Source organism: Rhea americana, unplaced genomic scaffold, assembly GCF_003343005.1.
Source record: "Rhea americana isolate MKP2758 unplaced genomic scaffold, rheAme1 scaffold_105, whole genome shotgun sequence".
Lineage (NCBI taxonomy): Eukaryota > Metazoa > Chordata > Aves > Rheiformes > Rheidae > Rhea > Rhea americana.
Window position 1 is genome coordinate 2897320 of NW_028185095.1, and position 72089 is coordinate 2969408.

General features: G+C 41.5%; 1 protein-coding gene across 2 annotated transcripts; it reads right to left on the reverse strand.

Annotated features, from left to right (window-relative positions):
- Nucleotides 1-656: 656 nt before the first annotated feature.
- On the reverse strand, nucleotides 657-12730 carry MMADHC (metabolism of cobalamin associated D). Of its 2 annotated transcripts, XM_085308759.1 has the most exons (7): nucleotides 12674-12730; nucleotides 9706-9850; nucleotides 9289-9506; nucleotides 6524-6629; nucleotides 5167-5297; nucleotides 2433-2519; nucleotides 657-981 (listed from the first exon to the last, which is right to left on the reverse strand). In XM_085308759.1, the coding sequence occupies exons 1-7, from the start codon at nucleotides 12680-12682 to the stop codon at nucleotides 787-789; spliced, it is 891 nt and encodes a 296-aa protein (XP_085164885.1). In that variant the 5' UTR covers nucleotides 12683-12730; the 3' UTR covers nucleotides 657-786. The 2 variants fall into 2 exon arrangements, with proteins under 2 accessions (XP_085164885.1, XP_085164891.1); XM_085308765.1 differs by lacking the exon at nucleotides 2433-2519.
- Between the last annotated feature and the right edge of the window lie 59359 nt (nucleotides 12731-72089).

The following is a 72089-nucleotide window of genomic DNA, read 5'->3' on the forward strand; positions in this document are numbered from 1 at the left end:
GGGTAACAGCAATGTACTTAATGACCTAAGTCACAAAATACAACGCATTTGTATAAGCTAATATAAGCTAATTAAATATATTTAGCTCTGACACTGAGAAAATAAAATCCCAAGCACCATGAAGACAAAAAAAAAAAACCACACTGAGATGACTAATTCTAGCATAATTTTAAGACTTTAAGACTCTCTGGATGTGGCAATCAAGTGAACATTTCCCTACTTAAGTATTACTCATAGACAGAGATCACTGCRAACTTATCTCTTATCTTTCAAAGCAGTGAATGAGCTATTAGTCCAACACTCACTGCTACAATTTTTATTAAGTTTTATATTTTGGGATAACATTSAAAATTTTAGCCGTATTCCAGTAAATGGCAAAATTCCTAGAAACATCAATGACATCAGGATTTTTAATGCAAAGAACACAGACTTGTCAGAGACACTGAAGAAAAATCAGTCATTTAAGGGTGGTTTGTGATATAATTTTTAAAAACGATACAGATAACTATTTACATGTTTTCGAACTTATTCAAGATGAAGAAAACTCACAGCATAATCTGTCACATAAGATTCATGTGACAGACGTGTGTATCTGTTAAAACACTGTTAATATTCTAAGTCACATGTGGTGAATACATATTTCACAAAGACTAAAATAAATAACAGACACTTTATTATCTAAGTGAGACTACTTCAAAGCGCGGCATTTCCTGACAATGCTTACAGAGAATCACCAAGTAAAAGGAGGCAGAGGTCATACACGAACTTGAGAAACCCTGATGGYTGCTAGTTTCCTCTCAGTTTTCTCATGATGGGGCTGTCAGGTTCAGCATTAGTAAAAATACTTCCTACAACCACATGAGTACCCCAGACGTTATGACGAATAACTTTGCAGCAGCCAAGATCATCAATGCAGAATCCCAGGTGGCGGTAGCGCTCATCTGTTTCAAACAGAGTGTTGTTTGTATATGGTCCAAAAAACTAGGTGGAAAAGAAGAGATTTTCACATTTCCAAGACCATTCTGGACTATAAGGGCTAACACTTCAGTAACAAAGCATTTTAGAAAGTGTTTAAAACAAAATGTAAAACAAAGCATTTATGTTTCAAAATCATCAGAACTATTTTTAAAATAAAAAGCCCAGAGGTACTAGTAACATCTTTTGGAATAAGTGTTGTTTTGTTCAAGAAAACTATACAGGAAAATTTAAGCAGAGGATCTCTGTTATATTGATAATTAAGTGAATAGCTTATATTTAAATATTCCTCTTTATTGCTGACAGATAGCTGAAGACAGTGTTTGAATAACTGATCAATTAAATATACAAAAACATCAAATAGTTGTTTTGAAAATTTCTACTAGGCATTAAAGATAGAACAGGTGTTAAATAGCAAAATGAAAACATGTTTACAGTGAGTCTCCCTCAAGKAAAGATGTTTTAAAGAGCAGAGTATATGTAAACTGGAATCACTTATTTCACTTATTTCAGTTGCTCCACCTCAAAACAAAAGGAAGCTTAATATTGACACAAAAGTCTATTTCTGATGACAGCTTATGAGTAAGGACATTACTATTGGATTGGAGCCCACAGACAGAATCCTGCTTAGCAGGAATCTGTAGCTATTCCTTATATGCATGAAGTTTTCAGGTACAATTTTAAGTACCACACACACACACCTTGAATTGTGTTCAGACTATGATCAATCCCTATTAAAGTTATTTGTCTATGATGCTACAATAAATTATTGCCTTTCATAGTGATTTTAATAAAGTAAAACCACTAAATTGAGCTCTACCATGATTATATTCAACTGTGATGAGGCTTTAAAGAATAGTTCTCAGAGAAAAAAAACACATCTCAGGAAAAACACGAGACGTTCTCTCATTTCTCTTAGAGATCTTACAAGTTTTAAAACTTTTTTTTTAAAAAACCACCAAGACATCTGWCAAATGCAACAAACTTTCAGCTCCTGCAGAGAATTCATTTAATCTGACAATGAGAGGCAACCTTGTTTAACAGTAACAACATACTCACTTTTTCTATATAACAGATTTTACTCTCTAGTGTAAAGAGATTTTTAAAAACTTCTACCTCCACAAACAGGTGTCAGGACTACCAAGTTATTTTTGGAGGTCAAACTGGTGCAGTGAACAAGAGTTTTTTAGTATACAACTCCTACAATTATCTGAAATTGAGCTTCATTGAAGAACAATGTTCTTCAAAGTACCAACTGCAATGACAGATACCGCAGTATGGAAACTTCATTAGGGTCACTACCTATCTCCTTAATTTTTGAAGGTAATTATGCTGAGGTATTAGCTTTTGGTCAATACGAGAAAGTTGGATTTGATCTATATCAAAGAATACAAGTACAATAGCCAGTTAGTACGTAGTAATGTCCACTGCATATTCCATGCAGCACAGTAACTTACTGCCAGTCCTGAGGATGGATCAATGAAGTCAGCCCAATAGCCTTCAGAACAAATTGCATAACAAATTTCCTTGGCACCATTAACGAACTTTTGGGGAAAAAAAAAAGCGCAAAGGAAATTAAATGAAAATTTTGATAAGCATGTATACATCAGAAGGCATATAAAACATTTTGAAAGTGAACTAGCAGATTTTTTATAGTGTCCACTAAAAATGGAAAATTGAACATCCTTTGAATAAAAATACTAAGAATAGTACTAAGAGAACTGAAATCAATGGTATTATTAGGCTACTTAAAGAGACTTAGAAATGTTCCTTGTGCCAGTCAGTAATGGATTAACAGTATGTACAAGGAGTACTGCAACTGCTTTGATTATTCAAGCAGACTGCAGCCATACCTGTTATCTTCTTTAAGAGGTCAACTGCAACCTCAGGTATTTCCTTGTATTATCTCCACAAGTTTACAGATCTAGTCTAAATGCAAACTTGACACTAGATGTGGCATTAAATATACTGGAAACAAAAAATATAGTTTTGCTGTAAGATCTTATCATGGCAAACAAGACAGTACTAGGAAGTTCCTCTTAGATTACAAGTGCCTAACTGCAAATGATTTTAAAGAACATTTTAGTTTAGCATCGTGATATCAAACAGTTTCATAAGCATCTGACTTCAGTGATCTAGATCAATTTTCATGTTGTCATTTGACTGATGGCCAGGATGGATGATGATTTTAAATCCTCCCACCAGACAACTGAGTTGTAGGTCATGTTTCAGTTACACTGGAGAACACGGGCTGATATTCCCTAAAATACTTTTTAAAGTTACAGAACATGTCAAGAAGTTTCCTATTMTCTAATACTTTACCAGAAATCTCTTTTCTCTGAGGAGATAGTTTATAGAATCTATATTTTTGTAGCAGCTTCTTCACATTCGTTTAATACCACAGATTAGACAAAGTCTAGATGTTGTGATGTTCCTAAGACCATTCATTTATTCTGAGGAAAATATGTCTGGGTGGAAAAATCTGAACAGCTGAATATACTTATTTGGAGTAAAGAACTTATGCAATTTATTAAGTTATTTCTGAACATAAAGGAAATTCCTTACGCACTTAAGACGCATCTCTGTCCAATAAATAATTCTAGTAGATAAATGCATTTGTTTATCTGGAAATATAAAAATTGCAGTGTTCTCTAGCCCTGAGCAGTTCACAGTTTAAAATTTACAGAAAGACTAGTTATTTGGCCTTGATCCCTTCATGGCCCAGACTACAGAATTCACCCTTAACAGTAAGGGTGTTCTTTAGTGATCTGTTTTGATGTTCAATGGATCCAAAGATTAACTGTTTCAACCTTAAAGTCACAAATGTAAGCAAGCCATCTGAAGACAGCTTTTAAGGTCTTTTGATCTTTGATTTTTTTTTTAAATATCTTTTGATCTAGTGTTGTAACAAYCCCGCAGCAAGCCCGTAGAGTGATGTTAATAAACACTTGAGACTTACTGTAAACACTTAGGTCTGGTTGTAAACAACTCTCATTACTGGAGCAAAAGCCCCTCACGTTAAATTAGTTTTTCTAAGATTATTTCTAACTATCTATGAAGCAAACAGTCCATTTTATTGTGAATTTGCTGTTAGTAACCTTTAGGCTGGGAGGTTACATCTAACATCCTAACACCCCTACAGAGACTATATTAGACTTGACAGGGAGGTGCACAAGGAAGAAAGATGCCAATTAACATATAATTAGACCAGATTACAATGCCAAAGACCAACAGACCATAAATAATTCAAAGAGAAGAACACACTAAAATGCAGGAAATTTTAATTTGTGTGTAATCTTTATGTTGATCCTTCAGACTTCTTTTCTTGCAGTTATCCTTATTTTGCCTTTACTTATATTGTCCACATCTGCAATGTACAGGATTGAAAAAAAGCACATTACCAGACTATTTTCAAGCATAAATTTGACTGACTACACAGATTCAATCCCTGCAGTGTGATTTTTACTACTTTAGAAAAACTGTAATCAAATTATGTAAAATTTATGCATTTAAAGATGTTAAGAAAAAAGCGCCAGTAGTGGTAAGCAGCGACATCTGCTGGAGCATATACTAAAGAGCTGAAGAACGTGAAATATGGCTGTTTTCAAAGAGACCTCTAGCGGACAACAGAGCTTCCAGCATTCTGGAAGAATAACACGTAGAGTATCACTGCTATCCAGGCTAMAAGCATTAACAAATCAATCGGCAGAATTAAGGAAAACAGAGCAACCACTGTTTACAAGTAAGAATGCACACAACAGACATAGCAGTGGAATCTCAATTATATTACAGAAAAAACAGAGCAGTGAAACCTTACAAAATGCATTATACTAAGTTGAAATAAGAGAAGATAGTTAAGGAAAATAGTTCCTTAAACACTACCACAGGATAAGAATCAAGTATCTTTGAAGTTTACCGCACCATTTTAAAATCTTTCTAACATAGTCCTTACTCTACTATTAAGAATTCAATGGTTCTGTGAGACATTTAAAGTTGAATAATAAAAGTTACACAGATGGAAGAGATACCTCCATTTTATGAGGAAGAGAACTTTGGTATGGATTAGCTCAGAAATGCTCTTAAGAACACAGTAAATAAGCACCAGAACTTGAAATGGATCAAAGATGTAAACAGTTCACAGATGTTCCATCTGCAAACAAAAATAAGTTGACACTATTGACAGCTACTTACATTTTCTAAGAGCATTTCTCTCTCATCCTCCACTTCCTGACTCCATACAGTCATATCATTTTTAGTTTTCTGGGTAACAGTCAATACTGTTAAACGACTGGCAGTCACTTCTGGGAACATTGAGTCAAAGTCTAAAAAAGTGAAATCAGCATTTTAATGGGTTCATTTTACATTTTACTTGGGTTTATGCTTTAGACAATTATTCACCCTGCTTCAGGCCTTCAATTTCATTTAAATGTGTGTGCATGCGTGAGTGAAATCTGGCGAATAGCATGCTAGCTTGAAGCACTGACATTACTTTTGTAAAAAGTAACTTATCTTGGTCAGGTCCTCTCAAGTCAGTTACTAACTGGAAGATAAAAGCCTCCTTATTCTGCACATTTTGAAATTCACAAACAAGTATCTTTCTTTCCAAAGATATTTTAGGTACACTAGTATTTTAGCATTGCAAAATGAATGATTTTGTGCACAGGTGAGAATGCATATTTTCTGATTGTCATATTATTTAGGCACATTTATTTTACATTAAGTTTTTCAGCAGTTTCTCAGATCTTCAAAAATAATGTTCCTAGGATATGACAGCAGACTCAGCATGTTGGTACTGTACCACAGACATTATTTGTGATAGTGCTTCCCCTTGGGCGAAGAAGGGCCAAAACCAGAATTATCATGCTTCCAGCTCTACATTACCTTTTGGACTAAAAASATGAATGCACATGAAGCAACAAAATTGCAACTAGACTTTATTAGCACAGAGATGCTTGTTTTCAGTTTTGGAGGAAGAAACACTACTCAGAATTGAAAGTGCAGGGATTTGTTCTTTCTTGTTCTCTGAAGTCTCTTCTCTCCAGCTCCCTGGTCTAAGATTTCAGCTAGATTTCAGTGTCTTTTGGAAATTAACAGTAAGACAAGATTTTATTTATTAAAGTCAGAAGTTTTTACCCAAATTTAACTTGAAGCACTTTCTTCTGGCACAAATCAAAGATACAATACCAATTCATTCAACGGCTTTGTACTTGAAGTCTGCTATTTTCCTAAAAAGCAGGGCAAAAAGCTGAATTTTCCTCACAAGGTGGTCTTTGGATAGTGAGTCCCCAAATCTACTTGATACTAAAGCAGCAACCAAGTTACTTTCTCTCACCCTCTACAAATAAGTTGATGTCAAAATTAAACAACATTAAAATTCATAATAGTATATTGTCAACAGTAAAATACTTATTTTTCACTTTACAAGACAYGTTCTTTTGTAAAATATTAACTCTTTTCTAGTACATACTGACACATCTGTTATAACAGAGCCTTCACTTGCACATTTTTATTTTTTAAARTTTTAACTATCAAAAAAGTGAAAATGTACCTTTTCGTAACAGTTCGGGACAAGCTTGTACTGCACATTCTACCTTTGCATTTTCAAAGTAAGTTTCAGCGTTATTTATTTGCTGTTTATGTGGAACATCACTACCCTGGGCATGGGGGGGGAAGAAAAACAAACATCAGTAACTTTCACATTTGTTAATAAGTAACAGGAATAACTTTGTATACCACATCTTTTTGACTAAGTTTCTAGATGGTCAGGCACAAGTAGTTTCACAAAAGATGACTCGCAGTAAGATTTAAAACTCATTTCTAAAATATTAAAATTGGAACAGATATAGCTATAACTGGTATTTCTACATGAGTTCAAGTAATAGTAGAATTTCTTCATATTGCATTGAAACTCTACCCCACAACCTCTGTACAGAAATTTCTGAAAAATGTTATTTTGAAATAATAGTTTAAGTATTCAACACCACAGCAAGGGACAGATTTTTGTACATACACACATTACCTGAGCCAGAACAAAATTTCAGAAGTAGCACAACAGTTCTAAGCACTGTATTTTCAGTATTTTCTGCATTAGCTGTTGTAGCTTCAAAAACAGAACTTTCAATAATATCATTTTTGTTTTTTACAGTTTTTTTTGTTTTAGAGTTTCTAAATAACGTTGTGGGCACCTTACAAATGGAGAATCTGCAAGTTGGACAAATAGCATTTAAGCTTAAAATGTCCCTAAGAAGATAACAAAAGCTGTCTTCTTTGAGATAACAACTGTTACGTAACATATGCAACATAGCAGCAGTATCTCTAAATGTAACTTTCCCAGCTCTGGTTATGTCAATTTATTCTAAATTTCAGTAAATTTCTAAGAGTGAAATTACAGCAATGAGTAATGCATTCGGCCCTATCTACTGTTTGTACATTGTATTTGTAAAACCTCTATATAGAAACTATTTCACTGAAAAAAACACTGTGTGGCTAGCATTTTTATTTGAGAATTAAACAATCAAAAACTGCAAAACCCAAGCACAGTTGACATTAACTGTAAAGTGAATAGGTATGTTTTCACAAGTATCTTGCATTATGATCACAATGTCACTGCAAGAGATCAATCAGTATCTTAGAGTCCAACAAACCAGTACAGTTATGATGGTTATTTTGCATATCTTCTTAATTTCTAGACTCCTTTCCCAAGAGAATTTGTTGTTCCACAGGGATAAAGTATTCTAGCTTGCAACATTGCTATGTGTACCACTTGAAAGTTTCATTAAAATTTAACAGAAGCCTACATTTACCGTCTTTGATGATAATGCTGCTGCTGCTGCGCAATTTGCATGTAAAAGGTAAAGCTGTATGTTTTCTCTCACATTTATGCTCCCCTTCTTTTATTCCTAATTACAGGATGCTTCTCTTACTAAGAATGGTACTTATTCCCTTACTTTTCTCATCTGCTGCTCCTATTCTGTCTAAACATCCACTTACATAAGCTAATCAGGCATCTATTCACCAAGAGACTACAGCCATTCTCCATGGATCAAAATCACTTTTTTGTATTGATAGGCTGGTGGGCCCTTTGACCCTGCTCAGATAAAACSAATACATCAATCTCAAGTATACAGAGGTCAGATAGGTCTGACATTGCTTTGATTGCTTCAAGGACAGATGTCTGAGCTTCAGCCACCCTGGACTTTTCTCTTGCCTGGTGCTGCAATGCATAGGGGATTCTGCAGTCAGCTGATCCCATTATTCAAACATGGATCCTTTCTTAAAGGCATGCAGTTCAGTATTTTCCATTAGCTGTATCTTGTTCAGGGCTTCCTAACAGCAGTGGTGTGAAACTAGGCTGACTCTTGTTGACTGCCTTTTGAACAGCAGTGGAAAAACCTAGCTCTGCTCTTGCCAGTTTCTCCCTTCCACTTAGAAGGGTAGCAGATGCACTGGGCATTTTATTATGTAAGTAATCTTGCTGGAAAACAGAAATATATTGAGCACATTTGGTTTACATTAAATAAACAAGACACTAGAATACTCTGTTGGGTTTTTAATGGAAGGTAAAGTGTGCAGAATCTGAAAACAGTATTTAAGAAATTCACTGTAAGATTATATTTTCTGAACTCTCTGAAATATAGATGTTATTTACAAAGAAAAACACTACATGGCATTTTTACAATGGAGATTTTTTAGCTAATTTCCAAGGTCTGAGCATGTCACAAATTCAGACTGGCTGAAAATCTGAGTTAGCAGCTAGTGGCAATAAAAATGTTTCTTGAAAAATTGTGAGTATGCAAGCTGAGCTAGCAATTATCAAGCTCACTACTCTTAATATGGAACCTACTCACTGCAAGTTTTGTCATTCCCAAAATGCAGTCTCAAAACACTGCACTTGAGCTATGCTGGTCTGTTTTGCACATACTAATTCAATGGTTGTCAGATCTAAAGGTCATTGTCCAACCCACTTAAGAACAGATCGATTAAACGAAATATTTAGGTAAGAAACTACCAGTACTATTTAATAAAAGCTGGTAAGTTAGAGTTGGTCAATGGTAAGTTTTGAGACTGAAGTTTTCTTTTCACATATCCATATAAACAAGTCACTATTAAAAAGCTACTTCACTAATGCTCAGATGAACATTAAAAAAATGATTTTTTTTTTCCTTTTGAAAGAAAAATAACTCATCTAACTTAAAACTCATCTTTCAAAACCATCAAGAATATCAGTATTTCTTTTCAGGAAAAAGAGATTAATGATGTCCGTTTACTCTGGACAAGAAATATCAGCTTTATATAGAAAATGGCTGTTCTTACCTGAAATTCATTGATGTATTGTGCCATTACAAATTCATGCCTTTCACTTGGTGAAGGCTCTGCTAATACATCAGGTAGACTTTTACGATCTTGGATTTTCTTCTGAGAAGCTGTACCATTTAGGTGACAGTCAAAACCAATRTTACCAGGCAACTGGAATCTCTGGTCCTGAGGGCCAAACGGACCCATTACTTCATCTGGCCATACAGTTCTTGGACCTGTAAAAGTCAAGGCCTTACATCAGTCAGTTATAAAAAACACAAATATCTGTATCTGAGTGGGGAGAGATTTTATTTTTTTTCTATGATTGTGAAGGGTCTTGCCATAAAAGGTACACTTCAGAACCCTCAAATTTATATGGGATGCAAAGTTCTGACAGCATATGAATGTAAAGAAAATAAATATGCTTTTTCTTACATAAATCAGGAGGTGTAGCAGCAACATGAGGCTCATCTGAGCCAGAGGAATCTGCTGTAGAAAAAGCCTTAGGATTTACAACTCTTTTGACTAAGGAATAAAACCCTGGTAGGTAGGTGACCAATCTTGCTCTATTACAGAGCACCTGAGAAGGAAAACAAAAACAAAAACAAGCATTACATACTGCTAGCAAAAATACTTTAAGTACAAAAAATATTAAGTACAGCTTTGTAAAACACAGGATAAAACCTCACTCCATAATTAAAATAGTCATTTCTTTATCATCAATTGTGTTTTTTAAACCAATTTTAACTTGTTTTATATATAATGTATGCATTTTTACTAAGGAAGAGCCTCAGAAACACACTGAAAAGCTTCTCACTTGAGGAAGACAACAGAAAAAATTAAATAGCATAAAACACAGAAGTCTAAACTAAGTTATGGATGGGAAAAAATAATGCACCCAGTATTATTTCCATAATTGTTATAATTCAATAAATCCATGAAGTTCATTATATGAAACACCTACAAATATCGTCATTTCAGTATACACTGATATACAAGATCTCTAACCTGAAGATTAATGCAAGTTTTAGCCCATACTCCCACTTCCCAGAATCATAAGTTAAAAAAAAAAGCTAACATTACAGATACATCTTGTAGCTTTCATCTAGAAGCAAACATACATGTATCCACACTATTTCTTTGCCAGCAGAGTAAATATACCAACAGCTCTGAACTATAAAGGGGACATACATATCAGAACAGGTGGGTACAGCAATTTCAGCTGCTCTATTTTGCACTTGAAATACTATAAATATTTATCATGTGCAAAACTTAATAAGTTAGTGCAAGCACTGTTACTTAGACTTGCAAATTTATTAAATTTACATATTTATAAATGAATATTGCTGYAAACAAATCAGTACCATGGGCAAACTGCCACCAAGCCTTCATGAATTCTACAGTCTTGAAATACACCAGAAAATCTGTTTCACACCACAGAATTGTGCTGTCAACATGATTTTCAACTGCTAAGGATCACTCTTTCAGAAGCTGRTTCAGCCATTCAGTAAATAGAAAATGCAATACTAGCTTCTTGAGCATGCAAATGTCTCAACAATAGTGCTCCAAAGGGCTAGCAGGTTCTGATCATGAGGATTAACTCTGAAGCCCAATGATGATACCTTAAACCATAATATAATTATTATTATTATTTGCAAAAAATACTCATGTGATATAACAGCAAATCCAATCTATTTTTTTGAATTTTAGAAATGAGTTGGTGACTTCCATGATGCAGCTACGTACACAAATTAGACAAAAATAACCTATCATACATTCAAAACATAGAATTAACATGTAATTAATAAATGAAAGACTACCTAAATCTAGCCCAGAATCATAGAATCGGTAAGGTTGGAAGGGACCTCTGGAGACCACCTAGTCCAACCTCCCTACTCAGCAGGGTCACCTAGAGCATGTTAGACAGGGTTGCATCCAAGCAGGCCTCGAGTATCTGCAGAGAAGGAGACTTCACAACCTCTCTGGGCAACCTCTTCCAGGGCTCTGTCACTCTCACAGTGAAGAAATTCCCCCTCACATTCAGGTTCAATTTTTGCTCATTGCTCTTGTCCTGTCACATGGGACAACTGAAAAGGGTTTGTCCCCGTCCCCTTGACACCCTCCCTTCAGATACTTATACACATTGATAAGATCCCCCCTCAGTCTTCTCTTCAAAACTTTCAATACTCTTGATTGCAATGTTGCAAAACCATGCACTACTGCAAAAATATAAACTCCACCTGTCATAACATGTGCTTTTGCAAGAGTTCATTTCCCAAGTGACAGAAAAAAAAATCTTTTAAGGAAAAACCCTTCATGTTAGTTGCTCAAGTGTTGTATTCTTGATTCCACACAAGTTTATGCACATGTTTGTCATTAGATAGGTAAGAAACAAGGTTTCCAAGGTGCATGTCATTAAATAGGTTAGAAACAAGGTTACTTTAAAAAGGAAGAAAATGGTACTATTCAAATACTTAAGAGAAAAAACTCTCTTTGAAGTATCAGGACCTAGGCCAGCAAGCATCAGCTACTTACATACCATCTATACACCAACAGACAACATCTCATAAGTTATGCTAACATCATGAGGACTCAAATAAATATCCACACATTTGATTTACTGACTTATACCAAGTATTAACAGGTGAGGCCTTAAGGTGCCTAGTCCCAAAATAGCACTAGGTTTAAAAAGCTCTTGAAACAGTAAACACAATCTGCCAATTCCACTTCTAATGTTTTTTTCTACTATATAAAAGCACTACTGAAACAACATTTAATATAGTCATTATACACAAAACAGAYAATATGTATGTAAACATAATAAAAAAAATATTTGGGATCACTTAACCTGCAAATGTTAAAAGTTAATTATAGATTCTGTGTTCATGTTTATAGAATCAGTTCTGCTAATATTTACACACCTAACATTACATAAGCAAAAAATACCTCTGAAAACAAGTTATCCATGTCTGTGTGTCTAAACTAAATCAATAAAGTATGTTTTATTCTTCACTCTGAACTACTCAGAGTTGATTACATGCTGGTAAACCTTAATATTTCATCTTAATTGACAATATTAAAAAAAATATTTAATCCATAACTTTGTTATCTGTATCATGCCCAGTGAGTTTGCCTTCTGGAATTTAAGTGAAAACAAGAAGATGATCCTCTCCCAAATGACTTACTTGTTGCTAGAAGTGTTTCTGGCATAACTGAGATTTTAACGAGCCACTCCCCCCACGAACACTAAGACTTAGAAGCTGCACGTCCAGAARAAGGAGGAACATTAAGCAACACCCTCCTCCAGCAGCACAGTTTCCCCTTCTCGCGGAGACGCGCCGCAGCGGCGGTTTTACAGCCCCGCCGGCGCCGACCCCGGGGCGCGGGCATCGCCGTTACTCACGGTGGCCATGGCAGGCGGCGGGCTTCCTCTCGCTTAAACGCCCGGCTCCTCCTGGAAGAGAAGCGAGCGCACCGCTGAGGCACCGCCGCCCTCTCCCCGCCCAGGTCGGGCCCAGTGGCGGCCGCCAGGCTCCCCTCAGGGCCGCCTCCGTTCCCGCGACAATACAAGGCCTCGCAAGGCACCACGGCGACACCGGCCCAACACCGAAAGTGGCAGAGCGGGGAGCGGAAAGAGGAAACGAGGCGGAGGACCGGGAACTGAGGGTGGCTGCGGCCCCCCCCGAGGCAGAGCCCGGCGCGGCGCAGCCCCTACCTGTCTCGGCTCTTCCTGCAAAATGGCGCCGCCATCCGTGAGGGGGCGGTGGGCGTCCCGCCCGCTGCCAGGCATAAAGAGCCGATCCACCGACACCTCGATTAGCGGGACCAGGCAAGCAGCCGGCGGCAACCCATCGCCCCCAATCGGCGATAGATTGCTTGGGACTGAGGGCGGGACAGCGCCTRTGCTGAGGGGCGCGGTGAGAGGGGGCGGGGCGGCGGGCGGAGACCGTTAAAGCCGTTGGGGGCGGCCGCGCGCGCGGGGGGTTGGTGAGGTGTTGGGGAACGCGTTTGTCACCTCAGAGAGCGTTGAGGCCGTTTGGTAGTAGCAACTCGGTAACAATGTTTGTATAACTGAGCTAGGTAACGGCCTTTTGCCTCAGTAGCAAGAGGAGGTTRCTGCTTTTGGACTCTCTGGTCTTGAAGTTCCCGTGTGCCCCAAAGTCTTTGAAACTCGGCCCCTCACGATTTCTAGGCAAATCCTGTTGCCTGATTGTACTCTTTAAAATAAAACTGAGTTTTGAGCTAAAGCCGTATTCTTTCAGGTATGTTAGTCATGACTCTAATCATGACTCTCTAAAATGTAGTAAACCCATCTCAGTTGTACATGAGTTCTCCGTGGCTCATCTGCATTGTTTTACTAGTTTAATTTGGTAACCACAAGTAGCGTTACGTGTTACTGTGAGAGCCTAKTTTCTCTGAACCGGTTTCCAGGAAATCTCTCGTTTCCCAGCTCAGGTCTGATGATGACGGGCCTCACGTCAGACGGGGACTCCCGCAGTGCAGCCTGCACACCTATATTTGCTCCAAGTAAGGAGACTTCCCTCTTTAAGACGGTAAGCAAGTCTTTATAAGAGTTATAAGCCACCTCAGTTCAATTGCTGATGTTATATTTAAGGACACTTACGCTTCAGTCACAGCTTATTTTCTTGGTGGAGCTGAGGGCACTCATCACTACAACAAACAGTCTGTTGTTGGAATTACTTGAGATTTGGGTACGAAAACATTAACGTTTGTCCGTGTTTATTATTGAGCAGTGCAGTACTCTTCAGAAGCACTAGATGTCAGTAGCTTAACACAAAATGTGTGCACACACACACACAAATAAAACCCTTAGTTATGGCATTTTAGGAATCAGAAATAGAGCGAAGGACAAAATGAATAAAACTAGGCGTTGTTATTGAAGAGATTAAAGGAAGAGATTTTCAGAGACCCAAAAGGCAACTGGATWCGGTGCTTTCCTTGAAAGACAATGAGAACTAGGAGCATAAATACTATTTCTACTAATGGAAATAGACTTCAAAGTGTGGTATGTAATTTCTTCAAATAACTGCTTTACAGAATGGAACAAAACCCTTCTTCACTGGATCAAAGGCTTTCTTCTTTCACTTTGGTAATCTACTCTTCCTCCCTGGTACTGCTTATYGGGGTCTGGAGTGAGCTTGGCTTGGAAACCAAACTTTTAAAACCAGCTTTTCCATTCTGAGCTAGATTTTTGCTGAGGTAATTCCATGGGCTGTGTTTTTAAAGTTTTGTTAGTTTATTTACTCGCTGCTACATAAAATTAATTAACTGCAGAAATTATTAATGCAAATACGTAAGTACACATTGAGCACATTTGTCTCTGTGTTTTGACTGAGCGGCTCAGCACTACAAGTCTGCTGGAAGCCCTGCTACAGGAGGAGTTGCTCTCCAATGCCCCATGACAAAGAGAAGGAGTGATGGTTTTAATCCCTGGTACTCAGAGTCTGCGGTTGCTCCCAGCTATGTTTATGGGTGAATCTTTTTTGCCCCAGGAAAAAGGGAAGCCACAATGATAACTTATGATTACTATTGACTCTATATATACTACTGATCTCCAATCTACAGATTATATATCAAATATATAGTCTGTCAATCAGGCTTAATTAGAATACAGATTTGAGCGCCCCATCCAGGTGGACTTCTCTCAAAGAATTCTACTGCTTTTCCTTTAATATCACCAAAATCTTTCATGTCTTCATAGTTTCATAATCTCTGTTCAGATTTTCATCATTCTTTTTTAAATCTGCCACCTAGAATACGATGCATTTGTTCTCYCTGACCTGAAATGTGTTTCTGATAAGGATCTTTAGCTCCTTCTTCTTCATCTTTGGATTTACTTTTTCCACATCCTGTTCAAACACTCCACCTTCCCTGTTGTGCCATATGTGCCAAATCCATGACTTCTCATGTGCTACATCTTTACAGTTTTTCTAATAAACTGTCAAATTTCTAATTCTGAGAGCTTTTCTTGGCCTGTTCTGATTCTGAAATATCCTTCCACAGGCACTGTACTAAACAACCTCGTTGTCTTTGTGTTCAAGTTTACTCTTTTTTGTTTGCCTAGCATAGGTAAACCTTGTCAAAATCTATTGTTCAGCTTGTTTTATAATACCAGTCTACTTGGCAGCAGTGGAAAGGGGAAGGCAGAAATCTTTGTAGATGGCTAAAGACTCTGTATTTTGTTYTCAGGTAGCTTTTTCTGCCTTTTTTCAATACTGTGATTTAATTTAGATTATGAGGTCTTTGAGGCAAAAACCTCCCTGCTTGTATACGTGAAAAGTGCTGTGCATACTAATGCAACTGTCTAAATGCTGGATTAAAATGCCAAAGGAGAGSTGCCCCAAACTAAATCTTCTTTAAGCTAATATAAACAGCTGTATTGATGGTTCTTTCTGTGGTAGAGGGGAAACATACAAGGACCATATTAGAATAGTAGGTTTAAAATACTTCTTTCTTACTATTTTATGCTATTTCTTTACTGTCTGTTCAGAGCAGTAATGCTGGTTAAGGAAAGGCAACTTTAATCTCATGCCTTCAAAATTAAAGATTGGTTGTTCAGATTCCTCAGTGAATGTGCATGTGGCCTTCAATTTACTTCAGWTATAGAAAAAGATATTTCTGGATTTTTTTTTTCTTTTTTGCTTTGCTGCTGGGTTGTAAGTATAAACCAATTCTAAAGGTATAAATTCATAATTCAGTAGCTAAAAATCAGAACATGAAATTGTTCAGTTTTGTTGTTCATAGCAATACTATTCAATCATACAGTGTTTGTATTGAATTTAATATGATGTCTGATTTATTTAATTAAGTGCAAGAGAAAATTCTTATATTCAATTCTAGACAATAAAATATAATAGATTTTTAAATGTTTTTCTAATGTGTTTCAGATTTTTTTGCTGAAATCATTTGCTCACTRTTGCATATTACTCTTGTTACTCTCACTACTTTATTAATTCCGTGTTAGTATACCTAGTTCTCATTTGCTTCTAAATTAAATATTCATGTTGAATCTCTGAACTTGAGCATAAAGGGCTGGAGAAATGCAACTTTAACTCTTTACAGAATGTAATTTATTTTCCTCTAACAGGAGTGCAATCTAGATTACATTCAGTCTATATTAACTCGTCCTTAGGCAATCCCAATTTATCTTCACTCTAGGGTTAGCACTTCAAGATATTTAAATCAATCAATAAGTTATCATCCCCTGAAGTTTATGGCCATGAATTCATAAACATTAATTTCAACAAAGTTACTACCTCTATTCAAAAGAGACTGCAAAATCAAATGATCCAATTACAGATTTATCAAATATTAATCATGAAAATCTTCCAGATCTTTCTGATGCCAACATTCTTCTCCCCTGGTGTCAGGAAAGTAATTAGCAGCTGGCTTTGATTAAATTCTTCCCTCAGAGAGTACTTTCCTCAGTTTGAGAGAGAAAAAGGAATGCATACAAGATGATACCTAATTCATCACTTTAAAATCTTTTTTTAAAAAAACATATATATATATATATGTATATATATAGGTTCAGTTAACTGATTCTTTTGAAAGTAAAACTATTTCAGAGCACTGGTGAGGTGCAGAAACATTCCTGATGAGCCTGTGTTTTGTAATATGTGTACTCTTTGCAGAAARGTCATCTTGCACCAGACAAATCTGGGTCTATATTGCTGCAGAATTTAGGACTGTGTGTGACATTGCTGCAGGAGGCCAAAGGGGCAAGACATAAAAATAGAAGACATTCAGTGTCTGTCTGGGAACCTGTAGTGATTTTAGCAGTGAAATGTGAAGTTCAAAAGCTGGTTTTTCTTCTTATGTTACTAAGATGCTCTTTTTTTTTTTGTCAGTCACTCTTTAGTGACAGTGACTTCCTCTTGGCAGCTTGTACTGGATGCAGTATAGGAAGGAGTCTGGGCAGGGGCAGTAACATCAAAGTGACAGGGGCGTAAAAGTGAACTTTCCCAATCACCACTCTCCTCTGCCTGAAAACCTAACTCTAAACCCTAATTACTGTTTTCCTTCATCATCATCAAACTTRCAGGATTCCACTAGACTGCAAGTCAGAGAGCCAGAGGTGCCTCTGAAAAACAATTTTGGTTTGTCTTAAGACAAGCAAAGTGTAAATTTTCAGCTGTTTCCTACCCTGCTCTTCATTTCCTGAACTTCCGTATCCACCCTCGCTCTCTCCAGGTGCCTTTCAGCTGACCTGTACTTTATTACACAGTGTGGGTGGAAAATTGGCTGAACTGCCAGGCTCAAAGAGCTGTCATCAGCAATACAGAGTATAACTGGTGGCTAGTTACTACTRGTGTTCTTCAAGGGTCAATACTGGCACCAGTACTGTTTAGTGTCATCATCAGTGATACAGATACAGGATAGGTTGTACTTGCAGTAACTTTGCAAGTGATAGGATGTAGGGCAAGCTGTTAGTCACAGAGACCTTGGCAGASTGGGGAGATGAGTTGTCAGGAACCCCCAAAGTTCAGCCAAGGCAAATACCAGGTCTTGTCCCAGGCTGGAATAACCCCCTACCACAGACCAGGCTGGGGCTGATTGGCTGGGGAGAAGCTCTGCTGCAAGGGTCCTGGGAGTGCCAGTGAACAACAAGTTAAATGGAGTCAGCAGTGAGCCCTTGTTGCAGAGAAGTGAGCCATATGCTGAGCATGTATTTCTAGGAGGGTAGGCAGCAGGTAAAGGGAAATGATCCTTCCCCTCTCTCTGGCACTTGTGAGAACACACCTGAAGTGATGTGTCCAGTCTGGGGCTCCCCAGTGCAAGACACATTAATCTGCTGGAGTGAGTCCAGTGGAGGCCACCAGCCTGGCTGAGGGCTGGAGCACAGAGAGCGCAGAGAGATGCCGTGAGGGTTGGGTCTGTTCATGTGGGAGCAGTGAAGGCCAAGGGGAGATCTTACAGCTATGTGCAACTATCGCCAGGAGGGCRTAGAGAGGAAGGACTCAGACTCTCTTTGGAGTTGCACAGTGGAAGCACAGGAGTAAGAGGCACAAGTTCAAACAAGGGAAATTCTGATCAAATATTAAGAAAATAGTTTTTACCATAAACGTGGTCAAACACTGGAAGAAGGGTCCAGGGAATTTGAAACTCCATCCTTGGAGATACTCAGAGCTCAGTGGGATAAGGACCTGAGAACCTGATCTGATTTTGAATTAACSCTGTTTGGAGCAGGAGGCTGGACCAAAGATCTCCAGAGGTTTCTTTCCCCCTGAATTAGTCTGTCAGTTTGTGGTTGAAACAATCACTTGAGCTGGCAGAAGTTTATAAGTTGCATACACTAGAAACGTACACTAGAAATATACACTATAAACTAGAAGTTTATAAGTTTATAAGAAGTTTATAAGGGCTGTCTCAGGTCTCTCATGTCGTAGCATTCCTCTTCTTGAGGCGCCACATGGAAATGTAGCTTTTCCTGTGCTTCTGCTTTCTTGAAAATCTATGGATTCTTCTAACACACGCGCACGCGCACACACACACACACACACACACACTGCTTCCTCACACTTGTAATAGTAGAAATAGTCTTAAAGATTTGCCAGCTGAGCAGTTCAGAGAAAACATGTAGTTGAGTGTTATACCTTGCTTTTTCCTGGCCATCTCTAATTATCTGTAATTAGTACCGCTCAGTGCAGTGTTGCAAATCACCGTCTACTTTGAACTGAACACTCTGGAGATAAGGAGCTGTGGATGGAAGTGAACTACATAAAGGCGAGTGTGTTTATGACTAGAAAATACCCCCTTTTGGAGTGTTAGTCAGAATGGGTGCTCATTCAGGTACATGTGGTGTGCTTCAGTATCTTCTCAGCACCATGGCACTGCTCTCCTAGTCTTGTTTATGTGGATCATGAACAACAGACCTGTCTTGCTCAGTGTAAGGGGAAGCTTGCCTTTCTGCTGAGAAATGTGCTGTTTTCTTAGATGTATAGAATGCTACCTGAGTCCAGACCCAAGGATGCCGTGCTGTTCTCTTGACTTTTTGCAGGAATGAGACCTTAAACGAAAGCTCTTAGGCTTCATTTTTATTTGCTAGCTGAAAAGTAAATTTTTTTTAAGCCCGTTCAAATAGAGACTTTTGTGAYTTATCAAAGAGCATTAGAGGTGCAGCTCTCGCCTGTTTTTCCAAAGGCAAGATTTCATCCTTATTGTGGGTCTTTGTTGCTTGTATCATCTGTAACTGGCCAAACTCACCTTGCAGATAATCAGATGTAATTCTTCTGAAGACGGTGGAATTGTACCTGATTGTGAGAGGTGTGTTTTGGCTTGTAGTACTTAGATTAATATTGCACCTGTTAAGTGGTCATAAAAATAATCAGATACTCTCTATTTTGATCATACTTGCATAAGAAATTTTAAAACGTTTTTTGACATAGCTCTGTTTCTGTGCAATAGTGAATAGTGCTGGTGTTTGCAATTTACCTAACAGCATCCATTGAACTTCATTAGGACTTGGTTAAACTGAAATTAAGATCATTGACATTGATTTTTGGTCTGTAAAACCTGTTCACAGCAAATCACTGAGAAAATTAAAGAACATCTGGATCTCATAGCATGCCAGTCACATTCCCTGTAGTCCAAATGTGCTTAGTAAGCAAAGGAAGAGGGAGAAGAGTCTCGGCCTGATATTTAGAAGAGCCAAGAATCTGATTTGCAGAGCTCAGCCCTGTACTCGTGATTTTTGAACTGACAGGCTTTGAATGTCCTTTTGCTTTGCCTGTATGTGTCACTGCCCTGGTAGGGGAACTTCTAAACTTTAAGCTCTAATGTGGCTTTGTTGTTTATTCATTTCATTCTCTGCATTAATTTTTTTCTTGACTATACAACTGCTGCTCTGCCTTCGCTTGACCTGCTAAACCTTGTGTTTGAAATGAGCAATGTCTATGTTTTAAGTGCTAGTCAAATGGTGATGAAGGGAAGAAAGGTTTTAACATATTCTTTTTCTAGAAATGTAAACATCCTCTGGCTATAGGAAGAGCAAACTTCCCCTGGAAACGTATGTGTTTATATAAACATTTTTTTTCTTCTGGCATCTCCAGATACTAGGCTGCAGTAGATTTATTCACTATCACTGAGAAAATAGGAGATTTGTTAAGTGGTGCAAATGAACAAGAATGAACAGGAAAGTCTTATCACATTATGTTTTATTTTTGGAAAGACTTCTCAAGATTTATTTCCATGAATTTGAAAGGATTTCCTCCTTTATTTCTGGGACATTGGTCTGTACCTCATTCAGCTCTTCTGCCTGTTAGAATACACCTGCAAAATCAACAGAAGGCAGAACTGAACACTTCTGGGGACGACGGACTGGGATCTAGCTCTGCTGGAGGTGAGGGAGCTTTGCTGGAGATCTCTCAGCATACTTCCCCTGGATCTGTAAACTACAAGCATAATTTTTTACCTAAAGGGAGAATTGAATCAACCRTATTAACCTGGGACATGTGATTTCCAAATATGGAGATCTCTTTCGAATAGCAAACCTGATGTATGGTTATGCAAATGTAAAGGACTTTGTAGTCTAAGACAAAGATGTATCACAAAATCCACTGTTTCAGAGTGTCTCTAGAAAAACCCAGGACAGCAGTAGAGAAACGTTCTTTGTATTGAGGAAAATTAACTGTTAGAAAAACTGTTAAGGATATGGGTAGTCTACCAGGTGCTTTCTTTAAATCAGAGTTATCAGCAGAAAGAGTTAAACAGGGTTATCATCTTGTCTGCGTGTGGTTTTGCAGGGGCTCGTTTGGATTCCTTCTGCCTATTAAAATGGATTTGAGGATGTAAGGTAGACATTAATTCATCTCAATTCTTATTGTTGCTTTTCATGTTCAGTTGAATAGRGGGAGTTGAACTCTGAAAGCGTTATAATTTGCTTGGTAGGGATTAAACAGACACGTTTTTGTATGAGGTGGCTCAGGATAGCAGCACGAGGTTCCTGGTATAGTGCTAATGCTGCTCCTGATTTCAAATCTCCTTGCTCACATGTGAGAAATTGAGGGATTCCCTTTCCCTTTTTCTCTAGGTATCATGTCCTGCAGCCATGGGCACCTCTAGGACACCAGTGTATGCAACATGACTGGGATGCCTGGGAAGTGRAACTGGGGGATGTTCTCAGGGTTGATGTTTTGGGAGGTAGTTACATTTACAACTGAGGGATGCTGCTACCCTTCTGAATCTGCCTCTTTGTGGAGGCTGAGTAGGGAATTTAGGTATTAAGCTTTCAGTGCTCAGAATAGCATCAAAGTTGGATGCCAGAAGTAGCTTTTGTGTAATCTGAATTTGTTCCATACGGAACTTGAAAAGGGAGTATTTCAGATCAGGATTTCTCCGATACATTGCCATTCTGCTCAACCAAAGTCCACTTGTCCCAGGAGTGGCTTTCTTGGATGGAGCAATCTGAAAAGAGGAGGATGAGGTGGAGTGGAGCTCTTCCCCTCTTTTTCATAGTGGGAAATACAGAGGTCTGGGTGGGCTAGAAGCAGTCTGAGTCCCAGCTCCTGGGTCCTCAGCCACATACCTGCTTTAAGGTGTGGTCTTCAAAGCTCCTAGGTGCTTTGCTCAGGGTTCATATGCCAGATGTGCTAGAAGATGAACTGGCAGGTAACGAGAAAGCTTCCCATCAGAATTGTATCAAGATTAGTGTTTTCGCTGAACACTTCTATTTTGGTAAATCTTTATTTCTCCATCTGGAAAGTATTCTCTCAGAAAATCAGAGAAGTCAAAATTCAAGCTTAAACACAGTGCCATCAGTGATGGACTTCTTATTGCACAAGATTTCTCGTTTATTGCTTTTTGAATACTTGGGTTCATACTTTTTAACCCTCATGATTATGAAGTATTTCTCACAAAAAGGTTTTATGGTATTATGTATTGCTTATGARTTATTAGACTCTGTTCCTGTCTGGCGGTGATTGAAAAAGCCCAGCGTCTGGCAGTATGTAAAATCAGATATCACAGAACTTCCCACTTTGAGGAGATGGGAAATATGATGAATATTGTGATAAAGAACCTCTTCTGACACATACAACAGGACTGTTGGAGGCCCTTTCTATAAAAATTCACTGAACTTAACCAAACCTCCCATCTGGAAGCTTGAGGARATCAGTCACTATGAAGCATGTTTTGTGCTATGCCGTGCAATAACAGGAATATTTAAAAGGGTGRCCTTTTTCATTCTGCTGTTGTGTGAGCCTATGCATGACTGAGTTTTGYGGCAAGGAAGATAAGAAGTGTCCAGATTTTCAGGGACTGAGCCATAAAATGTTCATAGAAATTCTCACCTATATTTTTGTTATTGACTATTAAAGTTAATAGAAGACCTTTTAATGACTTCAGTGAAAATCAGAGTAAAATACAGACATTAAGATATGTTGAATCCTAGTAATTTTCAAAATATTWCATATTGTGAGTGGGCAAGACAGAATTTGCATGTACCCAGGCACCACAGTTTCASTCTTGTACTTAGAGGGTAAATTTGGCTCTGTAGAATAGTGTTGGGTAGAAACAATGAAATAAATTAATAATAATGCTAATTATGTGACTGCTTTAGTACATTCTTTCTTGCAATATATCTGGAGCTAAAACTGTTAGCTTGGAGAGCATCTTTTTTGTTAAGAGCAACATAGTTCTGCTGACAAATCTGCTTAGTAGCTATTACATATTTCTGTCACCAAACTTTCGTTTCTACTTTGCTATTTTGCTATGGTATTTTTGGCCTAGTTCCATGACACAACATGCTTTAGAAGCTTTAGAAAGAAAAAGAAATTGTATAAATTTCATAACATGTTCTTGGTAGATCTAACATTCTCTTTTACCAGTTTAGGAATAACAAACACCTACAAACTTGCTGCTGACGGATTCTTTTTTTCTTGTTGTAATGACTAGAACAAATGGCTGAAAACTGCATTTACATGTGTCAACCTGCTCCTCTTTAAAAGTAACCTAAAATAAAGACTCTTCACTCCCTTACATGAACTTCAGAAGAGAACATCAGACATCCTTTTTAAAAGTTACGGTGTGAAAAGATGAGATCAAAGGAAGACTAAAGTTAGCTGAAAATGCCATGCTTATATGATGAAAACCTTAAAATGTTAYGGATTCACATGCTGCATTTCAAATTTAAACCTTCAAAGAACAGCTTAAAGCTTTCTTTATACAGATCTTGTTGTATTTTTATTTGTCAGCATATTTAAAGCTGCRGAAAAAAGAAAATCAATGGCAGAAGTGTTCAGTTAATCTTATTTTCCTCTTGGAGAAATTTTGATCAGAAGAAATGAGTCTATTGGGGACTAAATTGCAAGGTTACTTTGGAAGTAATCATTCCTATCATGTATTACTGATTCCCTCTTGAACCTTTAATTGCATCTCCAGTTACTTCACCAATAGGCTGAAGTCATTGTAGATACACAGCTTGGACAGCTGCAGTTTTTGCTGGTGTAGGTGTAGAATCTGTGGCTGAAATATCATTTGAATGCAGCTGGARTTGAATGAATATTTGTTCAAAACTTATAGATGAACTATATGAGCTAGAGACACATCCACATGCATACAATGTTCTTGAACAGCAGACATAACATTTTATACGGTATTCAGAATGCTGTCTTTAACTTCATAAATCAGTAACTGGGTTGTCTAACAAAAGGCATCATGAAACATAACTATGTATATTTGAATATTCAAACTTGCATCTTTATTCGTCTGCCTGGAACAGTTCCAAAGTTGTTCATCACCAACTATGGTGATAAACTATATGAGCTATGAGCTCAATATTGTRTTCTCCATAGACRGACAAAGAACTCCCATAGCAAGATCATAGTTTCATGACGCTGAAACGTATCTGCAGYGTCCCCTGGGCACAAACCCAGCTCAGCTACTCACAGCCTGTTCTATTCGACCTATAGARCAATGTGTAGTGTGAGAAAAAGGAGATGGAGACTTGTGCTCCCACTCCTGTTCTCCACCTTGCCAGTGTTAGCCCCTCCTTTCTGCCCTAAATAAGTAGGTTTTAGAGTGAATTAATTTGAGGGAATGTTTCTTCGAGGCAAAATGTTTAGCTAGGTAAATCAGCTTGGTATGGATACAGTGGAAAACCRGCAGAAGGGCTGAATCTAATCTGCCTTTTGGAAAGGGCTTATGAAGTTTTGACACTTTCTGTTGCATTCACGTGCGRCGTTTTTTCACCAGGAAGAGGTGTATGGCAAACTACATTGAGCTATTTGATTATAGTGTTCTCTGTCACTGGAATGTATGGCATTGSTTGCACCTATTTCACATGACTTTGATAATCATTTGAAAGCTTTTCAGGAGTGAAATAAGTTGTGGATAACATWAAATTTCTTATAGATATGGGCACAAGCGACTGACATTGTAGAACTCAGATAAAATGAATGTATTTTGAAAAGTCATRGATATTGGGCAGCTACACTGTATATACATCTCTTTTGTAGCACATTATGGCCTGGCAGACTCCTTTGGAGCTTGCCTGTCCCTATGGTCTTCCTGATGATGTACAGAAAGTCTCGATAGCTTATGCAGGGCAGTACTGAGTRGCCAGAACTGTCATTCTTTTAGCAAGAGGGCAAAGGAAATGAAAGATCTGTTCCCTGGAGCTCTTCTTGAATATTTATCATGGAAGTGCTAAGCATTTCTATCAAGCTGCTCGGCCTTCAAGAGTCTGGAATTGATTTTACTGCTGATGTTTACTGTAGAAAATGCATGAGAGAAAATATCCAAAAAAACAGATGAAATGTTCCAGCACACGGTTGTGACAGGGAGGCATTGCAGACATCAGTAAAGATCTCATGTCTGTTGTTACGTTTGTGACAGATTTTGCCCCTAATGAACCTGGTCAGCAGCTCTGGGGATAGAGGCTGTGCAGCAGAGCTGATGACAGATAAACTAACCACCCTCAGGAAACCTCCAAAGTACAGGGAGGGAGCAGGAGCGATTTGCACTGGCTGCAGATCTAGTTTGCAAACTATAAGCTCTTTGGGGAAGGATTTGTCTCTGCAGTCTGCTATCAGTACTACTACTGTCCCTCCCTTAGATTTGATCAGGTATGCCCTTCTTCTCTTCACTTTGTGTACAGATGTCAACTAGTTTAAGGAATTGCCAGAATACATATCTGAGCACATCAGCTTATACCAATAATAAATGTCCTCAGGTGTGAATGCGAAGCAGAGAGGGGCAGGTGTAACTCCAAGCACTGTTCATTGCCTGCCTGCAAGTGGTAAGGAGTTTTGTTTTGCAGCAGTGTTTGTTTTGGCTAGATTTGGCTGAGGATGTCCCAGGAGATTTGACTTCTTTCTCATTGCAGCACTGCTGCTCACAGCTCACATCTCTGAGCTGGCAAAGCTGCTCATGTCCTGGTGGGCAGCGTCCCCCACACCAGGGATGGGCACCAGCCTTGCACCACTAAGCTCTGCCTGGCTCTGCACTGCTCTGTAAATTGAGAGCGATGCTAGTTGTTTGCATCCAAGCATATTTGTGTGTGATGGAGGTAGCATGTKCCTGAGATAGGGTTATCAGGAAAAAGTGTCCCAGGAGATGTTGAAAAGGAAGGGTCAGATTTTCAGTGTGGTTGAATGTTATGTGTCTCCAATGAAATCTGTAGACCTGAACTGATTTTCCTCGTAAAGCTGTCCTTCAGTGTAAGGATCTCACCCAGGGTTTTTATGAATAACATAACAACCTATGACCAGCCTCAGATTCATGAGGTTTTTGAAATTGTTTTGAACCCATGAAAGAGAAAAACAAGCTCTACAGTAGGTTCCAGTAAATTAAATTCAGTTTTATTTGAATTTTCGATGTTATTTGAATCCAATATTTTACATTCTTTGTAGAGTTACAGTGATSTACAGTAGCTCAGAATCTTGCACGGGATATTCAGAATGGATCTTGTAATTCAAAGAATAGAGAATCGTCAGTGATACATTTTGTGAGCTGACTGCAGATAGCACAGATAAAAGAAGTGTGGGTTAGATTCAGACTATTGCCTTTGTCTACATTATTGACCTTTTGCCTTTCATATTGCATGGCCTGCGGGTAAAGGAATGAGGATTAAAGGTTAAGAAACCTCTCTTGAAAGAGTTAGGATGCCTAAATGTTTAAGATGTTTCCTTTCCCCAGTAATTCCAATATATATTAAAGCTAAAACCCTTCTGAGAGGTAATAAAACAGAACAGTAGAGAAGATCATCAGGAAGATTAGGAAGAAGAGAGTTAAGAGCTTACCCTTGATGCTTTCAGTTTTATACTTTGTTCCTATTTTACTCTGTCAATCTCTTCTAATGGTTTTCACTGTGATTTTTATTGTATTGTATTGTATGGAACAGAGATTGTGCTGCAAACTACTAGAGAAAAGTTTGTTGTCATTGAGCAGAGGGGAAAGGAACATTCCTTTGCACATTTKTCAGTGTTCCTGTTATATGTCAAATTTAAAAAGTAACAAGAAATAGCATCCAGTTTTCATTAAAGCTTCAGGGGTTTCTTGGCACGTATRTTTCTATTTCCAAGTTTTCGCGTAAGAGTCAAAGGAGAATATGAAATTCCTCATTCCTCACCATCAATGGAATATATATATTTCTTGTCAAAACCATGGGAATCCTGGGATCTTACTGTCAAATAGCAGACTGATAGCTTACTTTTTCAGTTTACTCTACCTCCAAAATCAGGAGCAACAGGAAATAACTACCATAGTATATTCGGATAAAGGGCCACAATGTGATTGCTTTCCTAATGTGACTATTCCTGTTGACACTGTTTGTCTCATGGCCCATATTAATTTGCTCAAAAAAATTCAGATTTTTGGAAGAGTTGTGTATTCCATCTGGATATTGTGAACCTGCTAAGCCCGCCCAGATAATTCCCATGTTCACATTAGTGAGTGATTTTTATGCGTCTTGTCAGTTAAATATATACATAGTCTTCTCATGCAAGAATTGAGTGTGAGAGTGTCTCATGCCTGCCACTACTGTCTTGTAGTCTGAGGAGTATCCTTGAAAAATGGTAACATAAAGTGTTTACTCAGTGATTAAATCACAGCAGTGTAGAACTCCATTCAGAATGGGTCTCAAATCAGTGTTGTGATTAAGTTTGTAAAATTATCATGGGATTAGTCTACATGTACATTTTAATCTTTTTTAAATCTTTGTCTTTCACTTTAAAAGGATAAAACAGAGTGATTGACATAAGATCAAATTATCTTCCCTCCTCAGTCTGATTGTGATCACCAGTGCAAAGTGGGCATGAAAAGGGCTGGGGCGAAGGCTCGATTCTCAAGGGATGGTATTTTCAGTAGGGACAGGGAATGGTTTTAGTACTTATTTATGAAGTACTGGTAGCTTTTAATTAGAATATTACATACTATAATCACCAGTGTTAAGAAGATACACTTAAGTTGGGACACGGAAGGCCTAAAAGGATGATATAAGCAATGCAGAAAGAAGATTAAGAGATTTTGGTTTATTTAGTCTGATAAGACAAATTGGAGAGAGAGGTGGTGTGCCAATGAGGGTGGGCTTGTGCTCCCAAAAGCACAAAGAAACCTCTAGTGCCTGGCCAGTGTGTTTCATGAGCTCAGGTGTAAACAGGTCTCCAGACCAGAGATCGGGCAGAAGTTCTTCACAGATCATGGAGGCAAATATCTTGAATAATATATATATAGATAGATAGATAATTTTATATATATATAAAATATGTGATTTTTTTTTTTTTTTGCTTTTCTTTGCAGTGTTGGACATGACCCAGTGTCCTAGGATCCTTCAACCTAATCAGCTTGAGGCTATCACTGGAGCCTCTGGTGTTGATAAGTACCCTCTCCCACTTTCCTGTCTTTTCATGGTATATTTATAGTTTTGCCCTGCTACCACTGGGGACAAAAGAGTAGTCTTTACTCTCCTAGCTGGCCATTACACTACATTAGTGGAATAGACAGTAGAAGCTAACATGGATGATACATAAATCTCTTCAATTTCTAGAATACTCTCCTTTTTTTGGCTAAAGACGTCTATACAAGATGTGCTGATGATAAAATACCAAGAAATAATAAAAGTGCATTRCTGCACTTCCAGCTTACTTCCTTAGAAGAGGTGGTATAGGAACCGTGTGAAGCATTTAATTAGACCCTTCTTGCATGCAAACCCAAATTCTGCAGTGTCAAAGGCTGTATTTTAACTCACAGAAATAAATAAATAACTTCTTTGGGTATGAGATAATGCAGAGTGGCGGCCTTCTGGGCTTTGGAAAACTGGCTAAATATAAACCTTAATGGAAAAGAGGTACTGAATGGAACTCCAGGACTGTTGCTGACTGCTGTGTGAGCAGGTGTAGGGACTGGATGTTGTTAAAAGTCCTTTGTATCTCTTAATTTCTGTGTTTCTATGGAAACAGTTGCTGAATGGGAATTGTTCTTTCCTGCCTTTTTCTCTTTCTCATCATGATTTCATTAGTGGGAAAAAGTGAAACTTCAGATGAATGCCAGAGCATTGTAGTATTTATGATTTGATTGCAAACAGTCTTTAATAAGAGAGATGCTGCTCTGGATCAGTCCTTRGCATCCAGGAATATGTGTATGTCGAGTGTGATTCTGTTTCCTTACTGCTTCACTCCTGTCTTCGTTTTGAAATCTAGGAACATGTAAATAGAAACTCCCAAAGCTTTGGTTTGTCTTTGGGAAATTATTTTTGACTTTAAAGAAGTGGCCTGTGTGATTGTAGTTTCAGCCACTGCTTGAAATGAAACATGCTGCAGAGTTAGGACTTCTCRTTTGCCCAGACTTCTGATAACAAATCTGGCCTTAAGGACCTCATTCTGTCTTTGGTCTGGGTTTCAGGTAGAATAAAAACATAGACAGGTAGGCTCTGAACATTGTACAGTTACAGAAATAAAATGGTCACTCAAATAAAAGGGAGTTTTGCATGGAAACAGCTTAGGGAATTATGGACTGGCCTGCATATACTGGTGAGATGAAAGCAAGCTGCTTTCTACAGTCTAGGAACATTTGAGTCTTRTCTGTATGGTGATCCTCCTGAGTAAGAAGTGTTCTAGGGTGGCTTGGGGGCAAGGAGGTGGCTACTAGGGGATCACAACAGCAAAAAAACATACATACCTCTAGAAGTTGCCAACAAAGTAGCTTCCTGGGAATAAAACTTTCAGGAAGCTTATTCTTTTGGTGACAAACTTGTATGTCTGGAAAGCTAATCTTTTTCTAATTCCATACTGGATCCCTTTATTTGAAGGGGCGGGAGGAGGGAAATATCATACATAGTTATTTATTTTTATTGCAGAGACAAGAAGGTAACTTTGTATAACAAAATAAAAAATCTGATCCTGTGAAAGAAACATCCCTATTTGCAATATGAGTTCATTTGGTCCTTGGATCTGGCTTTCTCCAGCAATTCTGCAGCATTGATTGTGCAAGGGAAATCCAATTTTCTTGTCAGTGATCTTAACTCAATGAACTTGGCATTTCTAAGGTATTTCTAATACTCTCAAATGCTGTCACTCAGCACCACAGTAGGGTGACAGGTTTCATGGTGGTCTTAGTGTCCTTATCTTYATTCTAAAGTGTTTCCACTAATGGTAAGCACACTTATTTCTTACCACTTTGTTGCTACAAAAGGTGGCAGTTGCTTCGAGACTAACTTTTACAGCACCTGTTGGAAAAAAAAAGTAGAATAAAAAAATGATCGTTTAGGATGTTACTAACGGAAGTATTGGACTGGCTATGGAGTTGTAGAGGAGAGTCAGGAAAAAGGAAAGCATCATGGTGAGCGGATGAAGAATGGGTTCTGCTGTTAATCCTGAAAACAAAATAGAGGCAGATCACACTGGAAAGTCTGTCACAGGTTCAGTTGTGAATAAGTCACTTTTCAGAAGATTACTCGTTGCTGTGGCATTCAGAGGCAAAAAACAGATCTCAAGAATACCATCTGGTACTGATATCTGTGACGAGAGAAAAAACTGTCCATTGCCCTCTTAGCCACCTTATGAAGAGAAATCAGAATTGTCCAATAGTTTTGAGATTTTTCCCCAAATTTCTTTATRCAGAGGCAAATGCCTGTGCTGGGCTAGAGACCCTGATCTGATCTAAGCTGGCATAACTCTCTCCACTTCAGCCACTTGTATCATCGATTTCTACTTTTTTAGCAGGTTACAGTCTCCAAAAAGGGAGATTTGCCTGTCTTACTAGTGCTTTACCTATTTCTGCGCTAAGTACTGATTGCCATACAAGTGTGTGATATAATTCCTTAAAAGCTAACAACATCTGTAATAGTAAAAATAGAAGAGATGTTTTAGAAATAGGCTGTCCAGTTAGCACTGCGGAGGGAGTTCAGAAGGAAAAGTTCTTTTGGATGCAGTAAGTTTCTTACAGAAGTACCACTATATTTGAGAAAGTGTCACTGCACTCTGAATGGAGAGGATGGGGTGGGCTGTGATTTGCAACAACACAGCTYGATACACCATTCTTTTCACAGTAGCACAAAATATCAACGTTAAGAGTTTGCTGCTGTTTGAGTATGTTGTTCTACTTCTTCCMTCAGAGACAAGGCCAAAGTCCTTTATCTTTCCCTTTTGAAGATGATTTTGAAGTGACTAATGTCTCTGGCTGTTAGATTTGCAAATTAAGAGATGTTAACAGATGTAGAGGCTGCTGGTGCTGGTTAATAAATTCTTCTGACATTTTGTTAAGTGCAAAATGTCAAGATTCCATCTTCCTAGCATGTTTACTTGTTCTGAGGAGGAAAGCATAGAGCAGTAAAGGGCAATGAAGATGAAGCTGTGCTGGTAGCAGAGAGGATGAAATGGAGAACAGRATGAGGAGAGGATTTGTTCTGTAGCTGGCACAATGTGGTTTGTACACACTTATCGACTCTCCTGAGATTTAAGACTCCAGACTTCTGTGATCCTTAATAGCCTCATAGAGCTAGCTTGTTCATTAATCAAAGGATCGTAGGATCTGATCTTCCTAGGTAAGGCTGTCCACAGGCTTTCAGTCCTGCTTTGGCTGTCTTTGCAGAAACAGGCCTGTTTTCTCAGCCTTATAAAGTCCGGAGTCTCCTATGGCTCAGAGAGGTATGGAATCATATCTTCTCATTTTTATCCTTTGTGTCATTTTCTGCAACATTGAATGTATCTGTGAAAGCCATATAAGGGATTGGAATGTCTAATAAGTTCCCTCTCCCCACCTGGAGTCATTAAGAGTTTGGAAATTGCTTTCTAGTTATGCCTACGTACAGGCATAAGCTCTAGTGTTTGTCAGAGGGTYAGACCTCCCTTTTTTATACTTCAAATGCCCCTGAAAAACCCAAGGAAAACCTTTTCTCTTTCTTCCTGTTTGCAGTTTAGGACTATCTTAAAAACTGAGGCAGTTGCGAAAATGAAAAAATTGTTGAACAGAAACAATTGAAATGAGCATCTAACTGCAAGCTCGGGGCCAACATTCTGACAAGGAAAACAACTAAAGCTGCTCATAAGGTATTCAAAACACTCCTAGCCCCAAATAAGTACAATAAAAACTACAAAACTAATCTTTAACTTTAGCTCGTAGTATTGGGATTATTGAATTTATTAAAAGCCAGTCATTGGAGAGCTGGGGGACTCCGTTAAGATAGCTACAGCTCATCGAATCTCATATAGGAATTTTGCCCAGGGGTTTTTTTTGTTAATGCTTATGTTGACTGGCAAATTGCTTTCTGTCTGAAAATCTGGCTGGGTGACTAGATGGGATGTTTCCATACAGAGATACTACTGCTACTGATTGAGGTGAAGAGGACAGAGTAGGGAAAACGAGAAAGTAATTCAAAACCCTTGTGTGATTTAGCCTTCTGATGCTCTAACCTAGCTATAAATATTAAACACGGGCTTTGAATGGAATTGCATATTGGCCTACTGGTTCCTCTTCCAAGTAAGCAGCAACCTCATCAATCTCAAAGCTGCTGGAGCAGCAGGCTGCTGGCAGGACAGCAGCATTTCAGAAGAGCAGGAATCCTCTGTGCTTTCCTTATCCAGTTTTTCTCTCCTCCTGCTGGTCACTTTGATAGAAGACTGGGGAAAAAGAATTTAAAAATCTCTGTTTGCCAGAATGCCTAAGAATYGGAGCTGTTTCTCCCTTTGCTGGGGCATCTCTTAGCTTGCAGAGCAGAGCAAGGAAACACAGAGCTGCAGAAGGAGGGAAAGCACCAAGGTAGAAACACACACTTCAAAGTCTGATGGATGGGATATCCCTTGCTGCTGTGTGTCTGCACAGAGGTATGACCATCTGAGGGTTGCACAGAGCCACAGTACACTGGACTTGCTCTTTCTGAGGGCTATCAAACACCCCTGCAAGAAGTGCATTTGGATTATTAGTTGCAATTCAGTGCAGAACTGTGTTTCCCCTAAGTACCAATGACTATATACAAATATTTCCCCTATTCATTGTAATTATAGACATGTTTGCATTAAATAGGATTTAATTAATAGAAAAAAGCCTAGAGAGCCAGGACTTTTTGTGATTAGAAGGACTTAGAGGAAGAGGGCCCCGCTACRCTTGAGAAAGCTGACTCAGACCTAATGCATGATTCATACTGCATAGGATGTACAGGCAGTGAGAGCACAGCATGGTCAGAATCACAGCACAGGCTTTGGGGGAACGATGCGCTCAGAAGGCAATGCCAAGAGGTTAGCATAAGGTTATCATAACGTAGACTCATCCTCCAGCTGCTTTGTTGTGCGGGGGTGGGCATGACACAGCTGGAGATCACGTAGCTCTGTAGTGGCTGGCTCCCGTCTGCATGCACTTTTGGAGGAGCAATACAGGATTGTCTGCCTGATGCCTAAAGAACTACCATTTTCAATGGGTTCAAATATCAGGCATTTACATCTGAGAGGGCAAATCTTGATTAAGATTTTTTCAGTGATGGAGAGTGCACTCCAGTCCTATGTAAATTGTTCCCCTTATTGGGTGTACTTACAGTTTAAAGTAAGGGATACTAGACTAAATTTCAACTTCCAGCAATGATATCTTTTGATAACTTTGCCTGTTAGATTGAAGAGCATCTCTTATTAGATTTCTGAGCACCATATATGTACTTACAGATTATGGCCAAGTTAATCTTTTACGTGATGAGAAGATTAATCTATTTAGCTTAAGTCTTTCGGTATTTAAATGTATGTTACACTATCCTCTGAGTGTATCCCCCAAACTTTTTCAGTGCACCAGCCAGCATGCTTGTATCCTTGGCTCCAGAAATGGAGCATAATTTATACTGTAGCAGTTTTGCAACGTTTAAATGCCAAGGTAATACATTTTCATACCTCCCACACATTAGTGCTGCTTATGCATCCAAGAATTATGCTAATCCTTTTAGCCGCAAACACGCACTGGGCTCTTGTGTTCACACAGTTTTCTAAGGTGGTGCAGAAGTCTTTCAGAGGTATGGGTCATACCACCTTATCCAGTCCTTATACACGTCTYGTGTGGCCTGATTTGTAGATGTCTGCGTCCAAGTTGCCAGAATTGAACTGACTATTATTAACTTGCACTAAGCTTGCTGAGTGAGTGAAATACTTCTGAATGGGTGATTCATCCTTTTTATATATCAGCCCACAAGTTTTTCTTGTTATCTGCAAGTTTGATGAGAAACAAACTAAATAGCTATGGTAACTATTGAAGAATATATTTTCTAGATTATCCCAAGAAATCTTTGTTTGGCATTGGCACAATAATCTTTGTAACATACAATCATGTTTCTTCCTTCACCAGTCCGCCATACCCCGAATGAAATGAAACCCATCTAATTCCTGCCATCCAATTTGGAGAACTGCAAGTAGAAATTCAAGTTTGGTAGTGCAGTGTGGATCCCTTAATTCTTTAGAGCACATCAATATCTAACATCACAGAAGAAGCTGATCTTTTCTATGGGCCTTGTAAGTATTAAGTGGGAGGGGAGGAGGGATAATTATGTAACAAATTAACAATATCAAGCCTTCAGTTTGTGTAGAGGTTACRAAAGCAGAGCACTGGAGGTGCTCTCTCACCAAAAAATTTACCCTGGAGTGGAGACATATTTCTGTGTGTGCATGTGAGGTGCTGGCRGAAAGTTTTGGATTGGAGATTTCCTGCTGATATGGCTACTGTTGAGCCTGGGAAACCTGCCGGGGCGGACTGGGCTCCCGAGGGCCTCCCTGAGGTCGGTGAACCATGGACAGGATAAGGTATTGTTRGACAAGGCTCTAAGGAACTAGCGTTTCAATAATAAACTGATTATTGTCTGTGATGATTTACCTTTTACTTCTCTTTTAATAGACCCTATGGCAACAGCAGTGACTGCCTTGTGCTTGAAACATGAGAGTAGAGCAAAATCTCTGTCAGGGTGAGCAAAAGGCTTTGGCAACTGGTGCTTTTTGGGAGGTTTCCACCCACAGCTCTGTTTGCAGCCCTYCATTCTGGAGGTTTCAGCTTTGCCCAGTTCTGCCAAATACGCAGTYAGCTGTGCCCACAGATACGCAGAGCCGGAGGGCGGTGGGGGCCTCTGGTGCATCTCAGTTTATTTTTTCAAGTCAGTTAGTGGTAGCGCTCACAAGCAAAATCAGCAGCCCGGCTCCTGCCTAGGAACGTAACGCTCCATAGATCTCATCCACCTCGTCCATCCTACCTGCATAAGGAAAAGACAGTTTTAAGCTTGCATCAGAGGAGCCCCAAGAGCTGGGTGCTCCTTGCCTGGGTGAGCCAGACTCCTTGCAGGCCCCATCTGAAGAGCRCTGTGAGCACAGGGGAGCTGGGCAAAGCCCAGCGGGCGAGCGAGCAGCACGCAGCGCCGAGCCCCGGCGGCCCTGCGGCCCCTCTCCTTCAGCCGCGTCCCCGGAGCAAGCCTGCCGCTGCCTGGGTGCGTGCACCAGGGAGGTGCTTCCAGGTCTCCCACAGCCCCTGCAGCTAGTACGGGATCTCGAGACCCCCATCTCAACTGTCAGCTATTTTTTGTTAGAATTGTTTTGCATAGGAAAAGTTGGGCTTTGATTAAACATTGCTTTGGAAAGAGAAGCATGTGCTTTTAACAAAAAATACTGTATTTTGTCAAAACGTTTTTCCAGCCTCTCAGTTTYTGATTACTTGCATTGTTTGGTCAGAGAACTTGGTGTTTTCACTGAAAATGCAAATATTTCCRGACAATTTTATAAAACCTAAATTTATTTCACTTTCTTGGGGGACTTTTCCAGGGGAAAAAAAGATAGTTTGGAGGAGCCTTACTGGCTACACATAAGAAAAACTGTGTAGTCCTGTATAGACTGTGTTACTYATTCCCTCGTACAAACTGTGTTTATGTCTGCAAATGCAAGTTCCAGTTCTGCAGATGTGTTACTAAGTGATAAGTGCTGTTCGTATACATAGTACAGAGTGAAAATAAAGGACCRCATTTTGGCTTATTTTGAAATTATACACCCGACAGGTGCCATATGGAAAGGAAACAGCCAATCCAAAACATAAAGCTAGAATCTGTGTTTAACAYGTCCACTCTCTAAGATTGCTATTGTTAAGAAGTACTGCATGAGAATGCAAGATCTCAYGTCTTTGAACTGAATCATTACAGCTTTGGGGATTTTGCAGACAGAAACACTAACATTAATGCATTGCAACATTCTCCTTTTCTTTCCCATACTCACAAAGGCTCTGTGATAGATGCACATCATTCCCATGTACAGAACATCTCTAATGGCAATGAAAGCATGCCATAAAGCAGTATTTTTTGGTAGAGCTTAATCATTAAGATGATTTTTGAAGCATAATGAGATGTTGCAGAGTACGGCTCCATTGAAAGCAGTTTAAATAATGTTAACATTGAATATAATAATCTTACAGAGAAATAAAATCCCTTTCAGGGTCTGTTTTGGTCTCTGAAAGGAAATCAATTTCCTTTGCCTGATAGCTTTCCCCCAGCACTTAACATAGATGGGGAAAATAAGTTATTGTTAGTGTTTCCCATGAATTACCTTCTGAAGGTCAAATCCTGAGCAAAGAAACCGAAACCCCCCCCCCCAAGAGGTCATATGACCTCTTCATAAAGGGACCTCTGAATGCATGGTGCTATTTTTCTATATAATTATCTGCTCCRTCTTGGAGAGCCTGTAGAAAAGACCCGCTACCTCCCTGATGTTGGATGTCATGTGCTCCGTGGCTTTAATGGCTGCAGACTGTGCTAGCTAATTTGAACTTTTGTTTGCAGCTGAGATGGAGGGGATTGGATGGTTTCACGCCAGTTTGTTTTTAGGTGTTTTATGAAGGGGCGATGGTGTGTTCTGAGCATGGGCATGTCAGAGCAGGTGGGAGAGGTGCCTCAGTGCTCCAGAAAACATAAACCAGAAATTCCGTAAAAATTACTCTGATCTGCTAGACTCTCGTTTATTGTGTGGAGAACAGCAGTGTGCAAGGGAGCAGGAAGCACGGCCACGAGCGGTGTGCTGTGGGGGTGAGCACCGGGTAGCAAGCCCCCTCAACTTTTAATATTACACAGTGTTATCTCTTCAGGAGGGAGACAGACTGAAGTGCCAATAAAAACTGTAATTACGTTCACAACGGGAAGCTATATTTAGAGTGACAGCAAGGCTCTTTCTTAAACCCTGTTATGGTAGATTAAGATTGCAGGTCTTAATTATATGTATGAGGAGTTTGTGTTTGTCTCTCTTAAAATACTAAGAAGGAACCTAATTATATCCTGGACCAGAGTAAATTGGGTGCTATTTAGGCAAGTGACTGTTTGGGTTTCTTTCTGTTTTAGCTATGGTATCCTTGACTTACACCATTCAAGCTAGCTGGTACATCCAAGCACATTGTTTCTATTGCTTTTGAGACAAAACAGCATAAAGAATAAATATTAGAATTATTTATTCTTTGCTTGTAAACCTTCTGAGCTGTCTGTTCTATAAGAAGATCTGTTYTGCAGTAAGAATTACAACCTGTCCACTCTTTAGGTCATTTATGCAGAATGACCTAGAGATCTTAGTTCCTAGAGATTTTGCATGGCTTTTTCTAGTTACAGGCGTATARGAACAGATACGCAGGTGTGGAGAGGTGTATTTCCAGGCAGCCTTTTAAATTAATGTTTAAATGAATGTTGAAGGTGCATGKCCACAGAGTGCTAACTGTATCCTGCAGCACTTGCCTGCCTCAACCCTACCTGCATTACAGTCAGTAGGAGCTTCTTATGGTGGTGGCATCAGGGCAGTGTTTTTTTCTCAGATGGGGTGGGGAAGCAGGCTTTAACACAGTAATAACCACAGATGTGAGTTCGTACTGGCAGATTGCAGCCATGCTGCTACACAGTCCCCATTTGTTTTCTCATTGTACCAGGAGAAAGGAACAGTCTCAGCTTGGGCAGCTTCATGGTCTCATGGCAGCACACACCACGAGGGAGGTAGATACAACACGAAGAAGTGAATTTGTACAACTTTATAAATCCCCTTGTGCCTGAAGGTGAGGTTCTGCAAGGACAGAAGATGGTGAGGAAGCGATGGGCAAGGCAGGCAGCTTTATCTACCTAGCTGTGATCCCTGGGCAGTGATCCCTGCAGAAGTCACATATCCCAGTTGGGGACTAATCTGCTGTGCAGATGTCCCAGGAGAGGAAAATTAACAGCACCGAGGCACAAACTGACAGAACAAGCTACTGTTTCTCCACCGTGACTTCTGAGGCCATGCTAAGGAAGCATGAGAAAGGAAAGGTATTTGATTTTCCTTGGCTGCGCTCTGTGATTGGAAAAACTGAATTAACGTTTTGGGGTGAAATCGTGACTATCCAGGCCAATTTCGACCCTTAGCTACCTTACCATAATCCCAAGGAAGTCGAGATTAATAGTCTTATTGTGCTTTACAGGATAAAATAAGGCAGTGTTTGGCCCATGRTGTATATTTTACAAAACAGAAAGACTAGGGGATGTGTATGTTAAGTAATGAAATGCCTACAGTTGTGAAAGTGGGAGTTCAAATAATATAGGAGGAGCATTTAACATAAAAATGTAACTCGGAAGTAATTTTCCCCATAAAATTCCAACTGCGGAGTGTCACTATAATGCACTGTAATGACTGGGAGGGGGTGTAATTTTAGAAAGTGGTTTTAAAATGCTGTTCTGGAATACATCTGGATTCTCTTAGGAACAAGCAAAATCTCATCAGGGACCACTTCAAAGACCATTTCCTCATGGTTAAATTATCTTGTGTGAGCCTGCTGTTGCATGTACATTGTTACATTATGTATGATTTTTGACTGCTCCTAATATGAACAAACTGCACAATATTCCATTAGTGATTTTCAATTTGTACTGAGCCTTAAGTCATGTAGACAGCATGCTTTGCTGGGTTTACTTTGTAGATATGCATTTGAGAAAATTTCACAGCCCTCCAAGCTGATGTCCTGCCTAGAGATTTCGGAAATAGGAATTCATTTTGTTTCTGTAAAGCATACTGGTGTTATGTTTATGGTGATGTTTAAGTGACTTTCTAATTTAGCATTTTTATAAAAATGAATAATAATGATGCTACGGTATAATATGGATAATTTGCACAAAGACCGATGGTCAGGCTTCGGATCCTCTGTCTGGGATTTAGYTATAGTATGCCAGTGTCATGCTAGATCCCGACTGCTAAGTTTTTATTTTCTCGTTTCGCCCTTTCAGCTGGCATGTCTGTGGCTCTTGTCTCCAAGTGAGGAAAGTGATTCTGGGGCAAAGCACACACTCTTGCAGTGAACAGAGAACTGTGTTGTCTGCTACCTGGTAAGGTACTCCTGAGCAGTACAAGCATCTCTTATGCCAGCACTGTGATCGCACAATAGTGTGTCAGATTAAAACCATGTAGCTGAATAAAGTATAAGATCCACTCGTATTACTCAGTATTCTCATGAAACAACTTTCTTGTCATTTGGGGAGATTAAGGGAGTGCAATTGCCGCCCTATATCTCTTGATACAGAACTACATAGAAATTGCTGTATGCCATATAGTAGGATTTGAAAATAAAATGTAAATGTAAGATCTAAAGCTAGATTTCTGGTAGAAATAAAGCAGGATAACTCCATCCTATTACCTGTACCACCAGTTATTGTCACTAGCTTCCTCTTTAAATTAAATCAGAATCTTTTCATGGGCCAAAATCACTGGGAAGTCTAATAAATGTAGAAGGTAATTTTTAGCTTAATTTTCTTCCATTTTTATAGGTATGTTATTTCATTTTAAATTCCACTCTGTAATGTACAACTTGCACATCTTGGGTCCATCTTCATTCATAAATTGCTAGTGCAAACATGTCCTTGGGTGACTGAAAATTCCCTCTGAACAGATCCAAGTTCAGCATCTGGCTCACTGTGTGGTTTGGCCCTCTGTGACTGTCCAATGCTGTGTAACTAGCTATATAACATAAGGTAACTTATACTTCAGTAGGCTTGTGGAGGGATTTTTAGGGAAAAAAAAAGTAGGATGTAAATAATATACAAACAGATCACCAATTCTTCATTTCATCTGGTTATCTGTTGTTGACGTCTCTCACTTGAGCCAAACTTTTGCAATGCTACATTAAAAATAGTTAAATATTCAATGCTTTCCTAATATTACTCTTCCATGGATGCAATTGCTACAGCTGCTAGAGGGGTATTATTCACCTGCCATAAGGGTTGGAGGACAGAATATAAAATAGTCTTTCTCTGAAGATGTAGCCTGTGTTACAAAAAAGCTTAAAAGTCTTAAAAATCTTGACTTATATCTTCTTATGTCTTTTTGGTGTATAATCTGCTTTATATCCTTCTTTTTATTCTTCTCATGTATCATTCAGCCAGGGCAGTAGGTCTGAGAGTCTCTGCACTGCTTGCTTYATTGCCTTGAAACTGGCCACAATTTTAATTCTAACGTACAAAATCCCCCAGCTCTTACCTGACTCAGAAAGGTGCTTGCACTACTTGCAATGCCAGGACAGAGTAGTTATTTAAAATAACTCACATTGTAGATAGTAGTGATTTGTGCTTAGCTAGAAATGAGAAAATCCTTACTATTGTCTGGACCCAGTCAAATTAAATCTGGTGCCTTGCACAGATGGTGCCAAATGCAGCAGTGTTATTTTTCTTTGTGTTCATGCATAAGCTCAATCAGTCTGACATCCCAAAGGAACATTTCCATGTGCGCCCAATTTGTAAAGAATTTTATAGAAAAAAAAGAGGAAGAAAAATGATTCCTCTCATTTTTCATCTTTTCAGCTCACCTGTTATTGAAGACACAAAGCAAGTGTAGAATAGAGAGGGTTTGAATGACATTTTTCATGCAGATGGATTGAGGAAGGGCTGCACAGACCGTGTGCTTAATTCATTATTAGTTTTGCCTTGTCAGTTTTTTTTTTCAGTCTTACTATTGAAAAATGGCTCTTTGAGACTGCTGTGGTCATGGGCGGAGGAACCAGCCTGTCCCTGACCATGCTCCRTGAGGGCTTTCCTGGCTGCCCTGTGGCTTTGGATTCATCCCTGCAGCAGTACTCAGATGGCAGCCTAAACCCTCGGCCCTAGCTCAGCTCCTTTCGCACCTGATGTATTTATGTAGTACTACACCTTTCAGATCAGTTCTGTGCTAAGAAAATAAATGCCTCTTCCTGCAGCCTGCCTTCACACCCTGACAAGGTGGGCCCAGAGAGAGCTGCTCACTCCTCGCACATGCAAACAGAAAGTCTTCAAAAGCAGAAGTTATAAATACGGTGTTGAAAAGCTGAGGTTAGAAATAGCAGTCTAAGAAGGGGAATAACAATACTGAGTAATTGAAGTAATAAAAGTCCAACTAATCTCTTACTACCTTGAAAAGGTTTCAGTTGTAACCAGAAGGATTCCTGAAAATGGTTCTGAAATAGAAAGAAAAATAATTGGCAACCAAATGCAACTGCCTCCCCTCCCCAAACATCTTCCTCCCCAGGCAATCTCCTTGAAACCTCCTGCAAGGAAAGGTTAATGGAAACTCGAGAAAAGCCTGCTATTTGCTTTGAATCATCCTTATCACTGTTCTTCATTACTCTCTTTGAATGGAGTGTCTCCATAGAAAAGAAAGCTCCTATACACTTTTAATCATGTGGAGTTAGAGCAAAATACGAACAACCAGTACATCAAACAGGAGAGGAACAGCTCTGAGTGCTGCTGCAAGCATTTTCAGTTGGTGTTTAATAAGTTTCTAGGCCTGTAAAATTTTTTTGACATCAAGATGAATATGAGACTGCAGCAAGAAAGGTGAGAGTAGTTCAGTGGTCAGAGCAGTCGGGTGAGAYGCAGGACGCCTGTTCCCAGGGCTCTCCACCGCTGCCCTCCCATGCCCTGGGTGGCTGACCTGGGCCATCAGCCTGCTTTCACAAGCTGCTGCTGGTTGTAATTTGTTCTGCGACAATATTGCCAAAGAAATGATCAAAACTGGAACTCTCCTGAAAGAAGTTTTCTGTTCAACAGGAATATTTTCCCCTAAGAAATTCCGGTTTGCAATATGAACAGAGAGTAAATCGAGCTGGAAGAGAGAGGGTGGAGGTGGAGTCACTCTCTCGTGATGCAAATTGCTGTGACAGAAAATGACCCTCTTGCTGATGACCTCTCTTCCCAAGGAAACAACCCCTCATTTTCCTTCTAGTCACTGACATCTCATGCAGATTTGATGTCCCCTTCTTCTTTACTGATGAAAATAGTGTATTTGATAGTAAAGAACTGTGATCTTGTAGCTGCGTGAAGAATGGCTTATTTACAGTTGTGCATTCTATTGTGTTTAATAAGCCAAGATTTCTGAGGTTTTTCTTTGGGTCCATGTATAAGAAAAAGGGACATTCCCAATGCTGGAACAAGATGCAGTGAAATAATATTCACTCATTATTCCAGACAGCTAAAAGATAGCAGGCTTTAACATATATTTATTATCTCCAGGAAAGCCACAATTGATCATTTTTTCCTTCTTTAAGCATATACAGATGCCTTTGATAAATATTTACACATCAAAAAACCCCACTAATCTCCTAACATTCGCTTCTTTACCAGCTCTCACAAAAAGATGTGTCGCTATTAATGCTGATAGATGAAGGCTATTTCACGTGAGGTGAGGAGGAGGGAGAGCCTTGGAGGGGGGCACCGGCTCTGAGCTCGCAGAGGAGCCCCCCATGTAGCCRCGGCCAGGGTCTCCAGCTGCGCAACGAGTCTGGAAGAGTTTTAGAGTTTATTATTTATGGCAGTCTACAGAAAAGGCCTGGTGCCACTGGGGATGTTGGAGGGCTTTGCTCAAAATGAAGCACTTTTGCTAAATAGGAACTGGTGATGTCAGCTGGGGGGTTGAGTCAGCTACACTCGGAACCCATAACTTCAGTGTTTGAGAAGTGTTTCACTAGCTGCAGAGTACAACTGCTGTTAATACTTAGTTTTAATCTTTACTAAGCGCAGAATATCTGCTGAGAATCAAAAAAAMCTTGCAATGTAATTTTAATTACAGAGGATATATTCTCTTCTTATGAGTTAATAATTTTGTGTGCAATCGGAGTCAGTTTTGTAGGGATCAAATGTAACCATTATAAGAACATAAAGTAATTAAACCGTAAAGCGATAGCAATTGCCTTCTTTCTCTTTGGGAAAATCTTAGCCCGGATTTAACATACCTGGGTCAACTAACTTCCAAGAAGTTATTGATTGTGAAGATGACCATTTTGTGTGCAGCACTGCTAGTAGATTAGAAAACGTTAAAAGGCAGAGGATAGATTGGAAGGGCTCTGCGAATGAGGATGTTCTTCAGTTTAGTTTCTGTCTTTAAAAAAGGAGAAAACAAACATGGAATAGTAGAGGAAATTTGTAATTATTTTGTCAGGTCTTTCAGTCCTTTGCAGGCAATTCATCTTGTGGGTCTGTGCTACGTGGAGAGGAGGTGGAGGGATGTGCTTAATAACATTAACCAGTAACAAAAAATAGTAACATTAGCTAGTAACAACAATGAGCTGAACTGGAGACTAATGGCCAGGTTCTCCAGAAGTGTAAAGCTACTTTAAATAACTAATAGAGGAGTACTCCGCGTTAGAGAAACCTCTGGCAGCCTTAGATGCCTGGAATAGGAGGAAGCCAAGATAAACYAGTATTTTGGCAGTGACCAGAAAGGTTCTCTGAGGTTGTGGGTTGCCTGCCCACTTCAGGTGCTTGTATTTTAAACTAAGTAATAATGCAGTGTGCTGGCAGGGTAAAAAGAGCACCGACATCCACTGTTTATCACCCCAAACACTAAKCTGAGCTATTCAGGGCATGAGTCTAAATAGCTAATGCTTCATCCCTTGCTACTGGACATAAAACGCTGGTGATACAGGAGCAGCTAATGTTGCTGCTAAGGGTGGTAACCTACAGTTTGAAGTCTAAGTCTGAAGATCAGGACTAAATGGGCTACCTAGAAAGAGAAAAAGAGAAAAATACCCATTACTTTATTTTATACATATTAAAGAAGGTACTTTAATAGCACATGAATACACAAAGCTGCTTTGTTCAATATACTTCAACATGTGCAGTATATATACCTAGCAAGTTCGACTATGGCATTTCTCAGGAATTTAATAAACCTAGAGTAGATTTTTTTTTCTTTAATTGACTCAAATATAGCTTGAGGTACACATTTGATATCCTGAAATTACCTCTTATTTGATTTCATATGCTGTTTTCTAAAAGCTATTTGACTTCCAAATCAGCACTCTAGGCTATGCTTTATTTTTCTATCATTGGTGGTTTTGGGAGGAGTTTATACAACCCCTCCCCCCCAAAAAAAAWTTGCTATACCATAAAAATTCATGACTTTCAAGCATTTAAAAGCGTTAGATTTCCAGGTAACTTGGGTCTAYTCAAACAGAAAGCTGAGAGTGTAATTAAAGCTGGATAGATAATGTTTTTTTTTTAATGTACTAGCCAAACCAAAAGAAAGTTGATTCAAGTATAGATCATATTTTTTCCTTTTTGTTAAAAATAAAAGCATTGCTTAGGGTCAACAAAAACCTTCTCATATGTCCCAGATGGTATGCTTTACACAGTTTGGGGATTATTTAATCTCATTGTTCAATCTCTTCTCTTTTTAATGTGAGACAGTTTTCCCATTTTGAAATGGAAAGTAGAAGGAAACATTCTGTTGTTTCTGAAGGATTTTGACATTTTCCTCTTTTTAAAGCCAAAATGCTTTGCTGAATTCAGCCAGAATTCTTGGATCATTTTGTTCCTCCCAAAACTCTGTTCTGCCAGTAGTTTTTCCTCTATCTCTGAATTTATGCCCCACATGAGGAAACAAGTTGAAAGAACAGGATTTCAGTTAATTTTTAGCAAGACCTAGGAGATACAGCACTAGGGAAAAGCTGCGAAGTGCTGGGTTTGATTCTGCTGTGCCACYGTTCTGCTGTGAAGCACCGTCATCAGAGCTGAGAACGGCACTGGCACCCTTGGTGTGACCTGCGTGGGCGCAGATTGGAGGTCTTGGCGAGGTCTGGACAAGACATACTCCCACTCCCGGCAGGAACCAGAGGTCACCCGTTGATTAACCTCGCCCCAAATCGTCTGCACATGCTGTATTGTGCGATGCTTCTCCCAGGAAGGTTAGTGAGCACGGCACACCAGCTGTTTATCTGACGACATCTGACTTTGGTATCCCATTATCCCCAATCATTTCATGCCAAAAGGAAAAGAAAATATAACAGTACTTGTACCTTGTCCTAGGTTCAGTGTCTTGTCTCGTGATTTGTGCCTTACTGTTGCGTGAATGGGCTCACAGGCAGGTTGAATACCATTAAAGCTACAGCAAAATATATGTACATCAGTCCATGTGTTATTAGTTTGGACTGTTTTTACTGCAGGAGTACTGAGGAGCCCTTGCTGGAGAAGGAGTCTCCAGTTATGCTGTTCTGTCAGCCCTCATGTAACAAAGCTAAAATCAAAAACCAGCAAGTGTAAACCTGCAAATGGGAATGCAGAAAACGCTGAGACTGTTTTTTACATGATTTTATTCTGTGTTTGTGTAGCATGTGGCACAACCAGATCCTCTCAGGGCAGAAATCTCCTCCTTGGTTTGAGGGGTGGAATGGCAGAAATCACACGTAATRACTGATGGAGACTTCGCAAATATTTAGTGCAAGTCAAAAAATTAAACCATAAAAACCTAAGTAAATGCACAGAGCAACGGCTGTTCCCATTTTATGGTGCGCTCAATKCTGGGGTTTGCAGCAAGGCCAGAGGAAATAGATTCTTTCTCTGGCGCAAGCCACCAATGGCTGGATTTTGTTTTCCAAGACATTATCTCAGTTCAGTGTGTTCGTTTGCAATTCCTTCCCTCTCAGGTCATTGCTGGGGTTTGCCCTGCCCTTTCTGGAGAGAGGAGGGGAGCCTGCCAGTGTCTGTATGCCGAGCGCATGCGCCAGCTATTGCTGCCCCGAAAGGGAGCAAGGTGGCTCCATCCCTCGCCTGCGGCCGCAGGCTTCAGTGGGAACGTGGTCTTTTCCTCCTGTCTGCTGCGAGACCTTTCCCCGTAGCTGCTTGAGCACGCCAGAAATCAAACTGACAGCGCGTCTCGGGAAGCTGATGCAGACACCCGCCCGAAGAGAGGTGGAGTGACATTTTGCAGGCTGAAGTGTGAGGCCTACCCTCARTCTTCTTCGTCTGGCAAGGATTTCTGCTTCTTGTGGGCCTCCCCATCAGACAGGAGAGGGCTGGGGGTGACAAAGGCACGGACCTGCGCGGTAATTGGGGCTGACAGAGTGTTTRGATGGTGCACAGGCTTATATGTGACAGGAAGCCAAATTTAATGCATCCCTTGGGAGTCTGGACACACAAACATAATGCTTAYATTTTCCATGTTGTAATTCTCAGGCAGATTTTGGCATGAACTTCTCATTTCCCCCTGTCACTGGTGACAGATTTTATGGCATTCAAATAAGGTTTTCTTCTTTATCATGTGTAATGGCCCATCATTAGGAGACTCTCTTCTCATGATAGCAAACAACTGCTGTGGTCTCAGCTGAAGAATCCTTGAAGCCAGTTTGCTACAAATCAGTGGAATATCTCTGCCTAAAGTAAGAAACGATTCACAGCCTCCTCAAAATATTGCCCTYAGTCAGTATATTTACTTACTCAGACTTGCACATCCATCACCTGAATAGYGACTTGCCATATACCATGCGTTCATTGCTTGCCTTTCAGCAACCTCTCCTATCCCTCCCCCCTGTGAAAAAAAGATTCAGAATTAATTACAGGACAACAAAATCTGACTGCAGTATTCATGTGCGCCTAAAAAAATCTCTGTTGAATTTTAAAAAGAGCACAGTTAGGTCATATTCCCTAAAGATAATTGTGCAAACAATTGCACCAGCATGTTGAATGAGCTGTGTTTTACTCTGCCTGTCCAGAAGTCCTGGCTTGCTAAAAATTAAGTCTTAAACCTTACCAGCAAAATTGCCATATCGTTTTGCAGCCTTGGGAGGTATGAAGACATGCGTCTTGTGTATCTAAATAGAGGTCAAGTGCTGAGGTGCTGCCTGATTTCTGCATACCGCCGTGCTGCACTCTTGGTCCTGTAACATGAGCATTTGCCACCCGGCTATAGTCTAACCCTTGGTATTCTAGGATAGTTGTGGTAGGTCYGTTTCTGTATGATGATCTAAAACAGCTTTCCAAGTCAGTACATCTGAGGGCAGATGAGTACCTGGAGCAACATCTGCCCCTGTCCTGGTGAAGGAAGGAGATGAGACTGGGGTTGTGCACMAGAACAGGCTGGCGCTGGGTGTTCCAACAGCTGGGTGTCCTTCAAAAGCACTGCAGGCTGGGTAATTCCCAAGGATTTGCCTCATTCCCCTTCTACTCTTCATATTCATCRCTATTAACTCACAACTCCATAGAGCTGAGCGTGGGCCCTGGTGCAAGGCCAGATTGCGGAGCAGGTGATGGAGAAGTGGTGGGACTGCAGACGCATCTTTCTGTGAGGAGCAAGGTATTCCCCCTTTTCCTCGGAGGCCTTGCTTCCGTCCGTCTTACTACATGATGGTCTTGGAGAGGAACCCTAGGCACTGCGGCTGTAATTAAAGGAAAAAGAAAAAATGTTCCAAATTCCAACYGTTAAGCCTCAAAACTAGAAGCCACGTTACTGGAAAAAGGTGTTTTCATTTCTGAGTCTTCTGGCAGTGACCATATTGATGGGGTCCCCATCCTCTGTCCCCTCAGCCCTGGCATTCAAAGGAGGGGTTGTGTGATTGCTCGTGGTACAAGGATTGTCCAGGGATGTGGAACACTTTCCCCCCTTTCCATATCCACACAGAGCTAAACTGTCTTTGTCAGAGGCCCATTTGGAAAAGCAAGCAAATGAGAAAACATAACAGCATAAACTGTGTCTTGAAATACGAACTTTGGTGGGACCATCCACTGAAATAGCCTGATAAAATTCACATATTTTTGGTAATGTATTTCAGGCATTATTTCTGACCTGCATATTCATTAGGTACTGCATCACTGACCACRTTGAGAAAAAAACAAGGAGCAATGAAATTTGTCACAGCTCTTTTTGCTCAGTAAAGAAAAATGAAGAATATGAAATATTTGTGATCTGTGGCAAATCAGTATGAATTGGAAAATCTTTGACACGTTTGTACTTTGCATGAGAGGATAGAGAATACTGAAAAAATAAAGAACACCGACACATTTGTTTGCAATATGATATGATGTGACTGATCTAATGTCAGTTGAGAAGCCAGGAAAATGGAAATGGAAAACAATATATGGAGAGCCAAGATGAAACCAGCTCTCTTGTGGATTTCCTTTTATTGAAACAAATGATATTTGTGTTTTATGAAGTGCATAGTGATTCCATAGTATAACAAAACAGTAAGATGATTTTTATTCTCTGGCCTGAGAATACTTAATTTTATTTCACTTAGGTAACTCAAATTTTGTAAAAGAGGTAATTGAACCTCTTGTGAAAATGCACTGTAATGCTTAGATCTGCATTCCTCAGGAGAGTGGGCTGCAAATATCAGCTGGATGCAGAGTGTATCGAGCACAATTTCCGAAAACAGTGCTGACTGAATGTTTTTAACGAAAGAGCTTCAAGTTGGAAAATACTGATTCAGTAAAATCCAAATTTGGCAGAGTTTGAAAAGCATTCTTTGTAAACATTTTTCTATTGAAACTTGGAAAGAAATTGTGTCAACTGAGAATAATCCATAGTGAATAAGGCAATCATCTGGGCCAGGGGACCATGGCAGAAAAATAAAATGTTGTTCTTTAAGAGCCAGTTGAAATTATGGTGACATCACGTTGCCCAAAACTTGACTGTTGTGGAGGTTTGTTGTAAAACTGTGTGCCTCAGAACAGTTTTAAACATTTTGCATAATTTAAGATTCTTTTATAATTTAACATTTTTTACTAAAATCAGCCAACATTTTGACAAGATTCGAGAAGATTTTTTGACAAAATGTTGGTAAAGTTTGACAAGGCTTTGACAAAGAACYAAACAAAATCAGCGGTTTTGGCTGAGTTTTACTCTGAGCTTTGGTTTTTCATTCAGAGCAAGGACATACAAACAAGAGCAAAATAACTGTTCTTTTGGAACACTGCAAATCAGAAAGGAGAAACTGCTGATTGTGGACGACCTTTGAAAAGAAGGAGAGGAACGAGCAGTTACAGGTTGGCTTTTTGGAAGGGAAAGGAAGACTTGACTGTGGAGTCCAGTAGGTCTCCTTGGGCTCGGAGACAGGTTAGGAAAGCTTATGCTAAACTTAGTGCCAGCTCCCCAAGGGAAAGAAGAGGGACATTCAGGTCCAAGTCACTGAGCAGATGCTACAGATAAATACTGTAYGTAGCAGATTCTCAAATACTCTTCAGTGTTATACGAATTCTGTTTATTATTAACGCAAATCAAAGAGTTTGAGCAATGGCTGATACTTATCCACTGCCCCACACCTGCTTTTTATTTACTATTTTAATTTCGGCAGTTCTGAGTCGTATGATGCTCTCATTGCTTTGCTGCCAGTGTTTTAAGAGACTGAGTGTTCATATGGTTTTGGTATGTATCAGGACTTTTCGGTATTCCTTCTCTGTGTTGTGATACGAATGATGTATTYGTTTTAATATAGCAGTGATGAAAAACTTTGTTCTTCTGAGGCATCGAAGGAAAGTAGAATACAGTGTGGATTGCATTTAAAGTTCATCTGATTTACATAGTACATATTACTTATGAAAAATGCAGTATGAAGAGACCATGAGAAAATTAAGGTAAGCTTTCCCTAGTGCAGCTTATGTTTTTGTACTATATCATTTTGAAAAACTTAAGACTGCTTAAAAATATCCTGCAATTGCCAATGTCGTTGTTTTCTGTCAAAGAGTTCTATGGCTTGTTATGCTCTATACTCTTGGCTTTCTACAATCTTTTGGCTGTTTAGCACTGAAATAATGTAATCCAATTTTCTTTGTTGCCATAAAGGCCTTAATTATGGCTTCACAGGATACTGTAATCAGAATCTGTTGGATTTTCTCGTATGTCAAAATGACGTCTGCTTCAAATTCATCAGTGTCCTTGTGTTGTTATAAGCACTTGGGTAGCCTGGAGGTCATGCCTCACTTCATGTGCYGTTGTGGAAGATGAATCTATTCAACATTGTGTTCTCCTACAGCAAAATAAAATACATATTTGCTTAGAATTTTCACTTTTATCTTTAGGTTGCTGCAGCAGAGATGTGATAATCTCTCATTTGCGCCAGTGCTGATAATGCCTTGCCTGCTTTGATTTTTCTGTTGACATTTGCAGGAAGAGTTTTAATTTCGTTCTAACATAYTCACTGGATTGACCTTTCACGGTGCGGTGCTCGACATGCCCCTCGCCGCCCCCTGTGCAAGGTGAGCTGCCGGGGAACGCCGAGCCACTCCAAGGAAACAGTATAGGAAAGGTCAAAGTGCAGCACAACATGGTAATTTGCAGCCTTGCTGTACTAACACAAGCACTCTATTTCACAAGGAAAGAAAAAGATTTTTTTTAAGAGACTTGTTAACCCATTCTTTCTCCCTGTGATGGTGCTACATGACAGTTTTTCCACTGAAACCTCATTCTGGGGCTTTTGGGCACTGGTGAGGAGCCGCAGTGGCCTCGTCCCGCGTTTGCCCCAGGCTCCACCTGCAGCACCGCTGTGCTTCCAGCCCAGGTAGAGCAACAATGTGGAGCAAGCACATGTCACATTAACGGGAGCTATCGTGGTTTGCGCAGACAGCTCCATCTTTGGCCCTGCCGTAAGGAGCCCTAATTCCACCCAAGTACCCTGTTTCTGCTGTCTAGCTCCCAGCTTGTGCATGCATCTTGCCAATAAAAACTAAAGATTTAGGTGGCCTTTGAAAGAAATCCTGCCTCCTCCACCTCCATGGCCTTCRTCCCAGGTTCGTGGCCTGCCTGTGCAAACCCTGCAGAGGGACAGGACGGACGGGCTGGGGRAGGGCAGCAGAGGTCTGGGGGATGGATGCAGTGGCGAGGGCAGGGGGGGTCTCTCGCTTCCACCCCTCAGTGGCCTCGAGTTCAGCCACCACAGCTCCACGTGGAAGGTATTTCACCCTTCGCAATTCAGCACTTAAGCTCCCTTGACTGGAGATACTTGGCTATAATTAACAGGAATGGATGTTTCTGTAGAAAGCAATCTAACCATCAAACCAGGTGAAATTGAACTGAAATTTCTCTTAAATTTAAAAATGACGGTTTCCAGTGCATCTTGCCCATCCTGATTCCCACTTTGTCACTGCTCAGAACAGAATGACCACAAGCTGCAAAAGGAAAGTAGTATCCCAACCTGCTGTAAGTCAAGCGGCAGCTTCTCCTCCTCCCACCGAGCCCCGCTGTACCCCAAGCGTAGCTGCTTGGGGGCGAGTGCTTTGCCACTGGCCTTCGTGCGGAAGGGAAGTAGCCTTTGCTGGGGCCGGGCACTGCTCCCCCAGGAGCGACGGGGAATCAACGGGAGCGAATGCTGCCCCGGCCCCCAGYGTCTCTGCAGGTGCAACGCCCTCAAGCTGGGGCTTCGGGCACATGCACACGGCGTTCCCCGGGCAGCAGTGCTTGTGACTGCCTCGGCCTGGGCTGGGCTGGGGCGAACACGTTCCCTGGGAGCACTTTGCCTCGTCACATTGTGAGGGAGCCTGAATCCGGGTCTGTACAATGCTTTGAACAGTCTGCATTATGGAAAAGTGTTCCAGCTAGGGCAGGGCGATGGAGGTGTCCTTCTCTGTATCTTGAAGATGATTTGCAAAATTGGCAATGTTATTTTTCTCACTCAGATGTCACCATTTTAAGCATTAAAGGTGATTTTGCAAAATTGCGTGCTTTTCTCAGAGATACCGATTACTAATTCCCTGTAGGCTGGCTTGATGCTCTGTGCAGTCAGATCAGGGTGTGCTTGGGTAACAGGCTACAGAGGGACCCAGTCTGCACCATCATGCAAATACACTTTTTGGCCAGTCCCCCGCATATGCATTTGCAAGCCACCTCCCAAAATTTCTTTTGAGCACACTTGACCAGAAAAAAAAAAAAAAAAAAAGGTAAAGAAAAGGAAAATCATAAAAAAAAAAAAAAAAAAAGGTAAAGAAAAGGAAAATCATATTTCTGGTAATTGTGCCCCATGTTGCGGATCATTTTTCAGAAGGAAGTTAAACTGCTACGCTTGCTCCTGTGCTGACTCCCTCCAGAGCAGCCCACTGAGCCGTTGYGCTGCAGTCTGTGCTGCAGACCCCGTGCACCTGCACGTGCTCCCCGGGGACTCGAGGTGCGGTGCGGTGCCAGGGAAGCAACGCCTCTGCTCYCCCGCGCTGCCGTCTGGCCCAGGCCCTGCTGGCAGCATTTGRCATGATTTGGCCTGGATGTAAAAAGCTGTGCAGGGCACAAGGCAGTGGAGAGCTAGGCGGTGTGGAAGGCTGATTGGAAATAGTTGGAGCGGAGGTGCTCTGCCGAAGAAACGCTTTTCCAAGAGCAGAATTTTCAGTGGTGAGACTTGCTAGTGTAGAAAAAGAAACTGTGTTTAGTGCTGAAGTGCATCCTGCTGGTGAGGCAACAGATGCTTGAGCAGAAATGATGCGCCTGAATAAGGAAACTTTCCTTAGGGCAGTGCATTTTTAAAAATTTAAAACAGTGCTTTTCGAGCCTAACCGAGGACAAAAGACAATAAAAATGTACAACCAGCAAGCCTGTGACTGTCAAATAGGGCTGCAGAGGCTGAGGTGCCAGGGATACTTATTCACTCTACCCAAACTATGCTAACCATTTTCCTCCTGGACATTAGCTGACAAGCTCTGGGCTAATTTCTTTCCTAAGAAGCAAAATTAAATCACTTCTTTTATTTGATCATTTCCAACGTATCTTGACTGTCATAGCTCACATTGACAAAGAAACTGATCTGTAATTCTCTGAGCATGTATGAATAGACATCTAGTTTATTCACAATTGGGAGGGTAGGAATTATTGTCCCATTAGAATATTACAATAAGATTATCGAGTTGGATTTCCGAAACTATTGAGACTCATTTTTAAAGAAAATTCGAAGATAGGTTATAGCTAATTTATGGGCTTAATGACTAAATATACTGTGAATTATTTTATTTGCCAGAAATAAAGTTGGAGAGGTGCGTGTCTAACCCTAGGGAGCCCATTAGGAATGTCCTCCTCAGAGCAAATCCAGCTGGGCATAAAATGAGCCCTTTTGTTTGAAGGAGTCACTGAAGGGGGTGCATAACAGGAGGATCARTACAGCTGTGCCTCTGAAAGAGCCCAGACAGAGACCTTGTGACAATAGGAAATACGTTTTAAAAGCTCAGCAATGAATGCAGCCAATTGCGAATAATAGACTATTTCAGCAAGAACGAGGGGCAGTGCAGCCAAAGCCCTAAGCCTGGAGTGGTGCCCTTGGATGTTGCTAGTTTTTTCCTAACTTAAGTGTGATAATTAAAATCACAGCACTATGCAAACTCATAACCTTTACTGTGTTTGTAAACAAGTCTCTCTCTGCCTTCAAACAGACTTACTCTTATATTATTTGAGACAGTGCCATTCCGTCCTGCTGAACCATTCTCTCTTTTTTGTTAATAGCATCATACTGCATCCATATTTTTGTTCTGTGTTTAAAATTAAGCAATCAACGTTTCTCATAAGTCCTAATGACTAATTATATTGCAACACGTGATGTACATTTTCTTTTAGCTTCCACTGTTTATAAACAGTTATCGCTGCACACTGTAAATACAAAAGTGGTTGGTACTTCCAGCAGTGAAAATACCGATTGTTGTTTGCATACATGCAAAATTAATGTCTCTGCAGGCACTTTTTTAAAGGGAGACAGTAAGGAAGAGAAAACCTCCAGAAAAGACGATGTGAAATATTTCTCTCCCAAGGGAAAATTCTCCTTCGTGCAAAGGCCCCTCTTCCAGCCCCGTCTGCCATGGGTGCCACGCTGCCTGGCCCTGCTGGAATTGCAGCTGCTGCTGAGGCAGTTCAGCTGCAAGGGAGAGTGTGCATGGGGGGAAATTCAGGTGGRCCTTCTGTGGTCTACAAGGATAATTTTCAATGTATTTCTAAGCCAAAGATCATTTTACTTTTTTGAAAAGAATCCATGCGTGATCACAGGTAGCGTTGCTGTAAGCGCGCCTTCGGGGAATCTGCCCTATCTACCACTGACGCTTGTGCTAATACAAAGAAGGATTAGGGACACGCTGTCGTTCATTTGCTTAACACAAGTTTTCAGTGTACTCAGTGGAAAATCGAAAAGATYGATTTTAATACACATAGGATGGCTGGATTGATTGGAAGGTAGKTATCTGTGTATCATCGCCTTCAGCTGTCCTTCATATTTGCAGTAGGTGGCCTGCTRAGGGAGTGTAATGTTTCACTGAGCTTTGAACCATGGTCTTAGTATGTTCCCAAGTTGAGCTGCATGAAATATGTTGGTCAAATACTTCATTGAGAGAGAAAATATAAAATCAGATCCATCAATATTATTTGAAAATTCTTCTGTAACTCACCAAGATGTTTTTGGCAGAAAAGAACCCTATAAAATTCATTTCAGCATTTCCCAAATGCGTAATTTTGGATTTTGTTTTAAGACAGCATTTTGTTTGCTGTTTCAATCCTAAAATGATAAAAAAGGAACTATGATGAACCCTCCCCCATCTTATGCTTTGATACTTCATTTTCATGAAAAAAAAAACAATTAATTAATTTATTGGAAATGATTGTCCACTTGCAGTTTTTCAGATTAGTAGCAAGGAGAAAGCCCAGCCGTACCAGAAGCTCCCCTTGGAGCAAGCCAGCCCATCCAGCTGGGCAGGCTCGGGGAGCAGGTGTTTTAGCTGACTGCGCATTTTCATGAAATGGCACCAAAAGAGGCTTTGGGAACACCATGATTTGACAAATCCTGGTGTGAAAAAAGTGTGAAGAAGTCTCAGGTTGTTATTTGAAGTCCGATTTCTGTTGGAGCTCTGGGGGGCCTTAGTGGATAGAAAAGGGGCCTCTGGTCACCCCATTCCCACTTTCCACCTTTGCCTCTGTGCCCCACCATCTCATGGCGGTTTGGGGTCCTCCCCCTTTTTGCTATACCTGCATGCTCCTGTAGCAAGCCCCATCTGCAAGGGCTGGCCGGAGGCGCTCGAAAGCTGGGACATCGCACCCAAGCCCTGCCTCTGGGCASAGCATTGGCAGCCACCGGCCGCAGACCTGCTCCTCTCCCAGAGATTTACTGGTTGGACAGATGGGAATTCAACACAAGAGCATTATAAATAAAAGTGCCAGCTGGGGGTGACTGGAGTTGCCACCTCTCCAGAGATTTATTCTATTTGTGGTGTCACTTTATGGGAATTGACTGCTTTGGTTGCACATGAGGGGTTACCCTCATTCTGCTTTATAGCAGGTATAATTTAAGCCTTCACGGAACGTGAATCTTACTCACCAGTTCAAGTGCGTTTGCCYTGCCTTTCTCTTTAGTTACCACTTGTTGGCAAAACTGATCACACTTTAGGTTTAAAACTTCCCTGCCTTGGCTGGGTCTTCATCAGCCGGGATGCTGATCTTTGCTTCTACTTGGGATGCCAAATAGCTTATAGCTTAGACACTTCTCCATTATAAAACCTTGAMGGATTATTTTACTTTCTAATTGACCTTTGATGCGGAAGTTACCACATGACTGTTTTGCCTTTAAGTGAGAACTTAGTATTTTATTTATTTTATTTGAAAAAGTTCCCATTTTTTGGGATTACGAACAATCAAAATATCACATATTTGTTCTGAATTGTTTCTCCTGAAAGATGCCAGGTTTGTTTACTCATCTCCTTTTGCCTTTCGTTTGATGACTGTGCCCTTTTCTTTCTTCTTCTACATGTGCACTCTTTCATTAAATCTTAAGATTATTAAATAAAATCATTTCTACTTAATGCTTTYCCCCCTCAGTTTACAGTGGTCTCCCCTGGGAGATGGGAATCTTTCCATGGATAGCCTGTCTCTTGAATAACACTTACAATAATGCTCAGAGAACATGATACACAATAATTGCTGTTGTTAGTGTGCTAATGTAACTGGCAGAAGAGATTGTAAAAGCTTTGTCATTTACTTATACTTGGGTTGCAACATTTTCTACTGCAGTTGCAGGCTGGGCTGCTGGAGCGCTGTCCTCCAGTTCATTAGTGCCATTTCCTGTGCGACAAATACATTACTGGATTTAGACCATGTTAGAAATACATTAACAGGAAGAGTAATATAAATTTAATAAAATTCTCATGAAGTTACTGAAGCTCTTCTGAGAGCCCATGCAGCCTTTCAGGGAGAGGCACGCACGGCGCCCGCGGGGGGGCTGCAGTCGTTGCGCTCGGCGGCGGAGAGCTTTCCTTGCTGCCCTCCCAGCAGCTCCCTGGGCTGCAGGGCAGCGCAAAGTCAGTTCCTCCCACCAGTGGCAGAGCTCGTGGGGGCTCAGTCTGTGCAGGAAACCTCCCTCTGCCTTCGTTCCCGCTTTACCGGCCAAGGCGAAGCGGTACGGGGCCTGGTGCATTCCTGTGTCATTCACTGCTTGCCTTTGGCCTGCTGCCCCACTTCCAGACAGCTCCGCTTAAAGCTTTCTAAGATTTCCAATGTATCCGCTGTTTTTTGCAAGGGGCTGACTATACTGTGAGTTTTAATTGTTGAGTGGCTATGAAAGAAATTGGCCTGTAAAAGATTAATAGCTCTATTGATCAAGCCAGCATGCTCTAACAGTCTGCGTGCAGAGCTGTTGTACGCATCTGAAGGCTATCATAGTTGTCATACATGAAAGCCAAATCAGATAGGTACATTTGTCTGAATGACATTGTTTCTTGTTGTCTTCTTTTTTCTCCCTTTATATTTTCATTTGTGTTCTGCATATGTAAAATGAGGCTCTGCAGAAGGAATTGTAGAATAATGAGTGTCAGATGGCAGACTTCTTATTTATGAAGAGCTCCCTTATAACCTTCAAAATAATTTCCAGTGTTACTGATTAGTCAAAGCCAAGGATAAACATCGTAAGATCAAAAACATAGAACTAACAAAGCTCTATATACATGATAACAAATATCAAGAAGAAAGGGTTCAGCATGTGAATGGCACTCAAATTTTGCTACCCAGGAAATGTTCAGAGAGACTAAAGGTCATCTTACACATTGTAGATAGGTATAAAGTGATACAGGCAACAGGAATCTTGCTACTCTTTGCAGGATTTGGCGCCAAAAGGACTTTTAAATCTGAAATGGCCTAGTGCATAAATTCAGTTCTGAGATGTAAACTAAAAGATGGCCATATCCACTGGTGGTGAGTTGGTGAGATAGAGAGTACCTTTCATTCTAGTGGCTAGAAACTAATCTGATAGCAGTAAGTGTGAATGAAGGGACAAATTATTCTAGCTTCTGAGCATCCCAAAACAGGTTCCGTGATATCTTTGCATACAACCTCAATTAACAGAATTATTTATTTATTTACACTGGAGGAAGCACTCAAAAGTACAAGGAGCAATGCTGCCCTAACAGCAAGGATCAATTAGGTGACCTAATTCTCTCGAGTATGAGATTTCGGTTTGCTTTGTCAGCTCCATGTCCTAGATTAGTTACTCCACATTGTATCTTAACAAACTCTTTTCCCCTGAATTGTCTGGGGAAAAAGTTGGCTGCTGACGTGTACCTTTTCCTGTCTGAGTTCCATGTGAGGCTTTGGAAATGCACCTGTACTCTTCCTAGATACTAAGACTTTTTTATATATACATCTGAGATGATATCTTGATTTCTCCAATGAGCACGGATATATAGACCTTTTAGTCCTCTCATTTATGAAGAGTCTAAAACACTTGTCTGAATAACCTGAAGTCAGTGCAAATACTGTTCATATCCACTGGTGAAAACCAGACCATGCAACAAAAGTAAATCAATACCTTATTTAATACATAAGGGAGAAAGCTGAAACATAACTTGGGTCCAGAGGAAGCCAGTTAATCTTGCAGCATGCTGTCATGTCGACATGCCAAATTAGCTGTTTTGGAAAGCTGCAGAAGAAAACACTGTGACTGAATAACTTTGAAAGTAATGATAATCCTACAGCATCCTTGGGAGCTCTATGTGCTGCTTCTCAGTGGCCTAACAAGCCAGGACAGGGGCAGCTTTACCCTTGGTAGGAGCTGTCACAGCTTAGAGGCAGGGATTAAATGGAAAGGCTGTCCAGCAGTCRTCCAGGATAGGGCTTGAGCCATACAGCAGCACCTTCATAAAAAAATCAGGWTGCAGAGTCCAAGTCATGGGCTCTCTTAGCAGAGGATCTTGTTGAAAGCCATTGAGATGCTGAGACCTGGAGCACTTTCTGCTGCTTGGGAAGCGAGGCCCACAAGCAGGCTAACAGCAACAAACAGAAGCTGTGCAGTGACAAAAGGCTTAAAAGCCTGAAATCCCTGGAGTAAGAAAATGCCAGTGGCTGAAGCTGATAAAAAGTGGTTCAAGCATGAGAACAAAGCTGCAGTATAGTCAGGAGGGAGAGAGGGGTGCCTCTTGGAGGCAGAAGCATTTATTGTGGCTTCCAAAGCAGGAGATGACCTACGCRCAAGGAGCCCCAACATACCCATTTACTTCATGCTTTGTCTAAGCTACTGTGCATGAAGAAGAGAATTAAAAACGGTGAAGTATAAAAGTGATGGGTGACGTGGCCCCAGTTCCCAAGGTGCAAACAGTGAGTGACTGGTTAAACTGTGCATACTGCTGTGGTGAGTTAATGCTGGAACAGTGTTTCTGCACAAAGATAATACATAAATTCTTTTGCTGAAAACATACGAACCTCTGTATATCAGAGGGAAATGCGGATTGCAGAAGTGTCAAAGCCTATCGAAAAACTGACATTGGCCRTGACCATTATTTAAGTGTGTGGCAGCTGGTAAGGTTTGTGAGAAGCAGCTCTCCTTCCTCAAACACACACACAAGAAAATTGATGTAAAAGATCAAGAGACAACATACTAGAACAGCAATTTCAAATTGACTGGATTGCAGATCCTCTGTGGTTTAGGTCATGGAAATCACTGCTGGGTGCAGGAGGGTATGTGGAACTGTGTGAGGAACTGAGAATTGAGTCAATTTATATTGCTTGGCCACGGTGTGCAATCCCATGGCAAAAGAAGTAACAGTGTGAATTGGCGAAAGGGCAGTTGCATTTACCAGCTTGAAGAAGGTTTGTTAATAGATCCTCTATGTCTTGAAGACCAAATGATTAATCTTAACTTTCAGTCCTCTGTCTCATTTCTATCCTTATGCGTGAAATCAAAAGCTGGAAAGGCACCACAAAGCCAACAGAGATCTGCATGCCTTCAGAAACAGATACCTTGGAAAARTACGAYGTGTTGGATGGAAAGGATTTGTAAGAAGTGCCCAGATGTGTTGGGGTTCAGCAGTCACTTTATCTCTGATGTTACCTGGAGAAGGAACTGGAGGTATGGAAAACGAAGGAAAACAGGAGCAAAAAAACTTCAGCAAATTTTTTCTTAGCATACTACAAGTTAATTATTGCCTTGCACATGTGCCTCGCGCTCGGCACGAGTAGCGGTGCCAAGCAGCCCCCTGCGGCACGCTGCGCGCGGGGCCGCGCGCCGGGGGTTTCCGTGCTCCCCGGGGCGCCGGGCCAGCTGCTCTGCGCTGCGCGGTGGACGCAGAGGGATGGTGCGCCAGCAGATTGCTTCAAAGGCCTGCCRTTTCCCCCAAGACCTCAGCGAGACGGCAGCGTCTGTCATCCCCCGCTCCGGGAGGCCCTGGAGGAATCCGTAATGCTTCCCAGCCTCACAGCGGTTTGATCGATTCCCTTCATTATGCAACGCACTGAAAATTTTGGTTTTTTGAAGCTGTTATATTTCAGGGTGCCGTTCTGACATCCTGGGAGCCCTAATGGAGACCAGCGTAAATTTTGCATCAGTATGGATCATGCCAGTCATAAGTGGTGTCTGATCTGCGCGGCTGGGGAGGTGATCGGCAGGATACATCAACTGTTTATTAAGGGTTTCACTTCAGCCTGTCATCTTACTGTCTTGCAGGATTCAGTCTGAAGCCAAAAGGTGCTGTGAGAAGCGAGAGAGCAACAAGYACAGCTTCCCCCATTGCATTCGCTTTTAGGGCTTTCACAGTAGTTGACGCTGAATTTTTTTGTATGCAATGCCGGTTTTGTCAAATAGTCATGGAACTTGTTTCTACAAAAATGAGCGTCACATTTGCTGTGTTGCAAGAATCTCTGCAATATTTTTGTCTATATCTCACCTCAAACTTTAGCAAGAAGGTTTCTAGCTATCATTCACTTGGCCATTAGTAAAAAAGTGGTTTTAATTAGCAAAGCATTTCTGTACGTATTCAGAATGATCCAAATTCGTATTCTGATCAAATATCAGTCAAAGAGATTAAAGTGCCAGGAATGTGTGGAAAAGGAGSGAATGCCATCAGTTTGTGTTTAATTTTCACCCGCGTAGGCCGGGCGCTGTTGCGGAGCGCAGCAATCCGGTGGCGGCAGCCCCAGCCGTACGCCCTGCTTTGCCTCGCTGTGGGTCTCTGAAGGACTCTGGCTTCTCCTAGCGCACTTGCTGCACCGCTTTGTCGTGCCCTGCATCCGCCTGGTGAGCAAGCCTGGTGTCCAGAGCGGGGGTTGCTTGGGTACCTGTGGCAGGTATTCGCTGCGGGGAGAAACGGCCAGCCGGTTTGGAGCTTTCGAGCAGGAGGGCTCGTTGCCCCGCTAGCGCTCACGTATGGGCTGGRAGCACCGGCGCGTGAACCCCCGGGCAGCTCTGCGAGGCAGGCATAATATTTCAGCATGTATTTGTTACAAACATTAAGCTACCTCTTGGCTGCTCTCCAAAATGTAAACATACTTCAGTGCTGGGACTTGGGAAGTAATTTAAAATGTGTTAGCTCTAACGTTGGGAATTTGGGACTCCTGAAGCCCAAGGCCTAAAAGGAACATTGTTTGCCATCTCATTAGCCCTTTTGCTGAACTCGAGTAAGAGCCTCCCTGAATTTTCCCACCAGTATCTCTTTATCTAATGGAGCTGAGAAGGAAAACCTGTTGCAAGCATTAAATATTTTCTGATCAGTCATAYGCTTAATTATGGCTCCGTAGGATCATATTTATGGTCTACAGAGCGATTACGACTGTTTCTTATATTACAGCTTGAACCTCTAAGGACACTGCCATCTGCAGAGAACAGCAGCCTGTAAGGCCGTTGCAGGCTCTGCCCAGGGTGTACGACAGCGGGGCTTTTCCTTGGGAAAGATTTCCTTCTGCTAGCCCCGGTGGGCGAGTCTCCAGGCRGCTGGGCAGGCGTGCACGGAGAAGCAGGGCTCGCGCGGCGCGGCCGCCTTCCCGGGGGTGGCTGCGTGCCCTTCGGGGCACGGCTACAGAGGGGAAAGGGGGAGCTTTGAAAAATGCTCAGAAGCGAAGGTCCTGTTAAACCGCTGTGGCTTAAAGGCAGCAGTAATTCAGCAAGAGCCTCTTTAGCAATACTGTACGGGTTGYGTTAGCACCGCTCGCTGACCTGATGTCCCTCCAGGCTTTAGGACTGAACAGATTACTGCAACATCCTTTATTCAGACCTCTGCTAAGAGCAGAGGAGCAGRAAGAAATAGATCATTTCAGGTTTTCAGCCTTTTGCAGTGACTTAGGAGCCTGTGCAAGGCTCTCGGCCGCGTCCTGCGCTGTGGTCCGTTGCAGCCCGGAGCGCCCCACGGGGTCGCGCCGAACGGGAGCGCCGCAGGAGCCTGCGCCCGGCTCCTCGGTCGCCTCGCGAGTCTCGGTGGCCTTGCCGTTTTGTACGACGTGTCCCCTGCGTGCTGTTTGCCGCGGCTGTGCCCGCGCAGAAGGAAAGGGAGCGTGGCTCGGAGAGCCCAGGTGCAGAGCCAGCACGTGGACGAGCCGCGYCGTTTCTTCTTCGCCCCGGTGCGAGAGCCGCCGCGGTCACCTCGGCGCGGGGCCGCTTGGCTCGCGCTGCCCGGGGGCTGGAGCCGGCGGGGAGGGTTCAGGGACGGTGCGGCCGCCTCGCTCGCTGCCCTGGCCGGGGCTGCGTTACGCTCGCCGCGGCCAGCGAGGGAGGGCCGCGCCGGCCSGTCCCCTCGGCGTGCCCGGCCGGCCGGCGGTCTGCCGCCGCTCTGGGCGCCGGGCCGGGGCTGCGGGCGCCCAGCGGTTTCGGGGAAGCCGCCCCCGCTTTGCCGGCGGCGCGAGTCTGCAGTTTTCTGGAGCTCTCTGAAGGTGGCAGGGTTGTAATCTGCTGGAGCCCGAGCCCGAGCGCGTGTTCCTGYGCGATCCAAAGGGGACAAGCGTCTTTAATAACTGTGACGATTTGTCYTGCAAAGCAGGCTGAGCCTTATGGGGAGGGGGAAAGACAACAAAATGGCCTGTACTAATCAGAAATACGCTGGCATTGAAATATCCAAGCCATTACAGGTTTTGGCTCCCTTTGAATTAYTCAAAGCTAGCAGGTAGCTGGGCTGCGCCTCGCACCCCAGCCGCGCACGCCTAACGCGCGCCGTTAGCCGTGACTGACTTCCCGATGATCATCTTGCAACCTTACTTGCCGAGAAATTGAATTAAATTGCATCATCTCAATGCAACACTGGAAAATTACTTTAAAATGACAGCCAAGCCAGGCTGACTGGATGCACTTGAGGACACTTGCTTTCCCTTCACCCCTCTCATGTTCTCGCTGGAGCAGGGTAGATGTCTGAAACACTCTATTTTCTAAGGAAACCAGGAGACTGAGTCCTGTTACTCTTTGTTGCATTATTGTAATTACTCGCTCCACATAATTTCAAATAGTAGTCAGTTCCACACAAGTTAGCTGAAGTCATTCGTGTTCATTATCTAGCTCTTAGCAAGCTCAGAATCGGGATTCATTCAGGGATGACTGCTTCTCACTTGTTTATGCAGTGCATAAAAAGAGAACATGATCCGAACGTGTCTAACCTACRCTTGGCAGCCAGAATTGAAAGCAGGAGTGAGAATATTTGTGTGAACAAAAGTTTTACGTTATAAAGGGCAAAAATTAGCAATAGCTGTCTTTAGTTATGGCTCCTTTCTGACTTCCCTCTGGGAAGCAGCATGGATACGTCCATCATACCTGCTWCTAATGCAGCAGTATTAAGTGCTGCCTAAAGAAACTGTGGGCCAAATCCTTGCCTCTGTAAAGGAAAAAAGAAAAAAAAGGGCAGATAGGCAAACCTATAAGTGTTAGGGATGTATGTATGTATCTTTTGAAGTTTAAGCTGAGGAAACCTTCAGGAGTTGTGGGCTGTCAGCTGTTTTGCAGTGCTGGTTTGGAGGCATGGGAAGCCTTGGTGCTTACACCGAGCAGCACAGAGCACTGAGCCAGCTGTGTTTCTGGGAAGAGATGTATGGGTTTGTAGACGGTTTGTAGATGGGTTTTAAAATTCTCAATGCATTGCAATTAAAAAAATGTATTAAATAACTTTGTGCTGTGTCTTATCCGCTGTGACTATGTGCTGTGTTCAATAAGCCATGAAATTTCTCATTCCTCAGCACTAGTGTGGTGGGTGACTGTGGCGTGACACACTGCAGGGACTTCTCGCAGCGGGCTCTCTGTCGAGGAGCCTCCGGGAGCGTTTACGTGCCACTGCCGTTGTGCAGAGACTGCACGTACGTGTCCTGCTTCCCAAAGCCGAGCAAAATCATCTTGCATGCGCTGTGCCTTTAGAAGAGTGGAGAAAACCCTATAAAAATGAGTTTAGCTTCAAGTGAAGGGAACAAAATATGAGTTTGGCCCTGAGTCAGGGTTTGCCTCTTCCTCTGAGCAGCTATCACTGTGCCAGCGTACTGCAGCGCTCTGCCAGCTGCGGGCCAAGTGGTGACCGTGAGCATCAGGCCCCGTAGGTAGAGGTAGTTGGTGGTGACATTTCAAAACTCCCTCTCCTGCTTCCCAGGGAGGGTTTGGATTCTCTGATAACAGCAAGGCTGGTCAGTTGTTTATGGAGTTAATTCTGGTTACTTGCTGTGGCAGGTAGCTGCTGCAATGCCGTGAAGTGGCCAAGTTCCTCTGGAGAGCTGTTCAGGTGCTCAGGTTCTTCAGGCCTCTCTCTGGTTCTTACGGAGAGTCGTTACTAAGATCCTTAAGTATCATAAATTTCATCTCAGGTTTCTGGACTGCGTCTGATCYCCAGCGAAGGTAGATCCTGCTTCTAATTTCATTAGCAATGCCTTCTTGAGATACCATCCAAATATCACACGTAGCGGTGGGTGAGGTACCAACATCCAAATGACTCGCGCACAATTGATCGTTGTATTCTCGTTCTGATCACTGGCTTTTCTCATGATTATGCACTTCCACTGGCTTGAAGCAATCAAGCGCACAACTATCAAGGACATTGACGGATTAGCCTCATCAGTCCCCTGCTGTGACCGCCAACTTTCCGTATATTAATCAGGAAAAATAGCTCCCTGATTGCCATTTAAATTGTACAAAAGATATATTTGTCTTGTGGTAGTCCATGACATTTCAATGTGAGGTAAGATTGCGGCTTCTTAAAGGAGTGCCRCTGCTGTATTTCCCAAGAGCTTAGAAAAGCAGAAAGCTCATCAAAAGTAACGTTTTGCTTAGTTCTGTTGTTCTCATTCTGAGTGTGCGTCAATATAACATGCAATACCTCTCTGAGGCTGCAGTGTTGGCAAGTAGATGTTCATGAGTAATATTAAATATATTTACTAGTCACTGTGACTCAGATTCTGACTTGGGTCCTTCATGTCCTCCTGTTTTGTAGACRTGATATTTGTTATTTTCTATAGTTAATGAGAAAAAAAGCCTTCCCCTAAAACTGAAATTGAGGTGCAACCACATTTCTTCTTCCTCCTTCTCTCTGGTGCTAAGACTTAGTCACCTCGTACTTGTTTCTCAACACTTTGGAGTTCACAATCCCCTCCTACCATAGCCATAACTACTGTTGTGCATCAGACTCRTAATGCTGTTCAAAATAGAGTTTGATGTTTCACCATATGTCAGAAATTCAGATTTTTTGAACAACAATAGGAATGACTGGAGGCTGCAACGATGGACTACAGAATTAACTGTGCAGAATAAGCCTGATTTAATAGGTATGGGAGCACTCTTGACACAGTCAAAGGCAGGAGGGAGATAAATATAAAACGGGCTCCAGATTAATGCTGTCTGTTGAAAAATGGCCAAAGTTTGGGAGAAAAAGTAGCATGGTGCCTGTAATGAGTCTTTGAGTAATCTGTGTAAGCAGAGAAGAGACAAGAACAGAGTGATTTGATTTCTTGTTATGGCCCATGTCCCCATGTTACAGAGTCACTGGTGACTTGTTCCGCTGGAGCGATCCTGGCCTGCAGCAGAGCTTCCCCTCTCATGTCCCACCTTTTCCCTCTCCTGGGCATCTTCACRCCTCTGCTGCTTGGGAAGGGGAAGGGGATGGTGGAGGAGGAGAAGGTGATTTCCCCTGCAGCGCTGGCCAGGTATGCCTGTGGTGACGACCCACCAGCGAGCCAAGGCTCTGCTACCCAGGAGCAGCGTTGCTGATCCCGCCGGCGCGCAGGCACGGCTCGGCGCTCCCCTCGGCTCCCTGCCCCAGCGCTGCTGTCAGAGTGCCTCCCCGAGCTGCCGGCCTGCTCCCCTGCTCTTCACCTTGCGCCAAGGAAAGGAAAACGGCCTCTTTCCAGCAGCCGGAGGTGCGAGGAAGACAGGACACCTTTCTATAGGTGCTCACCCAGAGGAACAGTGGTGGGAAAGATAAAGCAACGTAAGTGATGATGAAAACATCTGGCTACGGGCTAAAGGAGGACGTAATGTACTGTCCTAAGATAAATTAAACCAAATTAACCCTTGGCTGAATAAGCGAAGTGCACGTGAGCTTTCCAAGATGAAAGGGTGGACACGGGAGCGTCAGGGTGACTTCCTTGAGGAAACGCACCAGAATGCTTCCGTTTCCWCAAGAGGACATCAGTATTTGCAGGCACCTCCAGGCTGTCTTAGCAGMTGTCAGCTGGAAGCTACAGCCCGTTTCCCGCCCTTCATCCACCTGCTTTGTGCTTCCACAAGAATCAGGCAAAGTTTAGGAAAATGCAGCCCCAAAAGCCTGGGCTCACGGAGCTGCTGGTGAGTTTGTTGTTCAGCAAAATGACGATTCCTAGAAGTTACCTCGTGCCCATTTTGCCTCCTGGCTTAAACTYAACCGTATGTTACCTGCCCAAATAGCAGCCAGGGGATGAAGCCGATGGGAGTTTTAGCTTTAATGGGGGCAGATCTAATAACCTAGAGCCGCTGTAGTGGGGCACCAGCCCCGATCCCTGCCCGCGGAGTGACGAGTGCCGTGGGGCTGCACGTCRATGGCTGGTGGTGGCGCACGGGCGGCGCAAGCCAGGGGAGGGTGACACTTGCCCCGGCCTCTGTGATGGGAACCTTTGCATAAGGCTTAGCAGGATTTATCCTTCATGTCTTTCTTCTCTGTAGTTACAGMACATAACTGTCCCCTGCAGCCTGGCCTTTGCAGATGGACTGACTGAGCTTTTCCTTCCACATTTGAGTTGCCTGAGGTTTTATTCACTTTCCTTGCTGCAGTAGCACAGGTGATTGCAGGATTTCTGAGATCATGCAAAGTAGTCCTTAACTTCTTATCCAAATAGACTATGGGACTAAAAAGCATCTTTAAAACTTGTGGACTTGTCAGAAAAAGTTAAAAACATTTATGCAAACATCTTCAGAATTACATACGGAAATTAAATTAATGAAAAAAGCAGTAAGCTACCAGAGGAACAATACAGCTTCCAACCTGTTGTGATTACATTTCTGTGGATTTTTGTAGAAGTTCCTCATCTTTAACAAAAAAGCTGCRTTTAGTGAAAGTATTTTCAAAATATCGTGAGTTTTGAGAATATATTTTCAGCTTTCTGTAAAAAGGGGTATGCGCATTATAAAATCATCAAAGGTTACATGTGCTTACCATCTCAAAACATTGTCACTTGAAAACAAGACAACAGTGTTTTCTCTATTTTTTGCTTATAGACTAATTCCTCTCTCACCTAAGACAGTGAGAGCGGTGGCTTCAAGTGACRTTAGATACAGCTTCACGTGATGCACTTCAGATCTCTGGGTATTTCTTACTGTAATGCCATTTGTAATTACATTAAAAATGAAACATCAGCATTGTAAATCTCTTTCTTGAGGCTAAGGCTTGCATTCAGACCGATCAAGTGACACTTTGCATGTGCTCCAGAAAATCCTAGTGCAACGTCTTGTGAGCACCTAATAAAACATGCAAAATTTTGCAAATCTGTTTTGAACAGCACCATCTGTCAAACATCTCTTATGACTTCTGTATGTGTCATGGAGGTGTGATACAAAAGCGGATTTCATTTTGTGTGGCTTTTTTCACTGCTACCAGGTAGAATTATTTAACAACTGAAAATCTAAAAATTCTGCCATTAATAATCCTCCTGGTGGTATCTAGCACTTCCTTGTAAATCAGGTTAATGCACTCTTTTCAGACGGCAATAGGTGAGAAATTACAAGCMATATACTTCAGCCTACCTGTATAAATTACTCAGTTGAAGAATGACAGTACCTACAAGAGCACAACATCCTTACCSTGCATTAATTGCGGTGGAAAGCAGTGGCTCTGTAACACGAGCTGCTCGGTTCCATTAATATCACATTGTCTCAGACAACACGGTATTCCTCCAGCTATTTATTCTGCCATCAGGTCCTGCCCTGGGTAAATCCGTGGGAGCCACACTAATTTACACATGCCGAGGAGCTGCCTTCTGCCAATTTTTCAGTTTATAGAGCAAAATTACTCTGGAGGCGTGCAGAAAATGCTGGGAAGCATCTAATGGGAATTTTCTAGGATGCCCCGGAAGACAGGCATGTCCCAAGAGTGCATGGTGGCAGCCGTAGCTTCAGGGAGCTTTGCTGCGCGGCGGAGCCCCGGGCGAGCGGAGCCGCATAACTGCCTACTTTCATTCACGTGGGGATTCACCCATTTATTTTCTTCCATTTCTTGCTCATATTTGATTGCTTCATTAATTGCTTATATGCTCTCATCTCATTTACTCACTGTCCTTCCAGACTCCCACGGTTGCCAGAAGATTACATTGCAACCTTATTTCAGATGATCTTTCAGAGATCCCAGTCGTAACGTAAAAATTATACACTGGACTCAGCTGTAGTAATAACATTTTTTTTCCAGTGGAAAGCAGCTTTCAACAAACCAGGAAGTTGTGTGAGAGAAAAGATTGGTTTTCATCAAATAGTCTTTATTTTGCATAACATCCTAAAATAAACTACCATAGGTTTTTGCTTTCTTGGACTTTGCTTTCTTTCTCCTTTCCCATCGCAAATTTTTGTTCATGAAGACTTTGAGGATTTTCCACATTTTTGCTGAGATCCTCCAGATGTATTATAGCCCAGATGGAGCTGGATGTCTTGGACACATCCACAGCCTTTATGCAGATCCGYTGCAAAACCGCAGTGCTGGAAGCGTGGCGAGATTCGATCGCCGGGGTTCGGTGCTGGGGTGCAGACTAGCCGTGCGGTGCAGCGGTGTGCGCCTGACGGCGTGTGTGCTTCCTGGGGGTCTGGCGCGACATCCCAGGCGCACACGTTGCCCGAAAGCCTGTAATGAGAACTGCGAGTGCCCTTCAGCTTTTTAGCCACTTTTATGGGAATCGTAATTTCCTGATTTCCCCAAATGCTCTCCCGCACGATACTGAGCRGAGCTGCAGACCCTGGTGAAACATGTGACAAAATCTTTACCTTTTCTTGTGAAAGCCAGAAAGTCTGTTTAAAAAATTTCTGAGAGCCTTGGTTGTGTTAGTAAATGCTTTCCCCACAACCTCCAGATACGAAGCACAAAGATAATAAACAAATTTGGTGCTTAGCACCTTGGAGACCAGTGAAGTGTRTCTGGAGCACAAGCTGAAATATTGGGGCTTTTGTTTTGCCGTTTGCTGCTTGAGAGCCTCAGGAGCGCCCCTTGCTGCCGTCTGATCGGCTGCCCGTTAGCTGCGTGCCTCCTGCGCGATTAATGTGTTTCCCGGATGCAAAAAGGATCTGCCGTTTTCGGCAGCGTAACTCCCGTCAGGCCGTTTAAATTGCCGCTAATGCAGTGCGCGCTGATGTATGATACATGAGGAATGCATGAAGGTATTTTAAGTGGATGGTCTGCAGTCCAAGCACACTGCGAGTGTTTGGTGCTTAAGTGACCCATGTGCGGGCCCTCGCAAGGGCAGGCACGCAAAACRCTCACGGAAACTGTGCAGCTGGCACGGTAAAATGGTTCCTTTGCTGAGAAAGCCACAGAAAAGAGAGTAAAAAGCAGGTGAGATTTAAGGCCGTTGCAAGGTCCCTGGCTGTTGGTGGCAGTTTCCAGTGGGTTGTGGTGGATTTTGACTGCGTCCAAAGAGGGAGGGCATATTTATGTCCTAGGAAAATGTATTTGGAAGTCTAAAGAACTCAGGATCATCACAGAGCATCACACTGCCCCCAAGTTATTTTAAAATTTGGGTTGATTTTACAGAGAAAAAATCCTCTCCTTTACTGTAGCTGTAGCCTCAGCCATTTATATTTTAAAGAAGAAAACATGTTAAAAAATAAATAGATCTCACAGCTAAGATCAGCTTGATTCAGCTCAGATGAACACAATTCTTCTTTTGGTATTTTATATTGGACCTTGTCTGGGTCTGCTCTTGCAGACACCTGATCCCTGCAGTCCCCGATCTAAGTGGTATTGCATCCTATTAAGTCTTTCAACAGAGGATCAGGATGGCTTACAACAAGTTAGTCCTTCTAATGTCTTCGTAAGTCTTGTTTTACAGCCCGGAGAGGCTTAAGCACATTGGATTGGCAGATTTGCCGCTTTTGGACTGCCACTTTTAGACTTTTTTTCCACTCAGGAACCCCATGGCAGTCCATTTTAGAAAAAAAMCTACATCTTGACCCCCTTTCCTTTGGAAGGATTAGCTCCCTCAAAGCGTAACGCTCAGAAATTTATGTTATTTGGAGAATCACTGAGATTCTGTATTCCAGCTCAACCTGATGTGTCCCCTCTTCTGTGCCATCTCCACCTTACGTCCCCCCGCGCGTTTGTTTCGGAGCTCTGTTCTGCTGTGGAGCCCGCTGGGATTTCCAGCTGCAATGTGTGCCTGCTGCGGTTCTGCCCCCTGGTTACTTCGCCAGCGCCGCGCTTTGGCTAAGCAGCACGTTGCCCCGGTGTTTATGCCGCTGATACTGAGAGTGATCCAAGTCCTTGCTCTGCTTGGATGGGCGTGCTGCGATGTTCTGGCTGTGTCTCCTGAAACAGGCTCGAAACAGGATATCGCTATATCCTACTTGCCCCACTTTGCAATGAAACTCTCCTTTTATTTATATTTTATTTCGTTCCTTTCCTATGTGACTAAACTAGCTTTTGCTAGTTATTTTACTGTTCAGTGCAAAGTCTGAGTGAGTTTGACATTAGTTAATTCTCTGCTTATCCCAACACTTTCTAACTGAGTCTTATTTGCAAATCTTCGTTCCCTGTTGATTATCTGCCTGCTTCTGATATCTTACTTGAAATGGTAAATCCAATTAGCTAAAGCTTGTGTCTTTTCCTACATCTTTTTCTATCTTGTTTGAGGATAAAATGTCTAAATTATTCTTCCATCCTGCTGTTGTCTTCATGATATTCCAGTTTCAGAATTAAAATGATTTAATTTACTACAAGTTTCTTTGCAATCCTTCCATTATCAGTAAAGATTTCAGCTGCATGAGCTTGCACATAGTTATTTCAATCTGTGTTATGTCACTCTTCCTCTTACATATTTTTTTGTCCTTGTGTGAATATGCCAATATTGGGCTATCCAGAGAGGCAAAGACACATAGACATATACACACTGTTATACTAGTAATAAATAAACATAAAAAACCATAAAAACATAAGTAAAGCTTTTAAACAATTCACTCCAAGGACAAGAATACACTTATGTATGCTAGAACCACCACAAAATATTTGAAGTAGCTCTAAAATATAAGTGCAGTTAAAATCTATTGCCATCTATCTCTTTTCTGTTTGTTAGTGAACTAGTCCTCTAATTTGATTAAAGGTTTTAACAATAGTAAAAAAAGTAAGATTGATTTTCACTAAGTTTCATTAAGGTCTTGAGTATCGTTTGCATCGGTTTATTTTTCCCTTTATGGGTTCAATTAAGGCGGGAAAAATACTTTAGAATGAATATTTATATTTTTAAAGCTCTGAGCTGTGTTGGCTGAACTGAATAGATGCTTCATCACATATAGCTGGGAAAGCGCAAGCAAGTCAGGAGGTGGGCTCCACGGCTGCCGCGTTAGCCGTGAGCAAGCTTGGGGGACGCAGCCAGCAGCCCCTCGGTGCTTTGAGCAACCGCCCTGCTCCCGCTCAGCCTCTCCAGCTCCTGCTGCGCGGCAGCGATCCTGGCATCCCTATTTCTCTTGAGGCTGCAGAGTGGTTTCCTTCCACATTCATTTGCGTGGGAAGGGAGCATATGGGCTTCTCCTATTTACCTGCTTCTTTATTTAAAACAAAATCCGAAAGAATCCCCTTTGATGCTTCTGGCCCTACGTGTTAGCTGATGCTGTACTGAGGTTGCCACCAGCATAAATCTCCATCAGACCCARTTTTCTCTCTGGTAACACCTTCCAGCAGCAGCTCCTCATTTGCAACACTAAAAAGCTACAGCATCTTCTTTACCCTTGCAAACTGCTAYGCAAATATCTTTTGCTGACAGCATAAATACATTCATTTTAGTGTCGCACTAATTGATTTTAGCTCATTAGGAGTGATTTTACCCTAATTTGATAAGGAAGTGTGAAACTATTTTTCCCAACAGCAGGTTTGTTATTTGTTGAGGTATTAAGAAAGTGTTAATTAGACACAGTTCTTCTGTCATGTTGACGGTTTTAGGAGTATTCACCTTACAGAGTGAATAGGCTCTGAGACAACTGTGCCTGTTGCTTGATGCAGTTAGTCAAATTAAGTTAATTATGCTAATGCAGGAGGCATGTGGAACATATGGATGTGTGTCAAAGACAGCAGCACACCCCTTTGTATTTTATATGTATTTCTTGAAGAGGAGGGACAGAAGCCTTTAGTACCTCTTTTAGGTAGATGAAGATCTTGAGTGCTTCCTAGAGAGGGCCTTTTCCTCAGCAGTTGCTCCATGTCCCGTTGTACACATGGAGACTGAAGTCTCTCTGCAGAAATGACCAAGTTATATGCTCATTAGGCTTAGCTCGGGACAGACCTTCCCCTTCCGTTACTGTATTTCCTGGCGGCATAGGTC